The 72,089-nt window shown below is 44.1% G+C and overlaps 1 protein-coding gene across 1 annotated transcript; it reads left to right on the forward strand.

Moving 5' to 3' along the window:
• Positions 1 to 26,956: 26,956 nt before the first annotated feature.
• Positions 26,957 to 27,604, forward strand: LOC308512323 (melanoma antigen preferentially expressed in tumors-like; the record flags this gene model as incomplete). Its single annotated transcript, XM_081082103.1, has 1 exon — positions 26,957 to 27,604. One exon carries the CDS (start codon positions 26,957 to 26,959, stop codon positions 27,602 to 27,604), a length of 648 nt encoding a protein of 215 aa, XP_080938229.1.
• Between the last annotated feature and the right edge of the window lie 44,485 nt (positions 27,605 to 72,089).

Below are 72,089 nucleotides of genomic sequence, written 5' to 3' on the forward strand. Positions count from 1 at the left end.
TCGTTGTTTTGTTGATGGTTTCTTTTGCTGTGCAGAAGCTTTTTATTTTGATGTAGTCCCATTTGTACATTTTCCCTTTAGTTTCAAGTGCCCTAGGAGCTGTATCAGTGAAGAAATTGCTTCGGCATATGTCTGAAATTTTGTTGCCTTTGGATTCCTCTAGAATTTTTATGGTTTCCTGTCTTACATTTAAGTCCTTTATCCATTTTGAGTTTATTTTTGGTATGGTGTAAGTTGGTGATCTACTTCATTTTCTTGCATATATCAGTCAAATTTTCCCAACACCATTTATTGAAGAGACTATCTTGGCTCCATTGTATGTTCTTGCCTCCTCTGTCAAATATTAATTGAGCATATTGGTTCGTGCCGATTTCTGGGCTCTCTATTCTATTCCATTGATCTATATGCCTGTTCTTGTGCCAGTACCAGGCAGTTTTGGGAACAGTGGCTTTGTAATACATCTTGATATCTGGTATTGTGATCCCACCTACTTTGTTCTTTTTCAGGATTGCTGTAGCTATTTGGGGTCCTTTTTTTATTCCAGATGAATTTTTGGAGAGTTCGTTCTAGATCTATGAAGTATGCCGTTGGTATTTTAATGGCAAGTGCGTAGAATTTATAGATTGCTTTGGGTAGTATGGACATTTTAATGATGCTGATTATACCAATCAATGAACACGGTATGTTCTTCCATCTGTTTATGTCTTCCTCTCTATCTTTTTTCAAAGTCCTGTAGTTTTCTGAGTAGAGGTCTTCTACCTCTTTAGTTAAGTTTATTCCTAGGTAGCTTAATTTTTTTGGTGCGATGGTAACCGGGATTTTTTTTATAATCTCTCTTTCTGAAAGTTCACTATTGGTGTACTGAACTGCCTTAGATTTCTTGGGGTTAATTTTGTATCCTGCTACATTGCCAAATTCATGTATTAAGTCTAATAGCTTTTTGATGGAGTCTCTAGGGTTTTGTATGTATAATATCATGTAGTCTGCAAATAAGGACACTTTTACTTCCTCTTTTCCAATTTGGGTGCCTTTTATTTCTTCTTCTTGCCTAATTGCAATGGCTAACACTTCCAGTACTATGTTGAACAGGAGTGGTGAGAGTGGGCATCCCTGTCTTGTTCCTGTTCTTAGGGGAAATGGTGTTAGTTTTTGTCCATTGCGTATTATGTTGGCAGTGGGCCTGTCATATATGGCTTTTATTAGGTTGAGGTATGATCCTTCTACTCCCGCCTTACTGAGAGTTTTTAATCAAAAATGTGTGTTGAATTTTGTCAAATGCTCTTTCTGCATCTATTGATATGACCATTTGGTTTTTTTTTCTTTCAATTTGTTTATGTGATGTATCACATTTATTGATTTGTGCATATTGTACCATCCTTGCATCCCTGCGATAAATCCTACTTTGTCATGGTGTATGATCTTTCTGATGTACTACTGGATCTGATTTGCTAGATTTTGTTGAGGATTTTCGCATCTATGTTCATGAAGAATATTGGCTTGTAATTCTCTTTCATTGTGTTGTGTTTACCTGGTTTTGGTATTAGGGTGATGCTGGCTTCATAGTATGAGCTTGGAAGTATTCCTTCCTCTTGAATTTTTTGTAGTAGTTCGAGAAGGATAGGTTTTAGTTCTTCCTTGAATGTTTGGTAAAACTCCCCTGTGAAGCCGTCCAGTCCTGGGATTTTGTTTGCTGGAAGCTTTTTGATGACTGCTTCAATTTCTGCCATAGTTATTGGCCTGTTGAGATTTTTAGATTCTTCCTGATTGAGTTTTGGAATGTTGTATTTTTCTAGAAATTTTTCCATTTCCTCCAGGTAGTCTAGGTTGTTGGAGTAGAGCTGTCCATAGTATTTTTTTAACAATCATTTGTATTTTGTGGCGTCTGTTGTTATTTCTCCTCTATCGTTTCTGATTTCGTTTATTTGGGTCCTCTCTCTCTGCTTCTTGGTGAGTGTGGCTAGAGGTTTGTCAATCTTGTTTATCCTTTCAAAGAACCAGCTCTTGGTGTCATTGATTTTCTGTATTGTTTTTTTGGTCTCTATGTCATTTATTTCTGATTTAATCTTTATTATCTCCTTCCTTCTGCTCACTCTGGACTTTTCTTGTCACTCTCTTTCTAATTCTTTGAGTTGTAGAGTTATATGACTTACTACCATTTTTTCTTTTTTTTTGAGATAGGCCTGTAGAGCTATAAACTTCCCTCTCAGGACTACTTTCATTGTGTCCCATAGGTTTTGGATTGTTGTGTTTTCATTGTCATTAGTTTCCAGGATGTTTTTAATTTCTTCTTTGATCTCATTGGTAATCCAATCAATATTTAATAGCATGCTATTCAGCTTCCAGTGTTTGAGTATGTTGGGTTGTTTTTATAGTAGTTTATTTCTAATATTATGCCATCGTGGTCTGCGAAGATGCTTTTTATGATTTCAGTCATCTTGAATTTGGGGATACTTTGCTTGTGACCCAATATATGGTCTATTTTTGAATATGACTTATGAGCACATGAGTAGAATGTATATTCCCTGGCTTTGGGGTGAAGTGTTCTGAAGATGTCAATTAAGTCCATCTGATCTAGTGAGTCATTTAGGATTGCTGTATCTTTGCTGATTGTTTGTCTAGAGGACTTATCCAGTGCTGTCAGTGGTCTATTAAAGTCCCCTACTATGATTGTATTGTTGTCGATCTCTCCTTTGATATTGTCTAGGAGTTTTTTTATGAATTTGGTTGTTCCTGCATTGGGTGCATATATGTTTACCAGGGTTATATCCTCTTGTTGTATTGATCCCTTTAGTATTATGAAGTGGCCTTTCTTATCTCTTGTTATGGCCTTCACTTTGAGGTTGATTTTGTCCAATATAAGTATTGGTACCCCAGTTTTCTTTTCCTTTGCATTTGCCTGAAAGATATTTTTCCATCCTTTCACTTTCAGTCCGTGTGAGTCCCTTCTAATGAGGTGGGTTTCTTGTAGATAGCAGATGTATGGCTCATGTTTTTTTTTTTTTTTACCCATTCCACCACTTGATGTCTTTTGGTTGGAGCATTTAGTCCGTTTACGTTTAAAGTTATTATTGAAAGGTACTTGTTTGTAGCCATTTCTTTTTTTTTGTGTAGCTGTTTTCTTTCTGAGTTTTTTTATTTCTTATTTTTATATCAGTCCCTTTAGCATTCCTTTCAATGCTGGCTTGGTGGTGATAAACTCCCTTAGCCATTTATTTTTCTGTGAAGCTTCTTATTTCCCCTTCAAGTTTGAATGATAGCCTTGCTGGATAGAGTATTTTTGGATTCAGTCCTTTGCTTTGCATCACTTTGTAAATTTCCGTCCATTCTTTTCTGGCCTGATGTGTTTCTGTTGAGAAATCATTTGATAATCTAATGGGAGATCCCTTGTAAGTCATTTTCCGTCTCTCTCTTGCAGCCTGTAAAATTCTCTCTTTGTCCTGAACATTTGCCATGGTAATTATGATGTGTCTTGGTGTGGGTCTTTTCGGGTTCACCTTGTTTGGGACTCTCTGGGCTTGTGTGACTTTATTCTTCCCCACCTCAGGGAAGTTTTCTGATATTATTTCTTCAAATAGGTTTTCTAATCCTTGTTCTTCTTCCTGTTGTTCTGGTACCCCTATTATTCGTATGTTGTTTCGTTTCATGTTGTCCCAAATCTCCCTTAGGCTATTCTCCTGTCTTTTAATTTTTTTCTCCAATTGCAGTACATTTTGGGTGTGTTTTGCTTCCTTGTCTTCTAATTCACTAATTAGGTCCTCCGCTTCTCCTAATCTACTGTTGATACTTTCAATGGTGTTTTTTATTGCAGCTATATCACTCATCATGTCTTCTTGGGTCTTACTTAAGTTGTTGATTTTTTCATCTGTTTCTTATCGTTATTTCCATATGTTATTGATTTTTTCACCTGTTTCTTCTTGCTTCTTGCATGGATAGTTGACTTTTCCATCTGTTTCTTCTTGCTTCTTGTAGAAGTTGTTGATTTTTTCCTCCATCCAGTTTATGCACTCTAGGACCCTTATTCTGAATTCTTTTTCTGTCATGTTGCATGCCTCTGTATTAGCTGCTTTTCTGGAGAGTCCTCCTTCTCTTTCTTTTGGGGGTTTCTTTCTCTACCCATGTTTGATCTCACTGACATATCTAGACATTGAGTCGTTCAGTGGCTGCTCCCTGGGTGGCAGTGACTCCTTGGTCTGTGGTTGTTCTTCGGGTGGTTGCAGTAGCAGCTGCTCCTCAGTTGGCAGCAGCTCCTCTGGTGGGTGCTGTTCACAGCTGTGGTGGCTCTTGTGGCTGGTGGGGGGAGGCTTCACGTACAGCTCCTGTTCCTCAGCAGAGGAGGTGGTGCTCAGGAGGCTGCTTTTGCTTGGATCTGCAGCGTTGATTTAAAGGCACAAAAATACAACTCAACAAGGGACCACGTACCAGGCACTAAACACAAATATATTCACAATATTAATAACCCCAAATAAAGGTGACCACCCAAATTAAGAGAATTAGGGGATAAGGAAGAAGGAAGAGAAAAAGATAAAATACAAAAAAGAAAAGAAAAGTAGGGACCAAAAAAAGGAGTGCAAAAATGAAATTGGGAAAAAGGAGGGCGGAAAATAAAAGCGAGAAAAGAAAAGAAAAAAAAAAAGAGCGAAAAGAGAGAATGAAGTGGAAGGGGGAAGAGAATTTTTATATGCGGAAACTACCCCTATAGAACCGCCACTAATCCCAACAAATTCCAGCAACAGCTCCCTGGAGATGGATGCAAACTAGAAACAATAATATAACGATGAAAATAGAATGGAGGACACTAAATCAAAAATAAAAAAAAAATAAAATGTCCCTTTAAAAAATGGTAAAATGGTAGCAGTAATAATACTGGTTAAAAATAAGAAGGTCGTAATTAAAAGGGTAAAATCAGGTGATGGAAAAAGAAGGAAAAAAAAGAAAAGAAAAAAAAGAAAAAAATAGAAAAAATATAAGAAAAAAAATTGTTTTCTTAGTTAAAAGGTGAAAAAAGAAAAAAAAAATTGCAGTAGTGAAGGTCCTTAGGTTCTTCTATTCTTCAGTCTGGCTCGCCTTTAGTCCTGCCAGGTATTCAGGAGAGTGTTGAGTTTCCCTGCGATACACTGTTCCTCTGTGTTGTAAACCACAGTCCTTATTTTAAAGCAGGTCGTATTTGTTTCACAGACTGCCTTATTTTGTGTTTAGCAAAGAGTCAGTTTGTGGCTCAGCCTCAGGGTGGCAGTGTTCTGGGGTTGTCCTCTGAGGCTATACGGCTTCTTATCGCATTTAAAACTGATTTGGAGAGGTCAACTATACAGAGCTGGTTCCCTAATAGTTACCCGCTCTGTGTTGTTGCTGGAATGAAAATCCCTCTATAGGCCAGACCCTGTCAACTCCCAGGGATTGATCAGATTATTTTAATCCTTGATCTCATTCAGGGTGGCATCTGGGTGTGGCTGTGCTTCTTGCCTGGGGACTGGGGGGAGGAGTCTCACTCTCCGGAGAGAATGGATGCCCCAGTCCTGTGCTCAGGGGTGTCTCAGCGCTCAATTCGCTGCCACCTCTCCCGGCCCCCCTTCTCTCCTCAGTCTCTCCCCAGATTCCACTCCTCCACACCCTCTCCCTCTCTTCAGCACAGGTGTGTGTCTGTATCCAAAATATCTCATGAACAGGATTCAGTGAAAACAAACAAACACCGGCAACGGATACGGGGAAGGCTTGCTTTCTGTAAGCTCTTCTCTTACCGGCACTGCATGGTCTAGTCAGCTCTTCAGGCTGCCCCCTTTAGGCTCAGTCCTCTGTGATCACACAACCCAGCTCTCAAATCCCCCGGTGGCGCCAGGAATCCCGCGGATCTCCATCCCCCAGTCAGGGGCTATGCCTGTCCCAAGGGACACGGCTGTCTGCCACGTGGTCTCGATCCGACCCTCTGGGCTCAGAGGTCTGGCAAACTTTCCTGCCCAAATCCCTGTTTTTTTTTTTTTTTTTTTTTTTACCTTTCCAGGGGAGTTCTGCCCTTCCCGGCTGCAAACGGTCTCACCAGCTGAGCAATTTCGCCAATTAGGGTGGGTGTTATTAGTTTCAGCTGCTCACTCCATTTGCTCTGGTACATAACCTGGGACGCGTCTGCCTATATCGCCGCCATCTTCAGAATCCTGGATCTGTTTTTGTTCATCAGTTTATGTTGTTCATTATAATCCACAGATGAGTGAGGTCATGTGATATTTATCTTTCTCAGACTGACTGACTGGCTTTGCTTAGCATAATGCTCTCCAGCTCCATCTATGCTGTTGCACATTGTCAGTGTTCCTTCCTTTTTGCGGCAGCATACTATGCCAGTGTGTAGATGTACCACAGCTTTTTAACCCACTCATCTGCTGACCAGCACTTAGGCTGTTTCCAAATCTTAGTTATTGTAAATTGTGCTGCAGTGAAATAGAGGTGCATGTATCCTTTCTAATTGGTAATTCTAGGTTCCTGGGATATATTTCTAGAAGTGGGATCACTGGGTTAAATGGGAGTTCCGTTTTTAGTGCCTAGAGGAAACTGCATACTGTTTTCCATAGTGGCTGCACCAGTCTGCATTCACACCAGCAGTGAAGGAGGGTTCCTTTTTCTCCCCATCCTCACCAGCACTAGCCCTTTGTTGATTTGTTGATGATAGCCATTCTGACAGCTGTGGGGTGGTATCTCATTGTCCTTTTCATTTGCATCTCTCAGATGATTAGTGACTCTGAGCATGTGTCTCTTGGCCTTCCTTTAGTCATCTCTGGAAAAGTATCTTTTTAGGTCCATTGCCCATTTCTGTGATTGGGTTGTTTATCTTTCTTTTGTTAAGTTGTATGAGTTCCCTGTAAATGTTGGAGATGAAACCCTTATGTGAGAGAACGTTGGCAAATATGTTCTCCCATGCAGTGGCCTTTGTTGTCTTGTTGATGGTTTATTTTGCTATGAAGAAGCTTTTTATTTTGATGCCATCCCATTTTTTTATTTTAACTTTATTTTCCATTGTCCCAGGAGCTGGTTCGGTGAAGATATTGCTTCAGCATATGTCTGAGACTCTGCTTCCTGTGGCTTCCTCTAATATTTTTAGTTTCCCGTCTTATCTTTAAGTCCTTTATCCATTTTGAGTTCATTTTTTGTGTATGGTGCTAGTTGGTGGCCTAGTTTCATTTTCTGCACGTATCTGACCAAATTTCCCAGCACCATTTATTGAAGAGACTCTTTTGTCTCCATTGTATGTTTTTGCTTCCTTTATCAATATTAATTGAGGTTAGTGGTTTCGATTGATTTCTGGGTTCTCTATTCTATTCCATTGGCCTATACTTCTATTCTTGTGCCAGTGTCAGGCAGTTTTGAGAATGGTGGCTTTGTAAAACAGCTTGATATCTGGTACTGAGATCCCTCCTACTTTGTTCTTCTTTCTCAGGATCGCTGCAGCTATTTGAGGTTTGTTTGTTTTTTAAATATATTTTATTGGTTTTTTATAGAGAGTAAAGGAGAGGGATAGAGAGTTAGAAACATTGATGAGACAGAAACATGGATCAGCTGCCTCCTGCACACCCTCTACTGGGGATGTGCCCCCAACCAAGGTATATGCCCTTGATCAGAATTGAACCTGGCACCTTTCAGTCTGGAGGCCGACGCTCTATCCACTGAGCCAAACCTGTTCGGGTTCAGGGTCATTTTTTTTTTTTATTACAGATGGATTTTTGGAGAGTTCATTCTAGGTCTGTGAAATATGCTGTTGGTCTTTTAACGTGGAGTGTATTGAATCGATAGTTCATTTTGGGTAGTACAGCAATTTCCATGATGTTGATTCTACCAAGCCATTAACATGGCATGTTCTTTCATAAGTTTTGTCTTCCTCTATCTCTTTTTCAAAGTCTTGCAGTTTTCTGAATAGAGGTATTTTACCTTTGTAAAGAAGTTTATTCATAAGTATCTTAATTTTTTTGGTGGGATGATAAATGGGTTTGTTTTTCAAACTCTCTTTGTGTAAGTTCACTATTGGTGTATAAAATGCCATACATTTCTTGGTGTTAATTTTTTACTCTGTTACATTGCCAAATTCATTTATTAAGTTTACTAATTTTTTGAAGGAGTTTTTGGGGTTTTCTATGTGCAGTATCATGTCATCTGCAAATCATGACAATTTATTTGTTATTTTCCAATTTGGGAGCCATTTATTTCCTTTTCTTGTGTGATCACTGTGGCTAGCATTTCCAGTATCATTTTGTACAGAAGTGGTGTAAGCGAGCATCCCTGTCTTGTTCCTGTTCTTGAGGGAAATGGCTTTAGTTTTTGCCCATTGAGGATGATGTTGGCTGTAGGCTTTTAATATAAGGCTTTTATATGGGGAGGGATGATCCTTCTATTCCCACTTTGCTGAGTGTTTTTATCAGAAAAGGCTGTTGCACTTGGTCAAATGCCTTTTCTGCACCAAATGATATGATTGTGTTTTATTTGTCTCTCAATTTTTTTTATGTGATGTATCATGCTTATTGATTTGAGGATATTGTACCAGCCTTGCATCCCTGGGATAAATCCCACTTATTCTTGGTGTATGATCTTTCTAATGTAATGCTGGATCCAGTTTGCTAGAATTTAGTTGAGGATTGCATCATCACTGTTCAACTGGAATATTGTCTTGTAAGTCTCTTTCTTTGTGTTGTCTTTTTCTGGTTTTCGAATTAGGGTAATGCTGGCTTCATAAAAAGAGCTTGGAAGCGTGCCTTCCTCCTGAATTTTTCGAAAGAGTGTGAGAAGTATTGGTTTTACTTCTTCTTTGACTGTTTGGTAAAACTCCCCTGTGAAGCCATCTGGTCCAGGGCTTTTGTTTTCTGAAAGCTTTTTGATTACTGTTTCAATTTTATCACTAGTTTTCGGCTTGTTCATGTTGTTTGCTTTTTTCTGATTTTGTATTGGAAGCTTGTATTTTTCTAGGTATATGTCTATTTTGTCCAGATTGATGAGGGATGTTTAATGAACCAAAGACGCAGAGGTAAGATGGCCATATAGGATGATTGATGCCAGACAGAGGTCTACAGCTCGCTTAGGCATGTAGCAACCTTTGCACTCTCACCATTGCTTTTATTGAGGTTTGGTACAAGGTTAGTGAATCAGCAGTTAATCAATTAAATCTTGTTTTGTTCTATATTATTACAATAGCTTATTGAGGACAACTTGCAGCTGTGCCCTCCCTTTCTGTTCTACACCCATGACTATTTAATCCTAGCCTTTCTCATTGAGGAAAAATGTTCCTGGAACTCAAGATTGTGTGCAGTGTTGACCCAGCGTGACTCGCTTGCAAGTCATGCTGTGCTCCTGATAGAACATTCACTTCTTCTTGGCAGGACTTCAGATCCTTGTTTACAAATGTCCTGCTACAAATCCCCTTTTTTTTTTCTTGCTTCATTTATTGGAGCATCAGTGAAATCACAGCTGTTTTTCTCTTAATTAGTTGCTTGGTTTTCCCGAGTACTTGGAAGACTAAATATAAAATGATACAGAGATAGAGTATTAATAATAGTATTCCAGCAGGAGCTCCTAAAGTAGCTTGTAAATGGGGTATAGGATTTAATTGTTGCAATTCCTTAACCATATTTTTAAGACTTTTTTCCCAGATAATTTATGCAATTTCTTTTGAAATATTTTTTGTATATGAGATTGTAAATTTAGAATTTCTTTTGTTAGATTTTTATGATTGAACATATGTTTTTTAACCTTTTCCCATGGAAACAGACTTTCATTCTAAGGTACAGGAGTAATGCAAATTGATGAATAATTCTAGTTATATTTCATATGCATTTGTCTTTGCAGACTTACAATTTGATCATCTATCATTAATAAAAATGGTAATCGAACACAGGCTTGTGCAAAGGCAGTTTTGTTAGCATAAAATTGTAAGGTGTAATTACCAGAGTTATTTTTATAGATTTGCTTATTTTATGCAAACATATGCTTTCAAAGAGTGTAAGGCAGACCCCAGTTTCCATAAGTCAGATTCAACAGGATGTCCTTCTTGATGAGGTGTTGGGGGAGCAAATCCTCCATCATGCCATATGATGCTCACATTCGCTTGCGTGGATATGGACTTGTTCTCTCCTTTATGCCATCTTAGATCAGCTCCATTGGCTTTGGAATGGGCAGAACCTGAAGGGCTCCAATCAGTGACGCTTCCATAGGAAGTATTAGATAAAACCCAAACTGTCTCTCCTCTACAGGATTCCCAATGGACCCAATCAGACAAGTGTGTAAACGTAGGAACATGACATGGTGGAAGTAATGGAGGTGTACTGTTGTTATCCCAACTAACATTTTTAAACCAATGGGCACTCAGAAGGATCAAATGCCTGTTTTTTGTTGCAGTAATAGTGTTTTCAAAATGTTCAGCAGGGCTTGTGCCTGTATTGTTGAACAATGGTCTCCTTGACCTAAGCATATTGACACTCGCTGAGTTCCAGTGGTATGATTTTCTATGACTCTACCTTCCTCTTCTTGTTTTAATGGACCTCGGTCATCATAAGGTCCGGGTATCCAATTTGAGTCATTAATATAAATTCGAACCTTTGAATCCAACCAAGAAACACCTCTATTCAGTGGGGGATTAGGACTGTAAGCCCAGTATATATGATTCTTAGCATTTACCTGAGTGGTTATTAGTGCAAGTATAGCAAGGAACCAGGTCAATGGCGTCACTTCTTTACCATGATGCCAAACCAGTTGTTCTCCCTCTTTCGTAAGATTCTTCACCTGACCCCAGGTTGGTACAGATGAATGTTGCGTTGAGCTTAGAGCTTTGCGGGTTGGAGACCCCATCAGCGTCATCTCTGAGAAATCCTTAGTCAGGGCACTTAAGTAGAACTTCCATTTGGTTCCCATGTCTCCGCTGAAGACGCCTCTCAGGAACCCAGAACTTTTCTTTACCTGTGGAAATATAAGCATATCCTCGCCCCCATCGTAGAACCCATGCAGGATCCCACGACTGAGAGGACTCATTATGATAAAACACAGGTTGATTGAATTCTTGTGAAACATCCTTTACCCAATGTCGCTGAGCAGCAGTAATGTCAGTCTCATCTTGATTTAAAAAAATTAATGTAAATAGAGCTGTTAATAGTCTTCATTTAGGGGATTCTCCCTGTTTTTGTTTTTTGACCATTTCCTTTAAGGTGTGATTTTGTCTTTCAATAATAGCTGGTCCTGTATTGTTACAAGGGATGCCAGTGATGTGAGTGATATGGTGAAATTGAAACAAATGTTTGACATTTTGTAGATAGATATGCAGAACCATTATCAGTGTTAATATTTTGAGGTATTTCCATTACTGCAAAAGCTTTTAGTAAGTGAGTAATTACTGCATATTGAGAATCAGTGACAATATTTACAGCTTGAGGAAAATGTTGTAGTAATAAAACAATGGCATATAGTTCTGCACATTGTACTGAAGTGTATGGAGACTGAATTACCTTTGTTAGCTGTTGAAAATGAAAACCAGCTATTCCTAGCTTGTTTGCATTGGTATAAACAGTAGGGCCTTGAATTGGTTCATTAGCTATAAAATGATGCGGCCATATTCATTCAGTTTTCTTAAGAAATTGTCACCTTTTATTTGTAGGATAATGATTATGTATTTTCTCTAAAAATGAGCACAAGCAGTTTGCTAATTATCACATATTCGAAACAATTTTTGAATTTTTTTGACAGTAAAAGGTACTATAATTTCTTCTGGATCTAAACCACATAATGGTCTTAATCTTAATCTCCCCTTGTAAATAATTTGGCAAATTGTTTGAATATAAGTCTGGGGTTTTTTTTGCTGTGATTTATGAGGCAAGAAAATCTATTCAATAACATTACTATCTTGAACAAGTAACCCTGTATGAGAATGCTCAGTGTGGAAAACTAATAATTTAAAATTGTCTATGGAGAGAATTCTATTTAATTGTGTTTGTTGTATATGCTGTTCTATCCAAGTTAATTATTTTTCTGCAGCAGGGATTAAAACATGTGGGCTATTTAATTCAGGTGGCCCCTTTAGGATTTGAAATAAATTAGTCAATTGATATGTAGGTATATCAAGACTGGGTCTCAACCAACTAATGTCTCCTAATAACTTTTGAAAATCATTTAGAGTCTCTAAACTATCTCTTCTAATTTGAACCTTCTGTGGAATAATGGAGACATCTGTTAATTTTTGCGCAAGTTATTTCCATGGCTCCTGCCATTGTTTCTTTTCTGGGGATACTTCTAATCTATAGTCTTAGAATTTTTCAAGGAGGTATTGGTAAATCTCCTGTAATTGTGATTGAATTTCAGAAGCTATTAAAATATCATGTATATAATGATAAATTAGAGTATTGGGAAATCTTTTTTTTGACTATTTCTAAAGGTTGAGGCACATATGCCTTTCATATAGTGGGACTGTTGAACATTTCTTGTGGTAAGACTTTCTATTGATACCGTTGAGTTGGTTGAGCTTGATTTAAAGCCGGGACAGTAAATGCAAATTTCTCATCGTCTTGAGGTTGTAAAGAAATAGTGAAGAAATAATCTTCATGACTCTTCCTGAGAGAGCCTTTCTAATTGCAATTGTTAATCTTTTTTTAAAAATATATTTTATTGATTTTTTACAGAGAGGGAGGGAGAGGGATAGAGTGCTAGAAACTTGATGAGAGAGAAACATCGATCAGCTGCCTCCTGCATATCTACTGGGGATGTGCCCACAACCTTGGTACATGCCCTTGACCAGAATCGAACTTGGGACCTTTCAGTCTGCAGGCCGACACTCTATCCACTGAGCCAAACCGGTTTCAGCTGCTATTGTTAATCTTGACAGAAAGTCAGTGTAAGGCTCCCCTGCTTGTTGAGTAATTTTAGTAAAAGCAGAAGATGCCTTTCCAGGTGTATCCACTCTCTGCCAAGCTCTTAAACAACATAATTTATCTGAGTGATATGCAAATCTGAAAAAGTTGCCTGTGCTTGCAATTGCCCATGCTGTCCAGACCCAATTAATTCCTGAAATGTTGGTCCTGGAGGCTGTTTTGCTGCATTTTCTCTAGCCATAACGTCAGCTTCCTCTCTCCACCATGTTTTAAATTGTAAATATATTCCTGGATCCAGTACAGTTTAGGTCAAAGCTTCCCAATCTAGGGGAATTAGCAAAAATTCCGAGGCATAACTAGTAAGTAATCCCATCACAAACGGGGAATGCATGCCATAAGAATTAATTGCCTCTTTTAAACTTTTGAGAGGTTTAAACTCATGAGGACTGAGGACTATGAGCCACATTAGCATAACCATTTGGATATTGGGGATATTATTGCAGATCCTGTGGCATTGGCTGCCGCTGTATCAGAAATGCAAGGAAATCATTATCTCTTCTCTCCATGTGGGAGGAACAATCTCATCTCCAGGTTCTGAATCAAATAATATTTTGTTTATTTCAGTAGGCAAGGGCAGCTGGAATTGCCTATGTGCCCCTGTGGAATAATGTGGTGGGTCTGGAAGAGGAGCCGAGGGAGTTACTCCGGGCTCCTCTGACAGTGGCTGTTGAACTGGAAAAGCATTTTTGATTAATTCCTGTAACTTATTAGTGGGTTTAACATGAGGCGGTGGGATACCACATATTAAAGCCTTCGTATGAATCAGCAAATCTTTTAAGAACTCTTGTTCGTCATCCCTTGTTTTGATTTTCTTTTTTAATCTCCTCTGTTCGCTACCACTTGAATCAGTGCTATTAGTTTCACTTTCTGACAAATCCTTGATGCCCTCTTTATCAGTCTCTTCTATATCTTCATATCCCTTCAACTTCCGTTCAAAATCTTTCCTTTTTTGGTCCGTATTATTCTCATGAGTCCGTATTATTTCATGGCAAAGAAGGCATGTCTTTATCAGTTTCACAAGCAGAGTAAGAACAAGAGCTAGTAACTTTAATTGGAGTAGCTTTATAATCTGATTTTGACTGCAAAGATTTAAGAGCCATAGTAATCAAAGTACACAAGGACCAAACTTCCTGTCCTATAGGATCTCCATTCTGATGAGTGTGACGTAGCGCATGAACCTTTAGATTTAACTGATTTCTGCCTGTCAGCTCAAACCAATAACAATGCCTTTTTATTTCTCTAGCTAATTTCCTAAAAGTGTCTTGAGACACACTAACCCCAGTGCTTTAAAGCACTGAACGCAGCAGAGTCATATATTGACTCTCTGCTGTTGGGGAGTTCCCCAATGCGCTGCCTGGCTTGCCGAAAGTTTTGCATATACCATTGCAGACTTTTTGCCTTTCAGTCCTGTGCGTTCCCAGTACTTACCTTAAGGTCCCTATTTGGGCGCCAAGTGTTGAGGGATGTTTACTGAACCAAAGACACAGAGGTAAGATGAGCACTCAGGATGATTGATGCTGGACAGAGGGCTACAGCTCGCTCAGGCATGCAGCAAACCTTGCACTCTCACCATCGTTTTTATTGGGGTTTGGTATAAGGTCATGTGTCAGCAGTTAATCAATTAAATCTTGTTTTGTGCCCTGACTGGTTTGGCTCAGTGGATAGAGCTTCAGCCTGTGGACCCAAGTGTCCCAGGTTAGATTCCGGTCAAGGGCATGTGCCCTGGTTGCGGGCACATCCCCAATAGGGAATGTGCAGGAGGCAGCTAATTGATGTTTCTCTCTCATCGATCTATCTCTCTCCCTTCCTCTCTGTAAAAAATCAATAAAAAATAAATTAAAAAAATAAATCTTGTTTTGTTCTATATTACTAGAGGCCCGGTGCACAAAATTCATGCACTCAGCGGGGAAAGTCCTCAGCCTGGCCTGTGCCCTCTCGCAGTCCAGGAGCCCTCAGTGGATGTCCAACTGATGGCTTAGGCCCGCTCCCCATGTGAGAGGCTCCTGCCACCACCGCTGCACTTGGCAGCAATGAGCTGGGCTCAGGGCTTCTGGCTGAGTGGCATTCCCCCTGTGGAAGCGCACTGACCACCAGGGAAAGCTCCTGCGTTGGGTTTCTGCCCCCTGGTGGTCAGTGAATATCATAGCAATCGGTCGTTCTGCTTCTTGGTCAATTTGCATATTAGCCTTTTATTATATAGGATTACTATAGCATATTGAAGACAACTTGCAGCTGTGCCCTCCCTTTCTGTTTTACACCTACAACTATTTAATCTGAGTCTTTCTCAGGGACGTAAATGTTCTTGGAACTCAAGATTGTGTGCAATGTTGACCCAGCGTGACTCGCTTACAATTCTCGCTGTGCTCCTGATAGAACATTCGCTTCTTCTTGGCAGGACATCAGACCCTTGTTTACAAATGTCCAGCTACACAGGTTGTCCAGTTTGTTGGAGTAGAGTTGTTTGTTGTAATTTTTTACAATCCTTTGTATATCTGTGGGGTCATTTGTTACTTCACCTCTTTCATTTATAATTTTGTTTATTTGGGTCATCTCTTTTTGTTTTTGTTGAGCCTGGCTAGCAGTTCATGATTGTTGGTATCCTTTCAAAGAACCAGCTCCTGGTTTCATTGATCTTTTATATTTTTTTGGTCTCTTTGTTGTTCCTTTCTGCTCTGATCTTTATTATCTACTTCCTTCTGAGTACTTTGGGCATTTCTTGTTGCTTTCTTTCTAATTGATTAAGTTGCAAGGTTAGATACTTCATTACCATTTTTTTCTTGTTTTTGGAGGTAGGCCTGTAGAGCTATGAACTTGCCTCTCAGGGCTGCTTTCATTGTGTCCCATAGATTTTAGGATTGTGTGTTTTAATTGTCACTTGTTTCCAGGATGCTTTTCATTTCTTCTTTGATCTCTTTGATAACCCAACCATTGTTTAATAGCATGCTATTTAGCCCCCAAGTGTTTGATTTTTTCATTGTTTTTATTGCAGTGGATTTCTAGTTTTATGCCATTGTGACCTGAGAAGATGCTTATTATGATTTCTATGCTCTTGAATTTGAAGAGATGTTGCGTGTCCTAATCTGTAGTCTGTGTTTGAAAAGATCCCATGTGCACTGGAGAAGAATGTATATTTGGTAGCTTTGTGATGAAATGTTCTGAAGATGTCAAGTCCATCTGAACTGGAGAGTCATTTAGGATTGCTGTTTCTTTGGAGTTTTTTTGTTTAGAGGATTTATCCAGTGGTGTCAATGGGGTATTAAAATCTCCAACTATGACTATATTGCTATCTGTCCCTTAATACCTTCCAGAAGTGTGTATTTTATGTATTTGGGTGCCCCTGTATTGGGTGCATATATGTTTACCAGAGTTATATCTTCTTGTTGAATTGCCCCCTTTAGTATTATGTAGTGGCCTTCCTTGTCTCTTGTTATGGCCTTCACTTTGAGTTCTATTTTGTCAGGTATAAGTATTGCCATCCCAGCTTTTTTCTCATTTCCATTTATCTGAAACACTTTTATTTTCCATCCCTTCACTATCAGTCTGTGTGAATCCTTAGCTCCGAGGTGGGTCTCTTACAGACTGCAAATATATGGGTCATGTTTTCTTATCTATTCACCTACCTTATGTCTTTTGATTGAAGCATTTAATCCATTTGCATTTAATGTTGTTATTGATATGTACTTGTTTGTCATCATTTTTATTCTTATATATTTGTTTCATCTTGCCTTTCTGCTTCTTCTTTTTACAGCAGTCCTTTTAGCATTTCTTGCATTGCTGGCTTGGTGTTAATAAACTCTCTTAGCCCTTTTTTGTCTGTGAATATCCAGATTCCATCTTCAATTTTGAATGGTAGACTTGCTGGGTATGTATTCAGTCCCTTGTTTCACATCACTTTGTATATTTTATTCCATCCCCTTCTGGCCTGGTGTGTTTCTATTGAGAAATCAGTTGATATTCTAATGGGAGATCCCTTGTAGGTAACTTTCTCTGTCTCTCTCTAATGGCCTTTATGATTCTTAGTTTGGCATTGATGTTTAATTATGATGGGTCTTAGTGTTGGGATGGGGGAAGTCCACATTTCTACTGCTGGGGCTGTGCAGCCTTGTTTGGATATGAGCACGCCCAGCTGGGGCTCAGAGTGGCATCAGGAGCTGCTGTTAGGGGCAGCAGTCTCAGTAGCCCTGTGTGCTGAAAAGACGCAACTGCGGTGTCCAGAAGTCAGCTATAGGAAGGGGTATATCCCAGTTTTTGCTGCCTTGTGGTCTTGGTTGAAATTGTGCGTGCCCAGCAGGGGCTCACAGAGTCACCCAGGAAATGTCTGTTGGGGTGGTTGGGCTCAGGCGGCCTGGACACTGGAAAGGTGCAACTGTGGTGTCCAGAGTTCTGCAGCTGTTGGGTGGGAAGACTCAGTTTTTGCTGCGGTGTCCGTGGTTGGATATGCACGTCCAGTGGAGGCTAACAGGGGCAACTGAGGTACATTTGTCAGTGCGGTGCACTGACGCAAACTGAAAGGCCCTGGCTCTGAAGCCACACGACTGAGGTGTCTGTGGACAGGTATCCAGGGAGAGGGAATTTAGAATTTCTACTGCTGGAGCAGTGCGCCCTTGTTTGGCTAAGAGTGTGCCCAGCAGGTGCTCTCAGCAGCACCCAGGAGAGGCCTGTGGAGGGAGGGCTCAGGAGGCCTGCACTCAGGCAAAGTGCAACTGTGGTGTCCAGATATCTGCTGCTGGGGTGGGGCGATGTCTCACATACTGTTCTGGGAGGCCAGTACCTTTGGACGTGGAGGTCCTAGGGTCTACTGGTCTTTGGGTGGGGCAGCAGGATTTGGGCTGGCATGGCTGCCGGGTTGTGGGCAGTGTTTAAGGCCTGTGTTGGCAGTAGTGTTTATGAGTTCCTACAAGAGGCTGCTCCCCACTTCCAGATGGTGTGGAATGTCCACAGAGGTGGTAGGTGCTCCCTGTCCAGGAGAACTCGTTCTGCCAGGCTCTGATACTCCTGCCATATTTAACTGTCCCTGACACACACACACACACACACACACACACACACACACACACACATCCAAACACTCTCCTTTCCCCTGTCACTCACATCACCTTTTTCCCCTCTGTCCTGCCAGCCGCCACCTACTCAAGTAATCTGGGTTTCTTTTCTTTTCATCCATTTGACAGAAAGAGAGGAGTGGGGGAGAGACAGGAGAGAAATACTGTTGACTCCTGTACGTGCCCCGACCCTGTGCCCTTCTACTAGTAGGACGATGCCCAACCAGCCAGGGCACATCTCCAGTTTTCAGATTCCTCCACGGTGTTCTAAAAGATTGTCACAGGAGCCCATGGCTTCCTACGTACATGCGTTAACATGGTGTTTCCTTATTTGGGGACCATTTGGTTCTTACTCTGACCTGGGTTGACACAGGTGACTGAGACCATGGACCACCAGGGCAACCAAGTACTGGCGGGCGTGAGGCCATTCTGAGCTGAGCCAGCATGGAAGGAAGACATCTTCAGGTGTGCTGGTTACGGGAGCCTCCTTGAGTGTCTAGAGAAGCCCTGCACCTCTTCCATTCTCATCATTAGGGAAAGAGGTGGGATCTGCATCCTCAGGCTCCTCCTGGGGGAGCAGAAACAGGAGCAGCCGTTGTATTATCAGGTCATGTCCTCCAAAACTCATTTGTTCTCCTGTGTTTTCATGGGGTAAAAGAGAGCGAGCGTGAGACAAGAAGCTGTAGTGTGTTAGGGACCCCTTGTTCAGCAACTCTGCTCAGAGCAGGGCTGGCATGAGAGCCCACAGACTGACTTAACTGGTGTTTGGTGACAGGTAAGTTTTGGTCTCTTCCCCTGAGCTTGCACCACTGAGGGTAAGGGATGGTTCTTGAAACAAAGTAACAGTAGTGCACCACCTGCCCCCTGGCTACAGCCCAAGGAGGTCAGGGAGGCCTGGGAGCTACAGAATGGGGATGGAGAGACCTCGCCCTCATGCATTGGGACTATCAGGCCTCACACAGATGCTGCTGGTACTAAGGTCACCTGGTGGTAACCCCTCGTGTTACTAGTGTCTCAGCCACATTGAGAGTGGCTATTTAAGGACATACTGGTCGCAGGACCCTGAGAGGAGAGATCAAGGCCATGACTCCAGAGTAGTTTGGGCTCGGAGAATTGTCAGCCCTGGGCTGCCGGAAGGTGCCCTCCTTAGTATAATCCACCTGTGCAGAGGATGAGGCGGCGAGGCATAGCGGAGCTCAGGCCAAGAGGGAGACACCCTGGAGCTATGCCTCCTGTGGCCCCAGCGCTGAGCTGGGTTCCCCACCCCTTTCTTTCCCTCTACCTCAGCTGTTGGAGGGGCCTCCATGCACAACTGCTACCCAGATCTTGTGGGTGGCACCTCATCAGTAAATTTACATACTCTCGGGTCATTCCTAGTTCTACCTGAGAATATCAAACCATCACCTACCCTATCCTCCTGAAGACCTGACTGGGTCCCTACACCATGGCTGAGCACAGACCTGCCGAGCACCTGGATTGTGGCGGGTGATTGTCACCTAAATGGGTACTCCTGCTCTCTGCCCATGACCCTGATTGTGTCCACCGCTGCCACACAGAGAGTGGCATGTTCCCATTCACTGGTGACTTCTCTAGGCATACTCCCATCGGGCTGGCCCAGGTGATGGCCATGGGAGCCGTACATCAGGAACCAGGGCCTTGTTCTTTTGTCACCATCCCATGACTCACTCAGAGATACGAGTGCAGGTGACTGATTCAGGCCTCAGTTACTGCACATGGAGAAGGTAGTCAGTTGATGGCCCCGGCCAAGGTCCCTTGTCTGGAGAGAGAAGTAATGAGACTTGGAAAGTGAAATGCTTCCATAATTTCTTAAATTCTGCCAAACATGAGGAATTACTTTTACTCATCATCGTGACTCAGAAACCAGCTTCTGTTTCACAACGGCCAGCTCCCAGAGAAGTGTAAATGAGCAACATGGTTTTGACCAAAAAAAGGATGGAGAGGTCCCAGGGTAAGCCATGAGGCCAAAGAGCTTCACACTAAAGGAACTCTCCCAGAGACATGTGCCCACCTAGGCAGCAGAAAGGAATGGGACCTTGGAAGCTTATCCAAACCTAGAAAGAATGTGACAGTTGACCAGGGCATGGAAAAGACTCTCACTCTGTGTGGAAAGTTGTATGAGCAGAAGACCCGCAAGCCATGTTTAAACTACTCAGGAAATAGTTTGCAAAGCGCATGTCACTTTTTAATTCTCAAATATTTAAAATCACAGGGTGCTAAGTAGTGATTTTAAAACTTTATTTATTTGCATGTATGGTATGTTTCTAACAGAGTTTTTTATGTTGTGATAAAAATTTGTAATGGCCATTGAAAAATGACAACTTTTCCTATGGTTATTAGGATTGCTGGGCAGGTTATACCTGGAGGTACCATTCTGTGAGGCATGCTCTACAGGGCAAAGCAAGACCAGCTGGTGATTTACACATTTTCCTGCCCAGTTGTTTTGTTTTTTCATTTCTCTACTCAGACAAGTGAGGGTCCGTGCCTCAGAGATACTCTGAGGAAGACCGTGACATTCTCATGAAGTGTCCCTGCAGGTCACCCGGAATAGCAGTGAATGCACCTTAGGCAGTCAGTGACTGTTCTTGAGTAAATCATGTATTGAAGAGAGAGAGGAGAGGAGTCTGTCTTTGGCGGGCGAGGATCGGCCGATCCGTGGACATCCCTGAGAACATGTCCACTCTGTGCCATTGCGTCCTGCCAGCCCTCCTACAGCGTCCTTGGCATTCAATGGCTAGACCCAGGCATGTCCTGGATGTGAGGGATGTTCTCCTTGGGGAGCAAGAAAGAGGGGCAATCGTTGTTTAGGTCTAGATGTCATTGGGTCTGAAGTGAAACCAGGTATTCTTGGGCAGAGGCAGGGCAGGTAGTGCCAGCAGAGACTTGTGAGTTTGAAAAAGGCACAGAGGACAAAATAGGTCAGTGTAGGAAGAGGTCTGACTGCAGAGGTAAAGAAGCCGCTGGAAGGGTATCTGCTCAAAGGCTGGGTTAAGAGATTGGACGATGGGAAAGCCCATGCATGAGGACTGGTCCCCAGGGCCTCTGAAGGCCCACAGAGGCAGGGCTTGCTGTGGAACCCAGGAAGGGCATCGTCCTGCCTCTTTGGTGCCTCTTTGGATCCAGAAAGGCAGCTGGGATGTTGATTTTCCTTCTGTACACTGTAGCTTGTCACGTTCTCCAAAACAGCACAGAGGAATTGGGGAGAACTCCTGATTTCTGTTGTCAGTAGGTGTCCCCAGCATCAGGTTCCTGATGGGCTGACTGACATTCCAGGGATGCATAAAGAGGGTCCCAGACTTGGAGCATCTTCTAAGAACTCCTTTCTTAAAAAGAGGTCACAAGGGCAGATGACCTGGGATCACAGTAGCAATTTTGTGATTGGAGAAGGCGGTTGCACAGGACGGCACTTCTCATGGGCTGAGAGGCTACTGTGTCCTGTACATAAGTGAGTGCCATGATGACCCTGCAGGTGGCAGGTGACCAGGATGTGGTGAAAACATCCCCCAAATTCATGTGTGGGTGCTGGGAGTCAGCGGAGCCTGTCCAATACTGGGCATGAAGTTCTCCTGCCCCCAGTGCCACAGCACATGCCCTGGGAAAGCAGGCTCCGTATGGGGGGGGGGGTGGATAGAGGAGTATTTCTTGCTCATGAAGAAGGCATGTTCGCTCACACTTTGTTTCTAGGTCATTCTATGTGGTCCCTCCTGCCTCCTTGTATCTCCTGGACACTGGGATCTCATAGAAGCTGCCTGAGCTTGGGCTCCTCCAATTTTCCAGTTTCTGCCTGGTGCATGTAATGTTTGTGTTAAAGAGAAAATCTCACCCCAGGTGGCACCTCTCCAGCATTAAGTCCATGATACCAAGTCTAGACTCAATTGCTGACCTCATTTCAGTTTGAACCACTTCCAGAAACCTCATCAGCCAGTCTGGAATTTTCAGGTCAACACCACTGTGTTAATCTGTCACGTGGTCCCTCTGCCTGGAATATGAAAGTTGTTTGGGCATCACAATGCAGGGGGTACAGAAGAGCCTACAGAAAAGTTGCTCCGCTCTGCCTCTGTCTCTCTCTCTCTCTCCCTCTCCCCCCTCCCCCCCCCCGCCCTCTGGCTCTCTCTCTGTCTGTGTCTCCCTGGATTTCAAAAGATCCAATGTGTGACTCAGTACAGCATGGGGATATCCCAAACTATGGCAGATCCTTACATGCCAAGTACAGCTTCAAATCTTCTGAAGGGGAAGGTGTATCTGTGCACTGTGCTTAATCCAGACTGAGGACATCTTCCCTCACAATCTGAGAGAGAGTTGTAGGCCTGGGCCCAGAAGGAGCTTTCTGAAGCCAAATTTGCATGGATTATTCCCTGGGGTTGAGCAAACATTAGTTATTTATACAGACTTTGGCAGTCATGTTTAGGGCCCCGGCCCCTGGAACTTGGCTGGGAATAACCTGTTGCCTGTGAAAGGTTGGGATGTAGAATAGGATTCCTGAGCTAAAATGAATGCCTTCTGTAGCAGCTCCTTGGTAAGGATACACAGGTATTTTGGCCCACATTTATTTTTCACTGTGCCTCCAAGATTCCAAAGAGCCACGACTCTCAGCCCTCAGTGGCTTTCAGAATTGGATAAGTCACATCCCAGGTTCAGCTGCCACACCCCTCCTCTGGCCTCACCACAACCCATATTTTCACATTTAATTTTCTCAAGCCAGGTTGCTGAGCTGATCTGGTTCTTCTGAGACGAAATACCCTTTACCTCCACAGAGGAAGGGTGACAGAATCTCCTGCCTATACCCCCCGTCAGCTTGGGTTTAAGGGATCCACCCAGTTTCCTTCTTCACCGCTAGCCTTTTAAGTTCTCAAGTTGATGCAGTCAGTGTCTTTGAGTTTCCCCAATGTTCACCTTGTCCTGGGTAATTTCCTTTGTCCCATTCCAAACGTGCAGCCCCTCCCTTCTCCTGATCAATCCCTAGATGTGATTTTGGCCTGACCTCCTCTGGGGAAGGCTTGCTCCTCAAAATCTGGAAGACCAACTGTCCCTCTGTTACTCTTTGAATGGGTACGGGATTTGCAATTGTAGGTAACATCAAGTCTCAGGGGCTGTTTGGTACTCAATACAGTTGCATTGAAATTCTTTCGCTCTTCAGATGATACACTGTCTCCCTAAAGGTGTGTTAACGGGAACATTAGGGAATTTTGATGTGGCACCAACACCCACATCAAGTCTACTTCCAGGATGGTTTCCTTTTCTTTTCCTATCATGAATGGACCTAGGGTTCAGTTGGAGTTGTGGAGAGTGCAAAACCCCATCAGGATTAAATGCCTGGAGATCCAGGGCTAAGGTTTTGCTCTCAGGTGGAAGTAGCCATTTCAGCTAGGACCTCAAAAGGAAGGTGTGGTCAGATGGGGCATAATGGCTTCTGAGGAGGCCGAGGAGGGAACAGAATCTAGAGCGTGAGAGTCAATGTCCAGCTCTGAGCACAGGGCTCCCTGCACCATGCTGCTCTGGTGAGTCAGGAGCCTAAGGTGGTCCCCAAGGACCTGCAGGCCAAGAACCCAGAGATTTGTCCTTTCTTCCATACAAGTGAGCAGACTTTGCCTTTGCCTCTGGATGCAGGTTTGCCTTAATCTAAAATGTTTTGATTTCTGTTTTGGCGTTTGCCATTCATAGAGGTTCAAAGGGTAAGTTTTCGCTGTGTCTGAAAGTCAAGTATTGCTAAGGAACCTATTGTAGGCCAAAGTGGCAAAATCCTTTTTGTAGTTTTTAGCGGCTGGGCTGTCTGTGTGAAAACAGGTCTTAATGAAAGTCTTTCATAACAGCCAATTGATGTTTAGAAAGAGAGGAAGGGAGTGGGCGGAGAGAGAGAGAGAAACATTGATGTGAGAAACATCCATCAGCTGGCTCCTGCCCACCCCCTACGGGGGTTAGGAATGGAGCCCTCAAGTGACCTTTGGCGGGCAGGGGAGGATGCTCAACACACTGAGCAACACTGACCAGGCTTGCAGTCTCTTATTGTGAGGAGCCTTAGTTGTGACATGTGAGCCATCTGTTGTCATTTATAAAGTGGGCATTCTAATATTCAGAGAAGGGACACACAGTAAAATGTACATGTTGGAATTAATCATTATTTTTCTCACCTCCAGCTCCCCCTTGCTTCAGGAAACGTTTGTGCTGCTTTTATATTCCTCATTTAAAATGTGTCAAAGGCCTCAATGGTACCCATTGTGTGGGTGTTCCTTAATCTTCCCCATCTATTTTATTTCCTGGAACTTAGCAAGAGGCAGTCCTGGGCCACGGGCTGCTCCCTACTCCAGGTGTTTTCAGTCCTTCAGTGATCCTCAGAAACGTTTTCCCTGAAAAGGGTGGGATCATCTCTCTGGTTTCCCAGTACTCACTGCACAGCAGAATTCCAGCTAGCCAGTGGGTAGATGTGGGAGGTGTCCAGTGGTCATCTCACCCCTCCTTGGTGCCTGGTTCTTGTCCTGCCAGTGGCAGAGGAGAGGCAGGGCTGAGTGGCTTTGAGATTCTAAGCAGAAAACGGGGTTGGGGTAATTTGGGGGGCGCTCCAGTTGTTGCTGAAGGAGTGCCTTTGGCCCTCAGCTGGTCCCTCTGAAGGGAGAAGGACCGGGTTTGCTCATGCTCAGCCTGACAAGATGCCTTGCTCCCGACTGTCTCCCATGATCTCTTTCATAGCAGCTTCATGGGGATGAGCCTCCCAGCTCCACGCAGACTCCTGGAACTGGCATGTCAGAGCCTGCTGCGGGATGAAGCCTCGGCCATCGCTGCTCTGGAGTGGCTTCCTATGGAGCTCTTCCCACCTCTGTTCATGGCAGCCTTCGCTGGGAAGCACAGCAGAGTCCTGAAGGCCATGGTGCAGGCTTGGCCCTTCCCCTGCCTCCCTCTGGGGGCCCTGATGAACCATCGGCAGCCTTACCAGGATATCTTGCAGGCTGTGCTCGAGGGACTCGATGCCCTGCTTGCCCAGGACACTCGACACAGGTATGGGGGATTCAGTTGCCTGGTAGCACCCTGGGGATCTGAGCAGTTACAGCTGGGATCCGGGAGTGTGCAGGGCCAAAGGGAGAACTGAGGCAGGCCTTGGAGCCACTGCTGGGGTCATTCTGAGAACAGGCTTCAGATACATAAGGCTGATGAAAATGCCCAGGGTGACCGAAGGGACACGAGCCCACTCCTTCCTGGTGGCACCTAAATGTACCAGGAATGGGGACCATGAAGGATCCCAGTCGCACCAGGAGCAGCTGATTCCTGGGGCATTGAGTCAAAGTCCAGTCAGGTGTCTGGCCCAGCTGCCCAGATTCCTAGACTCATGGTCTTATTCCTTGTTATCATAATGCACCCCAGCATAACTCCTATTTTCTCCACAGGAGATGGAAACTGCAGGTGCTTAATTTACAGAAGAGAGTTCATCAGGAGTTCTGGATCGTGTGGGCCGGAACCAGAGCCCATCTGTGCTCACTGCTGGAGCCTGAGGCCCCGCAGCCCATGAGGAAGAGGGGGAAAGTGCACAGCTTAAAGGCCAGGCCAAAACCACCCTTGGCCCCCATGGAGCTGTTAGTAGACCTTTGCCTCAAGAAAGGTGTCCTTGATGAGTCCCTCAGCTACCTGATTAAGAAAATCAGCGAGAGGAGAGGTTTGCTGCACCTTTGCTGTAAGAAGCTGAAGGTTTTTGCGATGTCGAAGCAAAACACTTACATCCTGGATATGGTGCAGCTGGACTCTGTTCAGGATTTGGAGGTAAACTGTACCTGGAAGCTGTCCACCCTGAGGAAGTTCGCTCCTTACCTGGGCCAGATGGGCAATCTGTGCCGGTTCCGTCTCTCCCACGTCTTCACGTCTTCTCACACCACCTTGGAGGAGGAGGAGCAGTGTGTTAGCCTGGTCACCTCTCAGTTCCTCAGCCTGCCCCACCTCCAGGAGCTCAATTTGGATGATGTCTCCATCCTCAGAGGCCGCCTGGACGAGATCCTCAGGTGAGGGGTGGCGAGCTTTCCCTGCCGACCAGAGCGAGTCCCTTTCCATTTCAGTGCACAGTGACGGGCTCTCCTGTGTGCTGTCCCTCAGCAGTGCTAGAGTGCCTGAGCCACTAGACGGGCCACACAGTCAGTGTCTTGTTCACCGCTCTGTCACCTTGCATGTTGTGATATAACCCCCCAGACAAAGGTAGGACATATGCACTACGACAGAGGCTACTAAAGGGACTCCTTGCTAGGAATTGGCGTAATGTATGTAGCCTTCGGGCCAGGGGATGGTAGCTTTGGGCATCCTTGTAAGTGGTGTGGAAGGGAAGATGATGCAATAGAACCAAGTGAGGATTGCAATGACAAGGGGAAAGCCAATCAGAGGTGAGGTTTCAGGGGTTAAGTTCCGCACTTAGAGATTTGGCCATGGCAGCCTTTCACTCCAAACCTGCCTCAGTCACCTGTCTGCCAAGGGTTGCCATAGGCTCTCGCAAACAGAATGCGTGGTAAATGCAGGATTCCGGAGGGAGTCATTACGAAATTGGATAGGTGGTTTGTAAACAGTGCAGTGATCTAAGTTCCTGGAGGGTGTCAGCTCTCGTTTGATGTTGCCTGACTGTGCCCAGGTTAGCCCCTTCTGCACAACTGCCAGAGACCTCATTGGGCTAAGAGATGATGGTGACAAGGGTCTAGGCTGTGGCTGGAAGGAAGCCCGAGTTGCAGGCATTTCAGGACATGTCTCCAATACTAAAATGCACTGGTTGCCTCCTGCTTCAGACCCTGGGTTAGGCTCCTTTCTGAGCTCCTCCCATCTTTACCTCCCACCTTTATGTTCACAACACTTGTGTGTTTGGGCTGGGCTGTATGATGTGCTCCACTTGATGGATGAGTAAATGGAGTGTGTGAGGTTTCATCCAGTTGAATCCATCACGGAGCAGATAACAGATGGGAAAGATTCCACTCCAATTTGCTCTGACTTGAATGTCACTTTTCACTGTGCAAAATCCTGGGTTTGATCATCATCCGGAACACTGTAGGCTTTCGCGACATGGGCCTCTTTACCCTGAAGGCCTGCATCATCCTCACCTGCCTCTGCCCAGCAGGTCCATCCCCACATGTAACTGCTCTATGTCTCCCCAGGTGCCTGAGGACCCCCTTGGCGACCCTGTCCATCACGAACTGCCTGCTTTTCGAAAGAGACTTGAGACATCTCTCCCAGCAACTGAACGTCAGCCAGCTGAAAGGCCTGAGTTTCAGTGGGCTCAACCTGACCAATATCAGTTCTGGGTCACTCCGATTTCTTTTAGAGAGAGCCTCCCCCACTCTCCAGGACCTGGACTTGGATAAGTGTGGGATCATGGATGCCCAGTTCCTGGACATCCTGCCAGCCCTGAGCCACTGCTCCCAGCTCACAACCCTAAGTTTCTGTGAAAACCCCATCTCCATGATCGTCCTGGAGGACCTGCTTCACCACATTGTTGGGCTGAGCAAGCTGAATTGCGTGATTTATGCGGCCCCCCTGGAGAGTTACGAGGAAAGGAGCGGCACCATCAACCTGGGCCGACTTGCCCAGATGCATGCCATGCTGAAGCATATGCTGCAGGAGTTGGGGCGGCCCAGCATGGTCTGGCTCTGCGTTTACCCCTGTCCTCACTGTGGCTGTAGAACTTTCCTTGACCCAACTACCATTCTGTGATCCTGTTGCTTGAGTGTCCAGCTGGGTGCACATCTCATAGGCTTTACTCTGGGCACTTGGGCACTGAAACCCGGACATAAGTGTACCGTACAGGAACACAGCAGCCAGTTTCAGACAAATACTGAGAGTGGGGGGAAATGCTGACAGGGGACTCAATGGTTTCTTTGGGGAGATTTGTCCTAAGGAGTTAGAAATATGCACCTGAATCTCTCAGGGGGAGAGACTGAGGTTTGGGTGGTAGATGCGGGGATTACCTTTGCTTGAATGGTTGTGAATAAATGTCAGTAATAAAGAGAGCTGGATGTTAACCATCTAGTGTCCTACATGACATGTTAACCCAACTCTCCCAGCTGCAGTTACTGGCCAAGTAAGAAGGCATGAGCATCGTGATGCGCAGACACTAGGCTGGTTGAGGTTGGTTCCAGGAGATCACATCACCATTTATACTTTCTGGTTTGGTGGTTCTTTCTGGTGCACCAGTACCTACTCACTCACCTCTGTGACTATTCAGTGGGTCAACACACACAAGGTGCGTCTACAGGGATTGGAAAAATTGGCTTCCAGTGAGCACCACTGAGGTACAACTACTCTGGGGCCATAACAGGTAACCAGTCCAGTCCCTGGACTAAAACTCCTCCCCACTGGGAGCCTCCATCGCTGGCCTGTGGCCGCTCCATGGTAGGGATTCTCTGTGCACCAGTCAGGCCCCCAGTACTGAAAGGGATATCAGCCTGCCAGGGACCCAGACCACTGGCCTCACAAGTCCAGGCCTGTCATTCCTCTGGATCCAGCCCCTTCTTGAATTCAAGTTTCTGTGGTCTGTAAACACATTTACATTCATTTCAGCAAAATACTAAGCTGGCATAAACCTCTGCTTTGTTCTGTGTCCTGTCCTAAGAATACGACATCCTTTTGTAGAGGATGTTCTAATGTTCGAAGACTTTCCCCTCATGATCCTCCTTCCCATCAATCAAGGAGGTTGTAAAGCATCTCTGAGCCAGTGACAGACCCCGGTTCTAAAGAGTGGACAACCTCAAGCCAGTTCCCGGAGAGCACTTAAGTGGACACAGGTGAAGGTCACACCGGGGAGATGGGGGTATGGAGGGCCACCCTGAGGGGCAATACAACCAAGTGAAAGGGAGATGTCCTAGTGTGCTCTTGGATCCCACAGTCAATGGACAGTTAGCTGCTCAGCATGGAACAGGCTCCCTGCCCACCTGCCACTGCATTCTGGCCCTATGCTGTCTCAGTTTGCTCACTGAGTGGCCTGCCAGAGGACCACCTAGGGAGAAGTCCACACATCCAGGCCCGGGGCAGGGCTCCATTTGCCTGTATGTCTCCCTAAATGTGAGGAAGTCAGTCCTGGTTTTTCTCCTTCTACTGCCTCTCATTCAGTGCCAGCCACTCATGTGCTCTCCAGATATTGAGAGAGATGAAGCACAGAGAAGACATTTATCTGAATCTGACTTCAGAGTTATGAAGGTAAAAGAGCTCAACAGCATATAGAAGATATAGTGACTATGAAAAGAAGATATAAAATGACATAATACACATAAAGAACACATTAGAAGGAATAGGCAGATATTAGGGAAAGCTGAGGATCCAATCACTGATTTAGAACAGAGTTAAAAATATCACCCAATAAAAAAAAGACAGAAAAATTAAAATTTAAAACAAACAAACAAACAAACAAACAGGAGGACCACTTACATAACAGTATTAGAATAGCCAGTGTGCCAAAAGAGGCAGGAGGGGAGAAAGGCATAGAGAAGGTCTTTGAAGAAACAATGGCAGAACACTTACCTAACCTGGTAAAGGAAAATCCCACACAAGATCAAGAGCCAAAGAGAACCCCAAAGAAGAAGTACCCTAACAAACCCGTGACCAGACACATCATAATTAAAATGCCAAAAATTAAAGACAAAGAGAGAATCTTCAAGGCAGTAAGATAAAAGAAAACTGTTAGCTATGAAGGAGTTCCCATAAGGCTGACTCCTGATCTCTCATCAGAAACTCTACAGGCCAGAAGAAGATGGCATGAAGTACTCAAGTTAATGGAAAGCAAGGATCTGAGACCAAGATTACTATATCTGGCAATGCTTTCATTCAAAATAGACGGTCAAATACAGAGCTTCCTAGACAGAAAAAGGCTGAAGGAGTACATCATCTCCAAGCCAGCTTTACAAGAAATGCTACAGAGATTGCTGTAATGAGAAGGAGAAACAGAGACAGAAACTTAGCCACACAGAAACGAAATGGAAAGAAATAAATAAATACCTATGAATAATAACTCTAAATGTAAATAGGTCAATGCTCCAATCTAAAGGTGTAGTGGAGCAAAATGGATACAGAAACATGATGCAAGTATATGCTGTCTACAGGAGCACCATCTCAAAACAAAAGACACACACAGGATGAGAGTGAAGGAATGGGAAAAATTTCCATGCAAATGGGAAAAAAAAGGCCGAAGTAACAATACGCACACCAGAAAAAATAGACTTTAAAATAAAGGCCATCACAAGAGACATAAAGGTCACTGCATGATACTGAAGGGACCAACTAACAAGACGATATAACCCTAGTAATCATATATTCAGCCAACATAGGAGCACCTCAATATATATATCTCAAACAAACAAACAAAAAATCAAAACAAACAAAAATTCTAGAAGACTTTAACAGAGAGTGTGACAAAAGGAAAGTCACAGTAAGGGACTTTTATCACCCCTCTGACATCACTGGATAGATCTTCCATATGAAAAAATAACAAGGATGCAGAGCCTCTAAAGGACACACTGGATCCATTAGATTTAATTGACATTTTAGAATAGCGGTTCTCAACCTGTGGGTTGCGACCCCTTTGTGGGTCAAATGGCCCTTTCACAGGAGTCGCCTAAGTAAAGGGTGTCCCACAATTCACGCAAGAAGTAATTTTGATAGAAAACAAGGTTTATAATTAAAAACTGTACATTTTTATTGACTCATAAAGAAAGTAAAAGAACTGCACTTGGAAAACTACAGGACATTGAAATGGAGATAAAGATATCAACCAATGGATTCATATACCATGTTGATGGGTTGGTAGACTTAACTTCATTAACATGTCCATACTACCCAAGCAATCTATAGATTTATTGTAATCTCCATTAATATACCAACAGAATATTGCACAGACACAAAAAAATCCTCGAAAAAATTCAAATGGAGTAAAAATAGTCTGAGCAATCCTGAGGAAGAAGAAAAAGTTGGCGGGCTCACAATACCAGATATTAAGCTATATTATAAAGCCACCATTCTCAAAACTGCCTGCTACTGCCACTAGAAAAGACATATACTCCACTGAAACAGAACAGAGAACCCAGAAGTGGACCCAAGTCATTACGCTCTATTATTAATTTACAAAGGAGGCAAGAGCATACAATGGAGTCAAGACAGTCTCTTCAATAAATGTTAGGAAAATTAGAAAGATACATGCAAAATAATGAAACTAGACCTCCAACTTACACCATTCACAAAAATAAACTCAGAATGGATCTACTTAAACATCAGATGAGAATCTATAAAAAAAAAAAAAACAACTTATAAGATTGCCTACGTAGCAATATATCAGATATGTCTTCGCAGTATCTTTATTGATACAGCTCTAAAGGCAATGCACACAGAGGGGAAAATAAACAAGTGGACTACGTCAAAATAAAACCTGCACAGCAAACAAAATCCTGAAGAAAACAACCAGAAAGCCCACTGCATAGGGAGAACATATTTGCCAATGGTATCTCGGATAAGTGTTGAATCTCCAAAGTTTTCAGGGAACTCACACAAATTAACAATAGGAAGATAAACAATCCAATCAAAACATGGGCAAAGGACCTAAATTAACACTTTTTAAAAGGAGACCTATAAAAGGCCAAGAGACATACAAAAAATGCTCAAAGGCACGAACAGTCCAAGCGATGCAAATCAAAATGACAATGAGGTACCATCCACACCTGTCAGAATAGCTGTCAGAAAAAAATCAACAAACCACAAGTGCTGGTGAGGATGCAGAGAAAAAGCAACCCTTGTGCACTGCTGGTGGGAATGCAGACTGCTGCAACCACTGTGGAAAACCATATAGAGATTTCTTAAAAAATTAAAAATGGAGCTGCCCTTTGACCCAGTGTTCTCTCTTCTAGGTATATATCCCAAGAAATGAGAAAGGCCAATCAGGAAAGATATATGCAACTGTATGTTCATACCAGCCCAATTTACAATAGCTAAGATTTGGAAACAGTCTAAATGCCCATTAGCAGATGCACGGATGAATAAACTGTGGAACATCTATACAATGGAATACTCTACTGCTGTAACAAAGAATGAACTCTTATAATTTGAAACAGCATGGATGGACTTGGAGAGCATTACACTAAGCAAATTAAGCCAGTCAGAGGACGATAAATATCACATTATCTCACTCATTTGTGGAATATAATGAACAACATTAGCTGATGAACAACAAGATATCCAGACACAAAGAAGCATTGATCACACTGTCAAACCTCAGAGTAAAGTGCTTGAGGCAAAGACCAACAGTAGTATGTGTGTGTGTATATGTGTGTGTGTATGTATATGTGTGTGTGTGTGTGTGTGTGTTTGTGTGTGTGTGTGTGTGTATGTATGGAGGGCTAATGAACGTTGACATGAACTTTGATATTCAGCAGGGAAAGACCAATAAACTTGGTGAATCATTGGTTTTTAGCCTTTTCCTGAGTCAGAGACCCCTTTGTGAATCTATTTAATACCATAGACATTTCTCTTATGTAGTTTCCAAATGGAAAGTTTTCTACATCAAACGTAAGTACAAGATCATCTTATCAAATTAATAATAAAGATTATTATTTTACACAGTACAGGGTTGCACATTCCTATACTCAAAACTAGTATTTCAAATCCAATTCTAAATAATGAAGTGTGTGTCCTTGACATTTATATAGTTAGACTAACTTTTATTTCAGTGGGAATTTTCCAAGGTGAACTGATGTCCTTTTTCCAGACGAAAGAAGGGTACATTCAGAGCAAATTCTTAGTAGTTCAATAAGAATGAATCTTCACTTTAAACCTACATGACTTCCTGTTCCCAAAGTGTAACATTCTAACATAAGATCAATAGAATTGAGTTCTTCAGAGAACAGTTGAAGTGACTACAGGAAAACTGTAATGCTAAAATAGACTGAATTTAGCTTGAGGTTTAAATCCTATCCCTGTAAGGTCATTAGGAGTGTTTCACACATTACATATTGCATTCATTATTATAAGTGCTATACCTCTTTAGCAATTACAAATCATATTGATCATCAGTATACATTCTCAATCTAATGAATGGTATCCTTTCTTTTGCTTTGAATGATATGAATGAAATTGAGGTGTATCTCTTCATTCAATGTTACTGTTTTCACATAATTAAAGGTTTCATGCTCATATTATTTTTTAATTTTTTAAAAACATTTGAGTTACAGACAGTAACTTTATGAATTTAAAGTTATTGAATTTATGGAAGTTAATATGATCACATAGGCACTCTTTATTGAATTTATGGAAGTTAATATGATCACATAGGCTTCAGGTACACAAGTCTATGATACCTCATTTGCATATTGCATTATGTGTTTACCTAATTCAGGTAAAAACCAGGGAATTGGGCAGGAAAGTTTGCCACACCTCTGAGCCCAGAAAGGATATAAGCACCCCTATGTTCATAGCAGCACAATTCACCATAGCTAAGATCTGGAAACAGCCGAAGTGCCCATCAGCAGATGAATGGGTTAGAAAACAGTGGTACATCTACACGATGGAATACTATGCTGTTGTAAAAATGAAGGAATTCTTGCCATTTGAAGCAGCATGGATGGAACTGGACAGCATTATGCTAAGTGAAATAAGCCAGTCAATGAAGGAAAAATACCACATGATCTCACTCATTTATGGATAATAAAGACCATTATAAACTTATGAACAAAAATAGATACAGAGGCAGACCAGCTTCAAACAGACTGTCAAACTGCATCGGGAAGGCCGGGGAGGGTTGGGGGGCAGGCGGGGAGAGTAAGAGATCACCCGAAAGACTTGTATGCATGCATATAAGCATAACCAATGGACATAAGATACTGGGAGTTAGGGGAGGCCAGGGGATTGTCAGGGCGGGGAAGAAAAAGGAGACATATGTAATACCCTTTGTAATACTTTAAGCAATAAAACAATTTAGAAAAGAGAGAAAAAAGAAATCTCAAAGTAAAGGTCATAAAAAAGAGATAAGACCAATTGCTATAATGTACTCTGACATGCAGGGGGTAGACTCTCAATGCAAGAGCTGCCCTTGGTGGTCAGTGAGCTCTCACAAGGGCAGCACCACTCAGCTGGATCCTGTGCTGACAACTGGCAAGTGCATCAGCAGTGGCAGGAATCTCTCCCACCTCCACAGAGGCACTAAGAATGTTTGGCAACTGGGATTAAGCCTAAGCCATCATTCAGACATCCCCTGAGGTCTTCCAGACTGACAGAGGGTGAGGGACTCCGACAAGTGTACAAAGTTCGTTCACAGGGCCACTAATATTACTAATAAACTACAAGAAGATATAACAAAATTCAAATACTTGGAGGATAAATAGTCTTTTATTAAATAAATGGAGGCCCAGGGTATGAATTCCTGCAAGGAAGCAGTCTGGTCGGCCTCCCCAGATGGGGGCAATGGGGCCAGGCTGGCTGTGGTTAGTGGCCATTGGCAGTTAACCAGAAGGCCATGCCTCCCATCTGGGCGTTAGCGCATATAGGGGGTGTGGCTGACCAGGCGGAAAGTTTGTGGGTGGTTTGCATATCAGTCCCGCCCAAAATGGGGGTTTGGGGGAAGATGGGAAGCAAGGCTGCTCAGGGATATGGCCAATTGGGGCCCAGATAAGGCTGGTTGGCTGTCGCAATGCAAGTCATAGCCACCAGCCATTCTGGTCATTCTGCCATTCCGGTTACAGGGCTTTTATGTACAAAGATAGATTACTGGATTACCAAAGAGATTAAAGAAGAAATTAAAATCATCCTGGAAATAAATGACAATTAAAAAAAATACAAAATCTATGGGAAACACTGAAAGTACTCCTTAGAGGTAACTTCCTAGCAGTACAGGCCTAACTCAAAGAACAAGAAAAACAGTTAACAAATTATCTAACCCCCACAACTTAAAAAGTTAGAGAGTGCAACTCGCAAAGCCCAAACTGAGCAGCAGGAAGGAAATAATGAAGATCACAGCAGAAATAAATGACATAGTGGCCAAAAACTGTTCAAAAGATTAATAAAGTCATGAGCTATTTCTTTTAAAGGATAAGCCAGGTTGATTAACCTCTAGCTAGGCTCACCAACAGGACCCCAGTAAACAAAGTCAGAAATGAAAGAGGTAAAATAGCAAAAGACCCCACAGATATAAAAAGGATTGTAAATAAATACTATGGACAACTCTACTCCAACAAACTTATGAACCCTGAAGAAATGGACATATTCCTAGAAAAATACAATCTTCCTAAACTCAGTTAGGAAGAATAAAACATAGGACTAGGCCAATAACTACTCAGGAAATTCAAGCAGTCACAAAAATAACTTGCAGCAAACAAAAGCCTGGGCTAGAGGGCTTCACAGGGAGTTTTACCAAGTGTTCAAAGAAAAACTAATACCTTCTTCCTCAGACTATTGCATAAAATTCAAAGAAAGTACCATTTCCAAATGCTTTCTATGAAGCCAGCATTACTCTAACCCGAAAACCAGATAGAGAAAATACGAAGATAGTAAAATGCAGGCCAATATATCTCTGATGACCATAGATGTTGCAATCCTCAACAAAACTCTAACAAATCCAATGCAACATTACATTGAAATGAGCATATACCATGCCAAAGCGGATATATTCTGGGGAAGTAGGATGAGTCCACATCCAGAAATCAATAAATGTGATGCATCACATAAACAAATTGTCAGAGATTCATATCAATTGGTGCAGGAAAAGCACTTGACAAAATCCAACACTCAATTTTGATAAAAACTCTAAGCAAACTGGGCATAGAGGGATCATACCTCAACATTATAAAAGCCTTATGTGACAAAACTACAGACAACATCATACTCAATGGGCAAAAACAATTACTCTAAGAAGAGGAACAAGACAGGGAAGCCCACTCTCACCACTTCTGTTTGAGAGAGTACTGGTAGTGCTAGGCAATGCGATCAGGCAAGAAGAAGTCAAACAAGGCATGCTAAGTGGAAAAGCAGAAGTAAAACTGTCAAAATTCTCAGATGGTAGTGTGCTGTCCATAGAAATACCTAAAGATTCCATCAAAAAAACTATGAGATTTAATAAATGAATTTGTCAATGCAGCAGGGTACAAAATTAACACCCAGAATTCTATGGCTTTTTGATACACGGATAATGAACTCAGAAAGAGAAACTAAAAAAAAAAATAAATAAATAAAAAAATAAAAATAAAAATAATAAAAAAAATGCCATTTGCCAGTGCAACAAAAAATTAAGAAGACTAGGAATAAACTTAACTAAGCAGGCAAAAACCTGTTCTTGGAAAACTCCAGGAAATTGAAAAAAGTGATAGAGGAAGACTAAAGCAAATAGAAGAACATACCATATTCATGGTTTGGTACAATCAACATCAATACAATGTTCATAGTCCCCAAAACAATGTACAGTTTTAATGTATTCCCCATTAAAATATCAATGGCGTAACTCACAGACCTAGAAGAAAGTTTCCAAAAATTCCTATGGATTTAAAAAAAGACCCCAAAGAGTTACAGGAATCTGGACAAAGAAGAACAAGGTTGGAGGGATCACAATACCAGATATCAAGCTATATTACAAAGCCACCATTCTCAGAACTGCCTGTTACTGGCACTAAACAAGACATAAAGACCAATGGGACAGAACAGAGAACATAGAAGTCAACCCTAACCATTATGCTCAATTAATATTTGACAAAGGAGGCAAAAGCATAGAATGCAGTCTTACAGTCTCTTCAATAATTGGTGTTGGAACCTGGATGGCAGTCAGGCCTAGGCAGATCGGGGTAGGTGGGGCCGTGGGGTGGGGTGGGGCGGGGTGGGGCTGGGCAGCTGCGCACTGGGATAGAACTCTGCTGGCACAGGCACTGCACTGGAGACTCTTGCCCTTCCCTAGGTGTCTGGGGCCTCCGGGCAGGGCCCCATGGAAGACCTTAGCCAGGCCAGCTGCAGAGAGGAGGACGCGGCGCCGGGCGCCAAGGGGTGGCCTGAACCCCCGGCCCGGGTGCAATTCCGCGTGACAAGGTTCATCATGGAGGCAGGTGTCAAGCTAGGGATGCAGTCCATTCCCCTCGCCACCGCCTGTGCCATTTACCATAAGTTCTTCTGCGAGATCAACCTGGACGCCTATGACCCCTACTTGGTCGCCATGTCTGCCCTTTACTTGGCTGGCAAAGTGGAAGAACAGCCCCTGCGAACCCGTGACATCAACGTGTCCAACAGGTACTTCCACCCGGGCAGCGAGCCCTTGGAGCTGGACTCCCTATTGTGCGTGATCCGGGACAGCATTGTGCAGTGCGAGCTCCTTGTGCTGCGGGTACTGCGCTTCCAAGTCTCCTTTCAGCACCCACACAGGTACCTGCTCCACTACCTGATTTCTCTCAAGAACTGGCTGAATCCTTACAGCTGGAAACGGACTCCCATCTCCATCACTGCCTGGGCCCTGCTGCGGGACAGCTACCGCGGGGGGCTGTGCTTCCGGTTCCAGGCTCAGCACATAGCGGTGGCGGTGCTCCACCTGGCCCCACACGTCTATGGGGTCCAGGTGCCCGCCGAGGCCAAGGCCGAGAAGCCATGGTGGCAGGTGTTTAGTGGCGACCTTACCAAGCCAATCATTGATAACATTGTGTCTGATCTCACTCGCATTTATACCATGGACACAGAGATCCCCAAAGGTCCTGGCCCAGGTCTGCCCAAAGAAAAGCCTGGGACGCTCAGCTGCCAGGGGAGGGTGCCACCACATCGCCATGACGGCCGGTCCCCAGAGCACTGGGTGGGAGGACTGGCTTTGTGCTGCTGGAAACAGGCCTGTGAAGGCGTTGACATGCTGCCACTTTGATTCTCAGGCTTTGACTGTGCCTGGCAGCCATGGTCCAGATGGTGATGGGCGCTGCACCTACCGCGGGCAGGAGCATGCTGCGGGCAGCTCTGAGGCCTCCAGGTCTGCTTTTGTCCTTTGAAAGGACACAGACTACAGCAGAGGTTTGGGATCAGTGGAAGGAAAATCAAAGAACGGATGGGACTGTGCCCCAGGGGATTTTTTTAAAGGCAAGATTTAGAGAAAGTATGACTCAAATAACATAGAGGACATTTTATTTTGTTTCATTAAAGATATTACAAAGCCAAAATAAAAACATAATAATTATTGTTGTTGGACTTTTAGCACAGATACATGCAAAAAAGTTAATCTAGACCACCAACTTACACCATACACAAGTATAAACTAGGAATGAATAAAGGATTTAAACGTAAGTGGGTAACCATGAAAATCTTAGAAGAAGACAAAATATCAGGAATCTGTCTCAGCAATACCTTTACTGATACAGCTCCTAGAGCAATGGAAACTGAGGAGAAAAGAAACAAATGGGATGATGTCAAATTAAAACACTTCTGCAGAGAAGGAGAAGCCAACAAATACAACAACAACAACAACAACAAAACAAGGAAGTCCACTGCCTGGGAGAAGATATTTTCCAATGTTATGTCTGATAAGGACCTATTCTCCAAAATTCATACTGAACTCATCCAATTAAACAAAAGGAAGATCAACATCCCAGTAAAAAACTGGGCACCACCAGTACGAAGGCCCCCTCCGACTTATGGTGGTCCAGTCCCTGTGATGATTATTACAGCCACAGAGGAGATGGGTATGATGGGGGGGCAATTACTGCAACAGCCAATGGGACACCCCTGTAAGAGGTCCTGTGTCAGGGCCAGCCTGACAGGGTTGAGCCGGGCTGAGGCAGGGAGGTGGGAATTGAGAAAAGAAAGAAAGACAGGAAAGCGGGGTCGGGAGGAACCCAGTTCTCTTGATGAACTGAAGCGAGTTTATTAGCTATACAATCCTATTTATACACAACACACTGAATCGGAGGTCTGTCAAGAGGAATGTATTCTTTGTTCCTCTTAATCTCTAAGGGAGAGATACAGCAGAAGGACAAGGTCTCAGTACAGCATATCTCAGTAAATAGTTACAGACTTCTTGGTAAGCTATGAAAGACTGTTCTCATTCTACAAATGTTGCTCTCATTCTACTGATAATCGCCATCCAAACAAGTCTGGGAAAACTGTGCGGGTAAGGGTCCCAGCCTTGCTAGCCCCTGCAGGTGCAAGGACCTTGCCAGCTTACATCTGGCCCCCAACAGTCCTGAGTGTAGTGCAGGCGGCAATTACAGGATACACCATGTATGTAAGAGAGAGTGAATCATGCAGTACAGTGGCTCACCTTATTGGGCTCAGGGAGTCAGGGGGGGAAGCCGCTGTGACAGAAGAATTAGACACTGAAATTGAAAATGATAAGGTACAGACAAAATTTTATTGTAAGGAATTTGGCTTCTGTTATTTAAGAATGACTAAAAGGAAATGGTAGGTTTGGGGGAATCATCAAGAATTGTTTGGAAAACCAAGATGGTGGCATATGTTAATGCTGGAGATTGCTGCCTTGAACAACCACTTCAAAAAACAACTAAAAGACGGAACGAACATCATCCAGTACCACAGGAATTCTGGCTGAGTGGAAATTCTACAACTAGGAGGAAAGAGAATATCATATCCAGACTCAGAGGAGGTGCGGTGCTGTAGTGAAATACTGAGGTGCGGAGTGCACGCAGAGTGGGCTGGAGTCGGAGGGTGCGGTTGTTGGTTTCAATCGGGAGGGAGTTTCAGACTCTGAGCTCCAGATCGGGGCGAGTCTCTAGGGACCCAGACTCAAACGGGAGAAGTGGGACTGTCTGGCTTTGGTCGGAACTCTAAGGCAGAGCCCCTAGGGATGGAACTGAGAGCAGCCATAACTGCTTGCTCTGACCCACCCTGTAGATCCCCGGGGACCTGCCCCACCCAAGCCCTGCACAGAGGCATTTGCCGGATAGCCTCAGGCAAACGCTAGATTAGCACCGCCCTAGAGATCCATCACAGAAGCTCTCCCACTGCCGACAAAGCGGAATCTCATAGCCAGTTAGCCTAGAGGTCAAATCAACCCTGGTATTGCCAACAACAATCAAGACTTAACTACAACAAGACTGCGCACAAAGACCACTAGGGGGTGCACCAAGAAAGCATAAAAAATGCGGAGACAAAGAAACAGGACAAAACTGTCAATGGAGGATATTGAGTTCAGAACCACACTTTTAAGGTCTCTTAAGAAATGTCTAGAAGCCCCCGATAAATGTAGTGAGATCCTCAAGAAATCTAATGAGACCCTCGAAGTTATGATAAAGAACCAACTAGAAATTAAGCATACACGGACTGAAATAACAAATACTATACAGACTCCCAATAGCAGACCAGAGGAGTGCAAGAATCAAGGCAAAGATTTGAAATGCAAAGAAGCAAAAACCACCCAACCAGAAAAGAAAATGAAAAAAGAATCTGAAAATATGAAGATAGTGTAAGGAGCCTCTGGGACAGCTTCAAGCATACCAACATCCGGATTATAGGGGTGCCAGAAGAAGAGAGAGAGCAAGATATTGAAAACCTATTTGAAGAAATAATGACAGAAAACTTCCCCCACCTGGTGAAAGAAATAGACTTACAGGTCCAGGAAGCACAGAGAACCCCAAACAAAAGGAATCCCAAGAGGACCACACCAAGACACATCATAATTAAAATGCCAAGAGCAAAAGACAAAGAGAGAATCTTAAAAGCAGCAAGAGAAAGAAACTCAGTTACCTACAAGGGAATACCCATACGACTGTCAGCTGATTTCTCAAACAGAAATTTTCAGGCCAGAAGGGAGTGGCAAGAAATATTCAAAGTGATGAATACCAAGAACCTACAACCAAGATTACTTTATCCAGCAAAGCTATCATTCAGAATTGAAGGTCAGATAAAGAGCTTCACAGATAAGGAAAAGCTAAAGGAGTTCATCACCACCAAACCAGTATTCTATGAAATGCTGAAAGGTATCCTTTAAGAAGAGGAAGAAGAAGAAAAAGGTAAAGATACAAATTATGAGCAACAAACATGCATCTATCAACAAGTGAATCTAAGAATCAAGTGAATAAATAATCTGGTGATCATAATAGAATCAGGGACATAGAAAGGGAATGGACTGACTATTCTTGGGGGGGGGGGGGGAAGGGTGTGGGAGATGCGGGAAGAGACTGGACAAAAATCATGCACCTATGGATGAGGACAGTGGGTGGGGAGTTAGGGCGGAGGGTGGGGCAGGAACTGGGAGGAGGGGAGTTAAGGGGGGAAAAAAGAGGAACAAATGTAATAATCTGAAAAATAAAGATTTAATAAAAAATAAAAAAAAGAAAGAATTGTAGGTAGCATTATGAAGTTTCAGGATTGGAGGCAAGGTTTGAATTATACAAGGTTGCTTCCTAAGTGCTGATTTAAATTAAAATATACTTAAATGTTTAAATTTTACATATTTTATTGTTAAAATATTCAGAATATAAGCACAACGAACAGACCAACAGAGGCAAGACACTGGGAGTGGGTGACGAGAACAAGTGACTAGGAATAGGGGAGGCCCGGGGGAGGTCAGTAGAAAAAAAGAAAGAGACACATATATTACTTTTTGTAAAACCTTAAACACTAACATTACAAAAAATTTTCAGAAGAAAGTGCTCTGCAAATGGGATTTCTTGTCTGATTTTACTACACATAAAAGCAATGTGTTTGGATGGTGAGTTATATTCATAGCCCTAAATTTCCCAGGGTGTCTATGACCATAAGTGCATAAAGTCTTTGAAGTGAACTGCATACAAAATGAAGCACTGTGTTATTTCGTCATGGCATGCTGCCCTGTTTTCCAGTTAGGGAGGGTAAACAAATGAGGTATTCCCCTTGGAAAACCTAAATGGATAAAAGGATTGAAGAACCTCTGACAAGGTTGAAAAACAAGGATTCCTCGAGCTCTGTGGCCCACACTTCGCACCCTAAGATACTGATAAGGCGCAGGCTTCTCCCACTGGCCCCAGGAGGAAGAAAAGACCTTGGGGAAATAGGAGATGGTGGTGAGCAGCAATAGGGCAATGCGGCGTGGAAGCACAGCAGCCTAGGCCTCGGCATGAGGAAGATTCAGAGACACGAGTATAGGAAGAACATGTCATGCCAGCTCCTGTTGAGGGGCTGGTGGCAAGGCCTGAAGGTGCTGTGGGAGGCCTAGAGGGAGAGTTCAGAGGAGTGGCGCATGTAATCTGCATTTACTCTGAGTGACAGTGGACATGCACACTCCCTCCTCCTGACTGAGCGCCCCGCCTGAACTGGAATTGCACTGCCCTTGTTGTGCTGGTAGTGCTGTCTCAGGCACACACCCTGCGGCACTGGTGTCACAGGCTGTATCCCTCGCAGCATCCAGGTGTCCCTGTGAGAGAAAAGTAATGGCCCAGGAGGGAGCCTGGCAGCACACCGGGGGAGAGCCCAGGCAGGCCCTCCTCACCCGTCCTGTCTGCTCACTGGGGGCCATCTTCCTCTCATAGTTCTTCAGGGGATTGAGCCACAGGTCCTTGCTGATGATCTGGTAGGGCAAACAGGAGACCACAGGGACCAGAATAGAAACGCAAGCAGCAGGTGGACACAGGAAGCTGTATGCTGACATGGCCAGTGACATCCCACCACAGCAATCCTGCCAGATTCTGCCACACTGCGGTCAGAGAACCAGTAGAAGAAGCTGGCGCTGCTTTCCTGGATCCTGTGGCTGTAGGCTTCTCTTTCACAATGCTGGTACCACTGAATCGGAGTGGCACTGGACACCCTGTATCCTGCAGGAGAGGGGTATGTGAAGCTGGGCACATTGCCTTACATCCCTGCCCACCACCAGCTGAAGCCCATGCAGGGAGCCTCCTGTTACTTGTGAGGGTGATGAGATACTCCTTCACAATCACATGGTTGTGGATGTAGGGGTTGCTGCAGAAGTACAGGCTAATGGTGCAGCAACCCCAGGGATGCCTGACTTCCCTCACATGCAGAAGGAAAGTGGATCCAGGGAGTGAAATCGCAGCCCAGTGCTCCCGCATGTAGCTCTTTTCAGGGACAGGACACTTCCCCACCTGCCCTCCACCACTCCATGGAGCAGGTGGACTGACCTTCAAATTGATCATGTGGCCAAGGATGTTTTCTTCTTGGACCCTAATCATTGCCGACAACTCTGGGTGGTTGACAAACTGCTGTGGGTCAAGCAACCTGCACCTTGGGAGCTGGGCATGGACCAGCTAGAAAGAGCAGCCTGGCCTGGCCTCTCCTTCCCTTAAGGCCACTCCTTCTCCATCAAGGGCAGAAAGGGGCACAGCACCACTCTGTTTCCTGACAGACCCTGATGCCCACCAGATTGTTTTGTGCTGAGGGCTTGACAGGCTACACATCACACATTCCTGCTTCTGACTGAGGAATTGGACATAGAGACGGCCTGTAAGGCAGCATTAGTTAGTCCCAGAACAGCCCGTGCAACACAGCCCTGTCTGTGGGCATCAGCCCCTGGTGTATGCGTGCCTCTGCCTTGGAGCTCTGCCCCTGGACCCTCAGGTACCGCTTCTATGGTGCCTGTACAAGACAGAGGGTGTCTCCAGGGTCCTGGGCCTGACTGGGGTGCACTGCCCCTAGATTGTCCTCAATGTTTTTTTCTATGGGAATCATCCCCGCTTACACCGTTCTCCTGCACTGTCTCATGCTCCTTGTGATCCTGCTCCTCTACCCTTAAGGATAGAGCTGTGAGCCAGAACGCAGGGATGCGCCGGATATTGAGGCTTCTCTGTTTGAAATAGGGCTTTAGCCTCTGCCGAGTCCTGCACCTGAGCCGAGAGAAGGCCCTGCTGGCTTGCTCGTTCATGGGCTCCATCTCCAATTGAAGGGGCTGGAGCACCTCCAGAGGGGACCAGGTTAACTTGGCCCTGGGCCCTGACTGGGCCTGCTCCTGCTGCACTGGCTGCTCTTCTTCTGGCTTTGCTTTGGCCTTGGACTGAGGCTCCACCTCTCCCACCTGTTCCACTGCCTCCATGGTGCACTTCTCCTCCCCCTGCAGGACAAACTGCTCCCCTGCAATTAATTGCTCCTCCATCCACCCCTCCTCCTGGTGGTCACTCCCTTGCGGGTCACCTGGAGCGTGTGCCTCCAGCCTCAGCTCTTCACTCACCACCTCCTCCTGCCTTCTCACCTGCAGATGTGGGAAAACCTACTCCCCTGCCCACATGGCCTGCCATGGCACCACCTGCAGAAGGCCCTCTGTCCACAGGACAAACTGAGCCTGTGCCTGCAACTCCTCCCCCAGGCCTTCCTTGTCTTCCCCTTGCTCCTCACTCTGGGTTCCCTGCTGCACCTCCCTCTCCTCTCCCTGCACACACTGCTCTTCAGACACCCAGTCCTCCCCTGCACCCCACTCAAGATCTAGCCAAACTTCTTACCTGCATCCAACCTCAGCTCCAGGATCACAGCCTCCCTCACCTGCATGAAATCCTCCCTCTCCAGGCCTATTGCTTTCCTCCATACCTCCTGTGCCCTTGTGTCCTGGGTATCACCACTTTCCTGCACCGAGGTGAAGCTAAAAGCCTCCTGGGCCATCCTGCTTGCCCTGTCCTTCCTGGTGCAATGGCCCTGGGGTGCACTGTGAATCCTCAGGCGCCCTGAAGCTGAAGGCCTCCTAGTGGAACTGAGAGGAAGCGCGCTGCCCCCAGGAGCCCCTCAGTCTCCCAACACAGCCTGACTCTGGATGCCCCCTGGCTCTGAGACTGGTGCTGTGAAGGAGCAGGTGGTGCAGAGCCTGCTGAGTCCATGCAAGGCGCTCCCTCACTGGTGCATCCATCCAGGCCCTGGTGTGCTGACTGGGTGCACAGTGGGCTCATGCACAGGCGCTGGTCATGTGAGCATGTGGTACAGAAGGCACCTGGCCAGGCCCAGCCTGCAGTCTCTGGATGGGCTCCTGAAAAGTCTCCTTCAATCAAGGGCAGGGCAGTGGGCGTCACCCTGCGCAACTCCACCCCTTAGTCACAGCCCTGGTGTATGAATCTGGCCCCTGCAGCCCCAGGTTCCTGAGGAAGCCCACCCACTTTCACACACCAAAATCCTCCCCAAAACCTGAGTGTGAAGACTGGAATGGAGAAAGGCACGCCAGGCCCCCACTTTAACAAAAGGCAAGTTTTGTTCATGTGATTGCCTCCTTTGGGAATGGGTTTCCCATTTCATTCTTGCTTGACAGGAAAATAAACTTTGTTGTGTTGAGGTTCCCCCCTCTAGAATGTTCGGATTGGCTTATGCGGTTGTCTGTGTACAAGGAAGGCTTTGGTCTACTGACAGAGTTTTGACCTTTTCCCTTTCCCAAGTGCAACCCATGCAGGGTGCTGCAGTGTGCACCTGCCTCCATACACCCCAGGCCTTAGCACCCTCCCTGGTGTGTAACTCCTCTCCTCTGCCCCACACCCCAGATCACTTCCATGCAAGTCTGCCCCACACAGGGAGGGTGGCTCTACCTGTAAACTTTCACGTTCACAGGACAGGCCCATGGCTTCTTTTGAGCAGTGCCTCCATCTTGAAAAGGCCAGCTGTCTTCTGTCTGACCATGGCATGTCTATGTGAGTGACCGCCCAAGCCAAGGGAGTTGAGAGCCTAAGGGACAGGATGTAAAGTCGCCCCCTGCACTCCTGCCCAAATTATAATACTTGTCATCAGAAGTCAGCCATTCTTCCTTCCTCCTCCCAGAAAGAAGGGAACAACATCAGAAGGCCTTCCGAGGCCTGGTGTCTCCTCTTCTGTAGCCCTGCCACTTTCTAGGCAGGCTGAAATGCTGGAGATGCTGCTCCCACAGCCCCTTGTGAGGTCTTTGCCCAATACTATTACATTTCCCTGCTACCAACAACGCAGAGTCAGCAACACCTTGCAAGCTTCTTTATGGTTCTTTGAGTGACACTCATGTTAGGTGGCATATGCTCTCTGACTCTTCCGCAGGCGATCCTTTTCTCCTCTTTTCCTCCTGTGTAAAGGGAATGGACAGAATCCCTCAGCCAACCTTGGTGTGTGCCCACACACCGCATCGTTTCTGTCCTTCGGGGCCATATTTGATGTTCTGCTCCATCTCCTCTGAATCTGGAGTGTCCCCTTCTATACACACACACCCACACTCACAGACACTGGCATGCGCCTGAAGGTGTGTGGGGCCCCTCTGAAGCACATGTCCACAGTCAGTACACCGTGCCTTTTCCTGGCCTGTTTAACTTTCCTACCCCAGGACTTCAATAGTCTCGTCCAGATCCTGCTGCCATTGCCAGCATTGTGGGCTCAGCTCAGCGGAACTGAGCGGTGGTTATAAAAACAAAGAAACGTGAATTAGAGGCACTGAAAACGGGTAAGGCATGGGAAGGTAGGACTCCACTGGAGTGGCAAGAGGCCTAAGTGGGTGGTGAAAGCACCGACAACAGGATTGCAGAAACATGATGAAGAACCATGTTTGTTGCCCAGGGCCCGAGGCCAGTCATCCTGAAAGCCATGGTGCTTACAGCGCCCCCATCTGCTTACATTCTGTGGGCACCAGGACTCCCAGTTTCCCTTTGCTGCTCTCACACACATTCCTGGTGCATGAGGGTACCTCCAATTTACCCAGGCCCGGTTTTCCACATTCACTTTTCTAAGGAGATTCACAGGGGCAACTACTCACCTTTTAATGCCCAGCAGGGGGGCTCCTCCTCTCCAACAGGTCCCCTCTGCAGCTCTCTCCTCTGGGTCCTGAGTCTGCAGGGTAGTACTGCAGAGGATTGGGCCACAGGTCCTCGCTGATGATCTGGGAAGGAACACAGGGAAGAGGGGGACCAGACCAGTCTGCTACTCTGCTTTTCAAGCATGTGGGGCTTCCACCATTACATTTTCTGACAGTGGCCAGAGCAGTATCAATCACCTCAGCAATCTTGCCTGACCCGGGCAGGGTATGTTCAGACAACCAGTTGAAGAAGCTGATGCTGCTTGTATCTTGCCGGCGGCTGGGGGCTCCACGTTCATAATCCCAGAACCAGAGGATTGGAGTGGATCTGGAGGCCCTGTACCCTGCAGGAAGGAAGTTGGAAGGCTGGATTCCCATTGGTCCAATGTCCACACCCACCCACCATTTTCGCGCTCTTCCAAAGGCCCATCCTGGGAACTGTCACTCACCTGCAAGGCTGACATCATATTGCTTAATGATCAGGTCATTCAGGAAGTAGGGGTTGCTCCTGAAGTAAAACATCAACTTGCAGCGGTATTTGGGAAGGCTCACTTCCTTCACCTGCCAAGAGATGCAACTAGTAAAGTGTCTTGTCTGCCAGCTTCTGGAGTGAGCCTGCCTGCAGGAATCACCCACCTCCCCTCCCTTTCTTTCTGCTGGGACACGTCCCACTGGGTGCCAAAGCCCTCATCCCACGCTTCACTCTGCCTCCCAGTCTGACCTCCACATTGATCAAGTAGTTCAGCAGGTCTTCATCTTCCTCAGTGATTATGGCTGATATCTGCGGGTGGTTCCGGATCTGCTTTTGGTCAAGGAGCTCTCAGAGGCTGTGAAACGAAATGGGCAGCTAAAAGCCACAGAGCCATCCTAGGGGCATATGAGAGTTGGCCGTGGATGGCAGACATTGACCCTGTTCCAACATCCTCACCAACTACCTATCTTCACACATGCTCACAATAATGGTACCTGTGGGTTCATGTTCACCTGAGCATGAACCTGCCCTAACAATCGTGGGTTCATTTCCAGACATGTTCTGAGCCCTCCCTGTCCTCCGTGTGCCTGTGCAGATGACGCAGTGCTTAGGGCAGCGGTTCTCAACCTGTGGGTCATGAACAATGAAAATACATCCTGTCTATCAGATATTTACATTATGATTCATAACAGTAGCAACATTACAGTGATGAAGTAGCAACGAAAATAAATTTATTGTTGGGGGTCACCACAACATGAGGAACTGTATTAAAGAGTCGTGGCATTAGGAAGGTTGAGAACCACTGGCTTAGGGTGTCTGCATGTACCCTGGCCTTGTCCCTTGGGATCGCCTACACGAAATGTATGGTCTCCAGAAACAGTGGCAGCACACATCTTCTAGAGGTCCATGTGGGTCACAAAGGCTGCAATCCGGGTTGGAAATAAGCCTTTTTTTGCACACGAGTTGCAATAAAAGGGTGTGTGTGTGTGTGTGTGTGTGTGTGTGTGTGTGTATACCTCTGGTCCTTTGTGTATACCTGTGTTTGTGTGTCTGTGGAAGGAGGGAGGAAGCCTGCCTGGAATTCCTATGGGCATCTGATGTGTTGAGAGAGGACACTGGAAGCATTCGCCTTAAACCGGGATAAAACGAGCTGAGTGTTTACACTGAGCTTTTTGGTCAAAAAGGGAGAAACACAAAACACTACCTCCAAGGATCTTTCCACTGCCCAGAAAAGGTGCCCTTCCACTATCTGATTGTGGTGTGGTACGTTGTGCCCATACTTCCTGACCTGACACCTAGAAGCCGGCCATCGCTTTGCCCAGTGCTGTGCCACTGGGGAGGGGAGGCCCTTTCCTCTGTCCTCCTCCGCTTCACCTTCTCCTGGCTCCTCCTCCACTTACTCCCTGTAGTCTTTGTCAGCAGTGAAGCCAGAAGGGCTCAGGCAAGGATACAGCTTGGGCCCAGAAGTTGGGGATGCACTGGATGATGGCCCTTCTGCACTCAAGAATGGGCTTTCTAAGCCGAGAGGTCTTGCGCTTCACCCGAAGGTAGGCCCTGCTGGCTCGGGCGCTCTCAATGCTCAGCTGGACCTGAAGGGCCGCCAGCACCTCCAGTGTGGGCCAGGTGCTTGTCCCACTGGGCCCTGGCTCTGCTCGCTGCTCCTCAGGCTGCGCCTCTGCTTCTACTTGGGACTCCGCCTCCTCTGCTGCACTCATTTTGTCCCCAGCCTCAGCTTCCACCACCTGGGAGAGAAGGTCCATGTCCAGTAGCTGCCCTGCCCCAGCAGCACCTGGGCCCTCGCCTCCTAGGACCTCGGTTTCTGCACAGCATCACGCTTAACTTGGAGGTCACCTCGCCACCACTACTGCCCTGGGCTGCGTGGTCCCTCCCACGCCCCACCCTGCACCTGTACACACAAGCTCCTGTGTTCACCCGAAGGGCCCTTGCGGGTACACTTCTGACACAAAGTGCTGGCGAGATCAGCAGTCTACTGACCCAGCAGGACCCGCCCCCTCCCCCCCACCCCCCACCTCCAGATGGCACTGGTCCTGAACTGGGCAGATGCCAACAAGCAGGTGGCAGTGCTTGGAGCTCACTGCATGTCCTCAGGTCCCTTATCTGGATCCTTTAGGCATAGTCTTGGTTTCATAGGGTGCGTCTCCTACACAGGGGGTTTGGGGCCTCCTCGTGGAAAGGAGGATGCACCAGCTATGCTGGGTGCACTGGCCATGCACAAGATGCTCTTTGCACATGAACTTCAATCAGTGAGCAAGACTGCACTTGGCCCCATTCTGCTCCGCCCCTCCCTTCGCCAGCACCACTGCAGGCCACCAACCTCCATGAAAACTCCTCCTTGCCCCCCCCCTTCTGAAGTATAAATAATCCTCTGTCCTTTTCCTGACTGTTACCACCTGCTCTTCGCATTGATGCAAGCGCCAGAGTTTGCACATGGCGAATTTGCTTTCTGTGTCACTTACAGACTGGTACACATTTGCCCCTGGTAGAATGGACAGTCACAGTCCTGGCTGGTGTCTCCATGAGCTGGAGCCTGGTCCCAAACACCAGAGGTTGCTAGTCTGGCAGGTCAGGGAATTCACCTCGGTTTTGTGTTGGATTCCTGGTCAGGGTGATTAAGGGAAGCAAGGGATATCTCTCTCTCTCTCTCTCTCTCTCTCTCTCTCTCTCTCTCTCTCTCTCTCCCCTCTCTCTCGCCCTCACTCTCTCTCTCCCTCTCCCCCCTCTCTTGCCCTCTGTCTCCTCTTCTCCTCCCCCTCCCCCACCACCTCCCCTTCCCCCCTCCCTCTTCTCTCCTCTCTCTCTCTCTCTCTCTCTCTCTCTCTCTCTCTCTCTCTCTCTCTCTCTCTCTCTCCTCTCAGCAGTAAACATATCCTGGGATGAGAAATAAAAATGTAATAATAAACAGGTTCATAGGATCTAGGTAAGAGGGCACTTCAACATGGAAGGTCTCTGAGGTCCAAGTTGGAGCCAAGGGGAAGGCTTATGGCTATAAGGGGCTGTAGCCTCCATTCTTGCAGATCCAAGGCTTAGGAGAACAAAGCCAAGAAAAGGGCTCATTCTCTGGGCCTGCAGGTCATTGCTTTGCTATCTGCATCACATTTCTTTCATTCTCACTGGCTTTTCTTCTGAATATGTGGGTGCATATGCTCTTTCTGATTGGTGTTTGTCATTTCTTGAGATATGTTCCTAGTAGTGGGATTGCTGTTCAAATGGGAGCTCCATTTTTTCAATTTTTTGAGGAAACTCCATAGTATTCTGCATAGTTGCTACACCAGTCTGCATTCCCACCAGTAATGCAAGAGGATTCCTTTTACACCCCATCCTTGCCAGCACTTGTTGTTTGTTGAATTGTTGATGATAGCCATTCTGACCAGTGTGAGATGGTATCTCATTGTCCTTTTGACTGGAATCTCTTGAATTATTAGTGATTTGGAGCATGTTTTCATATGTCTCTTGGTTTTCTGTATGTTCACTTTCGAAAAGTATCTAAATCCTATGCCCACATTTTGAGTGGAATATTAATCTTCCTTTTGTTTGAATGAGATCATTATGAATTTTGGAGAATAGGTCCTTATTGGATATAACGTTGGTAAATATATTCTCCCAGGCAGTGGACTTCCTTGTTTTGTTGTTGTTGTTGTTGTATTTTTTGGCTGCTTCTTCTCTACAGAAGCATTTTAATTTGACGTCGTCCCATTTGTTTCTTTTCTCCTCAGTTTCCATTGCCCTAGGAGCTGTATCAGTAAAGGTACTGCTGAGACAGATGCCTGCTATTTTTCTGCCTATGGATTCTTCTAAGATTTTCAAGGTTACCCACTTACCTTTAAGTCCTTTATCCATTTTCAGTTTATTTTTGTGTATGGTGTAAGTTGGTGGTCTAGATTCATTTTTTTTACATGTATCTGTGCTATTTGTCCAACATCAATTATTGAAGAGACAGTATGACTCCATTGTATGATTTTGCCTCCTTTGTCAAATATTAATTGAGCATAACGGCTTGGATTGACTTCTGGGTTCTCTATTCCATTCCATTGGTCTATATGTCTGTTTTAGTGCCAGTAACAGGCAGTTTTGAGAATGGTGGCTTTGTAATATAGCTTGATATCTGGTATTGTGATCCATCCAACTTTGTTCTTATTTGTCAAGATTGCTGTGACTATTTGGGGTCTTTTTTAATTTCATAGGAATTTTTGGAGACTTTGTTCTAGGTCTGTGAGACATGCCATTGGTATTTTAATGGAGAATACATTAAAACTGTAGATTGCTCTAGGTAGAATGAACGTTTAATGATGTTGATTCTACCAATCCATGAATGTGGTGTGTTCTTCTATTTGCTTTTGTCTTCATCTATCTCTTTTAAATTTCCTGTAGTTTTCCAAGAACAGGTCTTTCACCTCCTTAGTTAAGTTTATTCCTAGGTATGTTAACATTTTGTTGCAAATGTAAATGAGATTTTTTGTTTTGTTTTGTTTTGGTTTCTTTAGTTTTTATTTCTGTAAGTTCATTATTGGTGTATCAAAAAGCCATAGAATTCTGGGTGTTAATTTTGTATCCTGCTGCATTGCCAAATTCATTTATTAAATCTCCTAGATTTTTGATGGATTCTTTATGTATTTCTATGGACAGTACCATGCCATCTGTGAATAATGACAGTTTTACTTCTTCTTTTCCAGTGGGCATGCCTTGTTTGACTTCTTCTTGTCTGACTGTATTGCCTAGCACTACCAGTACTCTGTCAAACAGAAGTGAGAGTGGGCATCCCCGTCTTGTTTCTCTTCTTAATGTTTTTTGCCCATTGAGTATGTTGTTGTCTGTAGGTTTGTCATACAGAGGGTATGATCCCTCTGTTCCCAGTTTGCTGAGAATTTTTATCAAAAGTAGAGGCCCAGTGCAGAAAAATTTGTGCACTTGGTGGGGAGGGAGGGGGGGAGTCGTTCAGCCTGGCCTGAGGCCTATGCCTTCTTGCAGTCTGGGATCCTTGTAGGATGTCCACCTTCTGGCTAAGGCCTAATGCCTGAGGGATCAGGCCTAAGCTGGCAGTCAGATCTCCCTCTGGCAGCCCAGGAGCCCTTGGGGGATATCCACTTGCTAGAGGGTGCAGGCCTAAGCTGCAGTCGGATATCCTGAGCGGTGATGAGGAGGCGGGAGAGGCTACCACCACCAACACTGTGCTGGCAGTCGTCAGCCTGGCTTGTGGCTGAGCAGAGCTCCGCCTGTGGGAGGGTACTGACCACCAGGGGGAAGCTCCCGCATTAAGTGTCTGTCCACTGGTGGTTAGTGTGTGTCATATTGACCAGTAATTCCCAGTTCTTTTGCTGTTAGGGTCAATTTTCATATTACCCTTTTAATATATAGGAGGACAGAGGCCTGGTGCACGGGTGGGGGCCGGCAGTTTTGCCCTGAAGTGTGTCCGGATCAGGGTGGGGGTCCCGCTGGGGTGCCTGTCCAACCTGGGTAAGGGGCTGATGGCATTTTGCAGTCTGTCGAAGCCCTCCAGTGGGGATCCTCAACCCGTGGGGGTGCCTGCCCCGCCTGGGTGAGGGGCTGAGGGCTGTTTTCAGGCTGGCCACATCCTCTTCAGGGTTGGGGGGTCCCTACCGTGGTGCCTGGCCACTGTGGGTGAGGTGCTGATGGCTATTTGCAGGCTGGCCGAGCCCCGCAGTAGGGACCGTCACCACATGGGTGTGTAGCCAGCCTGGGTGAGGGGCTTAGAACCATTTTCAGGCTGCTCACAGCCCCTTCAGGGTGGGAGAGTCCCGCTGGGGTTCCTGGCGAGCCTGGGTGAGGGGCTGATGGCCATTTCCAGGCCTGCCATGTCCCTGGGCAACCTACGCTCCCAGCCTCTCCTTTTTCTCTTTTTTCTGTTTTTCTGGGATTTAGCTATCTTCTATAATTGAAACTTTGTAGCCTTGAGCAGAGCCCAGGTCTGGCTGGAAACCTGCATTGTCCCTGGCAACCCAGGCTCCTAGCCCGTCCTTGAGTAGAGGTTGGCTGGAAGCAGGTATCAGAATTTATTTATCTTCTATAATTGAAACTTTCTAGCATTGAGTGAAGCCAAGCGCTTGCCAGAGCAGGCGGGAAGCTTGGCTTCCTCCATCGCCGGGAGCAACCCAAGCCTCCTGCTTACTCCAGCTCCATGGCCACCATCACCTTAGTTGGGTTAATTTGTAAACACACTCCTGATTGGCTTGTGGGCGTGGCGTATAGGTGTGGCTTGAGCATAGCAGAGGGATGATTAATTTGCATGTTTCTGTCTTATTATATAGGATTGGGTGTTGGATTCTATCAAATGCTTTTTCTGCATCAATTCCTATGAATATCTCTCAATTTGTTTACGTGATGCATCATGTTTATTGATTTCTGGATGTTGTATTATCCTACTTCCCCAGAACGTATCCACTTTGTCATGGTGTATGCTCATTCCAAAGTAATGTTAACCATGATGTCTCTCTCTCTCTCTCTCTCTCTCTCTCTCTCTCTCTCTCTCTCTCTCTCTCTTCTCACTCCCACCTCCCCTTCCATGCTTTCTGTTGAAAAAAAAAAACAACAATAGAAAAAGGTCCTCTACTTGGATTAGCAACAACAAAACACACAGATACATTATGCTGCCTACATATTATAAAACCAACATTGAAAAAATTCTGCAGCCACTGTGACTGAAAATTTTAAATTCATAAGCTCAGGTACAATAACATTTGCTATTTACTTGTAGAATTTTTCGGAGAATTTTCTGGGTTTTGAAGTAATGCTTTTAAAGAATATAAAACGATGTTCAAGGTTAACTATACTATAAATTATTTTATTGTAAGTGGAAGGTTACAAATTGTTTTAAGTGGGAGAAGGGGTGGAAGTATTTCTGAAGGTAAGATTTAGTCAAGAATTTCCTCAATATAGTTATTTTGATAAGATCCAGAATGCCTCTTTTTTGTCTGTTTTGATGTTGTCTTATAGCTCCAACTAAATGTACTTACCTGTGCAAAAGATTTATTAAAGCATAGAAAAAGTGAATGAAAAAAAAATGACTGAAAATCCCAGTGCACCAAAAGTGACTGAAAATGATACTAAGAAATGGATGATATTTAATTTTTAAAAAGTAGGTCTTCTGTTATTTAAGAATGGGTAAAATCAAATGGTGGGTTTGGGGAAGAAGCAAGACTAGAAGGTCCCTTTATGAAGTTGCAATAAAAAACACCATTGAAAGTTTCAACAGTAGACTAGGAGAAATGGAGGACCGAATTAGCAAATTAGAAGACAGGGAAACAAAACACACCCAAACTGAACAGCAACTGGAGAAAAAAAAAAAATAAAGGAGAGAAGGAGAGCCTAAGGGAGCTATTGGACAACATGAAATGAAACAACATACGAATAATAGGGGTGCCAGGACTATAGCAAGAGGAACAAGGGTTAGAAAACCTACTGGAAGAAATAATATCAGAAAACTTCCCTGAGGTGGGGAAGAAAAAAAACACTCAAGCACGGAGAGTCCCAAACAAGGTGAACCCGAAAAGAAACACATCAAGACACATCATAATTACCATGGCAAAAGTTCAGGACAAAGAGAATATCTTAAAGGCTGCAAGAGAGAGACTGAAAGTTACATTCAAGGGATCTCCCATTAGATTATCAAATGATTTCTCAAGAGAAAAATCAGGCAAAAAAAAAAAAAAGGACGATATTTGCAAGTGATGCAAAGTAAAGGAGTGAATTCAAGAATACTCTATCCAGCAAGGCTATCATTCAAAGTTGAAGGGGAAATAAGAAGCTTCACAGACAAAAAAAGGCTAAGGGAGTTTATCACCACCAAGCCAGCAATGCAAGAAATGCGAAAGAAACTGGTGCAAAAAGAAGAAATAAAAAGCTCAGAAAGAAAACAGCCACACACAAAAAGAAATGGCTACAACAAGTATCTTTCAATAATAACTTTAAACGTAAATGGACCAAATGTTCCAACCAAAAGACATCGAGTGGCTGAATGGATAAACCAAACATGACACATGCATTTGCTGTCTATGAGAGACCCACCTCAGAAGAAGGGACTCACACAGTCTGAAAGTGAAGGGATGAAAATATATCTTTCAGGTAAATGGAAACAAAAAAAAGCTAGGGTAGCTATACTTATATCAGACAAAATAGACCTCAAAGTGAGGCCATAACAAGAGATAAGGAAGGCCACTTCATAATACTAAAGGGATCAATAAAACAAGAAGATATAACCCTGATAAACATATATGCACCCAATGCAGGAGCACACAGATACATAAAAAAAAAAAACAAAAAAAAACAAAACACACACACACACACACACACAAAAAAAAAACCTCCTGGAAGATATCAAAGGAGAGATCGACAACAATACAATCATAGTAGGGGACTTTAATACACCACCTCCATCACTGATTAAATCCTCTAGAAAAACAATCAGCAAAGAAACAGCAATATTAAATGACTCACTGGACCCGATGGACTGAATTGACATCTTCAGAACACTGCACCACAAAGCCAAGGAATATACATTCTTCTCAAGGGCTCATGGGATATATTCAAAAATAGACCACATATCGGGTCACAAACAAAGTCTCCCCAAATTCGAGAAGATTGAAATCATACCAAGCATCTTCTCAGATCATGATGGCATAATATTAGAAATAAACGACAATAAAAACAACCCAAAATACTCAAACACTTGGAAGCTGAATAGCATGTTATTAAATATTGATTAGGTTACCAATGAGATCAAAGAAGAAATTAAAAACATCCTGGAAACTAATGACAATGAAAACACAACAATCCAAAACCTATGGGACACAATGAAAGCAATCTTGAGAGGGAAGTTTATAACTCTACAGGTCTATCTCAAAATACAAGAAAAAATGGTAGTAAATCATGTAACGCTACAACTCAAAGAACTAGAAAGAGAGCAACAAGAAAACCCCAGAGTGAGCAGAAGGAAGGAGATAATAAAGATTAGATCAGAAAAAAATGACATAGAGATCAAATATATATATATATATATATATATATATATATATATATATATAAAATCAATGAAACCAAGAGCTGGTTCTTTGAAAGGATGAACAAGATTGATGAACCACTAGCCAGGCTCACCAAGAAGCAAAGACAGAGGACCCAAATAAACAAAATCAGAAATGATAGAGGCGAAATAACAACAGACCCCACAGAAATATAAATGATTGTTAAAAAATACTATGGACAACTCAACTCCAACAAACTAGACAACCCGGAGGAAATGGTCATATTCCTAGAAAAATACAACATTCCAAAACTCAATCAGGAAGAATCAAAACATCTCAAAAGGCCAATAACTATGGAAGAAATTGAAGCAGTCATCAAAAAGCTACCAACAAACTAAAGCCCGGGCCAGACGGCTTCACAGGGGAGTTTTACCAAACATTCAAGGAAGAACTAAAACCTATCCTGCTCAGACTACTAAAAAAAATCCAAGAGGAAGGAACACTTCCAAGATCATTCTATAAAGCCAGCATCACCCAAATACCAAAACCAGGTAAAGACAACACAATGAAAGAGAATTACAGGCCAATATTCCTCATGAACAAAGATGCCAAAATCCTCAACAAAATCTTAGCAAATCGGATCCAGCAGTATATCAGAAAGATCATACACCATGACCAAGCTGGATTTTTCCCAGGGATGCAAGGATGGTACAATATCCGAAAATCAATAAATGTGATAAATCATATAAACAAATTGAAAGAAAAAACCACATAGTCATATCAATTGATGCAGAAAAAACATTAGCCATAATCCAATACCCATTTTTGATAAAAACTCTCAGCAAGGTGGGAGTAGAAGGATCATACCTCAACATAATAAAAGCCATATATGACAAACCCACAGCCAACATCATACTCAATGGACAAAAACTAACACCATTTCCCCTAAGAACAGGAACAAGACAGGGATGCCCACTCTCACTACTTCTGTTCGATATAGTACTGGAAGTATTAGCCATTGAAATTAGACAAGAAGAAGAAATAAAAGACACCCAAATTGGAAAAGAAGAAGCAAAACTCTCCTTATTTGCAGATGACATGCTATTAGAGATAAAACACTCTAAAGACTCCATCAAAAAACTATTAGACTTAATAAATGAATTCGGCAATGTAGCAGGATACAAAATTAAGGTCAAGAAATTGATGGCATTTCTATACACCAATGGTGAAATTACAGAAAGATAGACTAAAAAAATAATCCCATTTACCATCGCACCAAAAAAATTAAGCTACCTTGGAATAAACTTAACTAAGGAGGTAAAAGACCTCTACTCAGAAAACTACAGTGCGTTGAAAAATGAGATAGAGGAAGACATAAACAGATGGAAGAACAGACCATGTTCTTGGACTGGTAGAATCAAAATCATTAAAATGTCCACACTACCCAAAGTAATCTATAAATTCAATGCACTTCCCATTAAAATACCAAGGGCATATTTCATAGACCTAGAACGAACTCTCCAAAAATTCATCTGGAATAAAAAGGTCCCCGAATAGCTGTAGCAATCCTGAGAAAGAACAAAGTAGGTGGGATCTCACTTCCAGATATCAAGCTGTATTACAAAGCCACTGTTCTCAAACCTGCCTGGTATTCCCACAAGAACAGACATATAGATCAATGGAATGGAATAGAGAGCCCATAAATCGGCCCGAACCAATATGCTCAATTAATATGTGGCAAAGGAGGCAAGAACATACAATGGAGTCAAGATAAATGGTGTTGGGAAAATGGGACAGATACATGCAAGAAAATGAAACTAGACCAACAACTTACACCATACACAAAAATAAACTCAAAATGGATAAAGGACTTAAATGTAAGACAGGAAACGATAAAAATACTAGAAGAATCTAAAGTCAACAAAATCTCAGACATATGCCGAAGCAATTTCTTCTCTGATACAGCTCCTAGGGTATTGGAAACTAAAGAGAAAATAAACAAATGGGACTACATCAAAATAAAAAGCTTCTGCACAGCAAAAAACCATCAACAGAACAACAAGAAAACCCACTGTGTGGGAAAACATATTTGCCAATGTCATATCTGATAAGGGTCTAATCTCCAAATTTATAGGGAACTCATACAACTTAACAAAAGGAACATAAGAAATCCAATCAAAAAATGGGCAAAGGACCTAAATAGACACCTTTCAAAAGAGGACATTCAGAAAGCCAAGAGACATATGAAAACATACTCAAAGTTACTAATCATCTGAGAGATGGAAATCAAAACAACAATGAGGTCCCATCTCACACCTGTCAAAATGGCTATCATCAACAAATCCACAAACGACAAGTGCTGGAGAGGATGTGGAGAAAAATAAACACTTGTGCACTGCTGGTGGGAATGCAGACTGGTGCAGCCACTATGGAAGACAGTATGGAACTTCCTCAAAAAACTAAAAATGGAACTCCCATTTGACCCTGTGATCCCTCTTCTTGGAATATATCCCAAGAAATCAGAAACACCTATCAGAAAGGATATATGCACCCTTATGTTCATAGCAGCACAATTCACCATAGCTAAGATCTGGAAACAGCCTAAGTGCCCATCAGTAAATGAATGGATTAGAGAACTGTGGTACATCTACATGATGGAATACCATGCTGCTGTAAAAAAGAAGGAACTCTTACCATTTGCAAAGGCATGGATGGAACTGGAGAGCATTATGCTAAGTGGAATAAGCCAGTCAGTGAAGGAAAAATACCACTCATTCATGGATAATAGAGACCATTATAAACTTTTGAACAATAATAGATACAGAGGCAGAGCAGCCTCAAACAGATTGTCAAACTGTAGCAGGAAGGCCGGGAAGGAGTGGGGTGCAGGAGGGAGGGGGGTAAGAGATCAACCAAAGGACTTGTATGCTGCATATAAGCATAACCAATGGACATAAGACACTGGGGGGTAGGGAAGGCCAGGGGATTGTCAAGGTCGGGGGGAAAAAAGGGACACATATGTAATACCCTTTGTAAGACTGTGAGCAATAAAATAAAATATAAATAAAATAAAATAAAATAAAGAAAAAAAAAGACTATTATAAACTTAAAATAAGAAGACTATCGGCTCATGAAAGAGTGCATTCATTCATTCTTTTAAAAACATACTGAGATCTTAATGTTTCCAAATGATACATATAGTTATTAAAAAAGAAAGAGAACTGTGCTTGCTTCAGCAGAACATATACTAAAATTGGAACAATACAGAGAAGATTAGGATGGCCCCTGCACAAGGATGACATCAAAATTCATGGAGCGTTCCATATTTTTTTATAATTAATGCTGAAAGGTATTCTTTAAGAAGAGGAAGAAGAAGGAAAGGTAAAGATAAAAATTATGAACAACAGATACATATCAACAAGTGAATCTAAAAATCAAGTGAATAAAAATTCTGATCAGAGTAAACTGGTGAATATAATAGAATTGGGCATAGAGAGGGGGTGGACTGAAAATTTTTGCAAGGGAAAGGGATGTGGGGGGGTGTGGGGGGCATGGGAGGAGACTGGACAAAAATCGTACACCTATGGATGAGGACAGTGTCAGGGTAAGGGCAGAATTTGGCGTGGGAACTGGGTAGAGGGGAGCTATGGGGGAAAAAGTGGAACAACTGTAATAATCTGAACAATAATGATAAAAAAAATAAGTGAAGCAGTGTGTTACTTCTTCATGGCATACTGCCCTGTTTCCAGTTAGGAAGGGTAAACAATTTACATATTTTCCTTGGACAACCTAAATGGAAAAAGGATTGGGGAACCTCCACCAAGGCTGCAAAACAATTCTTGACCTCCTTCCTGTGACATTTTGTATGTCCTCAACCTTGAAAGGAATAGTAGAAATAGAGAAAAATTGAATACGGAATGATATAAAAGTTTGAAGAAGTATAAATGTAGGCATCCTTTTGCTTATTTAAATGACATCAGCACTTTCTGAAGTGGTTATACTAAGATTGAAATAGAGATTACCACTTAAATGGAACCAGTTAGCTTTCCTGACTATGCTTCTGGATGGAGTAAACAAAAGCACCCCTAGATTGTGATATGTATTTTATTGGTGAACTATTCATGCACTTTCTCTGCAACTATTTGACATTTAATGCACCACAAAGGGTATGATCACTCAAACTATGAGTTATCTTGAATCCTCAGTATTTTTATTAGTGAATATAAACAAACATCATGAATGGGAAAGGTTTTTAAAAACTCACCTCTTGGACTGTTGAGTGTATAGTTATCAACAAGCCTTCCAACTTCAATTTTAAATATTACCACAATAATGTGTGTTTTTTTAACATTCTTTTTATTGAAATAGTGTATGTGAAATTAGTTGAAAATTTTGGAAACTGGGACCTCAACTTTTTAAGGATTTTAAAATCTAGCCTGTCAGATTGCGCGTTGTGTGGTGGAACAAACCATGGATGGTATGGCTCAGTGAGCCCATTTTTCATTGCCAGCTGGTATGCTCCTGGATTGGTGAAATACTTAATAAAGCCATTTGGTTGCCCAATTTACTCAGCCTAATTTTTCCACTGTAGTTTTGTATTGATAACGTATTATGGTACAGAGAAATACAACAAGACAAACAATACAAAACGTCCCAGCATGAAATAGATCACTTTATATACAATCCCATGGGGAAGTGGACTAGAAAGGAAGATTAAAGGGGAAGAAGGAACAGCATAAAAATCCTGACCATGACGCCGAAACCGGTTTGACTCAGTGCATAGAGCGTCGGCCTGAGGACTGAGGGGTCCCGAGTTTGATTCTGGTCAAGGGCATGTGCGTTGGTTGCGGGCATATCCCTAGTGGGAAATGTGCAGGAAGCAGCTGATCGATGTTCCTCTCTCATCGATGTTTCTGACTCTCTATCTCTCTCCCTCCCTCTCTGTAAAAAGTCAATGAAATATATTAAAAAAAAAAAGACTGCTAAAAAAAAAGAAATCCTGACCATGAAAAAAGGCTCCTTCTTGTATTTCTAAACGGATATTCAGGGTATCAAAACCCTAAGCTATGTACATACTTTTAGATATATATTTTTTTATTGATTTCACAGAGGAAGGGAAAGGGAGAAAGAGTTAGAACCATCAATGGTGAGAGAGAATCATTGATTGGCTGCCTCCTACAAGACATCTACTGGGCTAAAAGCCCACAAAATGGGCATGTCACGACCTGGGAATTGAACCCTGACCTCCTGGTTCACAGGTCGAAACTCATCCACTGAGACAAGCAGGCCAGGCTTTGGCTCTTCTTTATTTAGAGTCTTCCCTTTGACATTCGTGTGCTCCAGCTGCCCTGTATCCAGCCTGCCTGACTGCTGTGCAGATTGGTGGACTCTGGGGTACATTCTAGTAGTAAGGAACCTACTGTGTGTGCCTTGCTCTCCCTGTTTGCTTTCTGATGGCATAGAGACCCTTCCCATAGGGCCTTCATGTACAAGATGCCTGTGCACCAGCAGTCACCTCCTATCCAGGCCCCTTCTGTGCCCATCTTCACAGATGTGGTCTCTATCTAAGCTTTCTAAGCCTCATTGCCTTAATACTATGCTTTTCTGAATATTTTGATGGAAAAGTCCAGATTCCAATAAAGAATTGTGCTAGATTTCTCATCGTGGTCTCGAGAACAAATAAAGCGTCAAATGCAGGACACTTGGTTTTAGAGGCAACATGCAGCAATGAGTTTTCTTTTGTTGTGTTTTAATATGGTGGGTTTTTAACATTAATTCTTTAGAGAGAGGTGAATGGAGAGAGACAGACACAGAAGCATGCATTCCTGTGAGAGAGAAACAATATTGGATGCCTGGGGACTGAACCTGCAACCTGGACATGTGCCCTGGCCAGAAATCAAATCGGTGAACTTTCTGGTGCACAGGACAATGCCCAGACACACTGGCCAGGGTGCACTGACTTTTATATTCTTCCTTATGTTGCATCTGGTGGTTAATAAATACCATCAATGCTAATACCAGTGGGCAATTCCAGAGGAGGACATGCTGACAGGAGCTTTACATAAGTTGGCCCCACAGGTGAATCTCCACACAAGGTAATGGGCACGATCTCTTTGTGCAGAGGAATTAACACCCAGACCACAGGATGTTTTGCCTATGCCCTTCCTCCCTCAGAACCTGCCCATTTGTATACTTTTCCCCAAATTACAAAGGTTCTGATTCCCATTATGGACACTATTTCCTGTGAAGGTTGGGATGGGAAAACAAGGTGCATGTCAGACAGAGGGACAGGGAGAGGGAGACGTAATGGGAGAGAGAGAGGATGAGAAAGAGAGCGTTTGCAGTAAGAGATATACCTTTTCTGAGCCTTGTTCTCTTATCCTCTTTTTTGGGGGGGTGGGGAGCTCACCGACTGTTACAGAGACTTTAGCATTTTCTCTTCCCACTAGAAGAAACAGACTGTGCCTGCCCAGTGTGGCTCAGTAGGCCTATGAACCAAGAGGATATAATTCAATTCTCAGTTGGAGCAGGGGCCGGAGTTCACAACTGGATCCCCAGGTGGATGTGCAGGAGAAAGCCAACCAATGATTTTGTCTCATTATTGATGTTTTATCCATCTCTCCCTCTCCCTTCCTCTCTGAAATCAATAAGAAATGTACTTAAAAATGGGAAAATGAGCTCCCTCGTTGATGGGCCCAAGTTAGAAGAGTGGAAGGTAGAAGAAAAAGAAAGGAATAGCAATAAAAAGTGAACGAAGGGCCAGGTGCTGTGTGTGACAAGCTAGGAAGCTGCTGACACCCAGCAGAGAGCAGCAAGCACATGAGTGGCTGGCGCTGGACCAGATGGCTTCACAGGGGAGTTTTTCGAAACATTCAAAGAAGAACTAAAACCAATCTTTCTAACACTATTTCAAAAAATTCAAGAGGACGGCATACTTCCAAGATCTTTTCATGAAGCCAGCATTACCATAATCCCCAAACCAGAAAAAGACAACACAAAGAAAGTGACTTACAGTCCAATATTCCCGATGAACATTGATGCTGCAATCCTCACCTAAATTCTAGCAAACCGGATAGAGCATTACATTAGAAAGATCATACACCATGACCAAGTGAGATTTATTCCAGGTATGCAAGTATGTACAATATCTGCAAATCAATGAACATGAAACATCACATAAACAAATTAAGAGAGAAAAACCACACAATCATATCAACTGGTGCAGAAAAAGCATTTGACCAACTGCAACAGCCTTTTCTGATAAAAACAGTCAGCAAAGTAGGAATAGAAGGATCATCCTTCCACATAATAAAAGCCTTATATGACAAACCTACAGCCAACATCATACTCAATGGGCAAAAACTAAAACCATTTCCCTCTAGAACAGGAACAAGACAGGGACACCCACTTTCACCACTCCTGTTCAACACAGTACTGGAAGTCCTAGTCACAGTGATCACACAAGAAAAGTAAATAAATGGTTCCCAAATTGGAAAAGGAGAAGTAAATTGTCATTATTTGCAATTGACATGATACTGTTCATAGAAAAACCCAAACACTCCTTCAAAAGTTTAGTAAACTTAATAAATGAACTCGGCAATGTAGCAGACTACAAAATTAACGCCACGAAATATATGGCATTTTTTATACACCAATAGTGGCATTTTAATACACCTACAGAAAAGGAGATTGAAAAAAGTATCACATTTACCATCCCACCAAAAAAATTAAGAAAGCTAGGAATAAACTTAGCTAAGGAGGTAAAAGACCTCCACTCAGAAAACTAGAAGATGTTGAAAAAAGAGGTAGAGGAAGACATAAACAGATGGACGAACATACCTTGTTCATGGATTGGTAGAAATGACATCATTAAAGTGGCTATACTATCCAAAGCAATCTATAGATTCAATGCACTCCGCATTAAAATACCAACAGCATATTTCGCGGACCTAGAACCAACCCTCTAAAAATCCATCTGGAATTAAAAAAAGACCACGAATAGTGGCAGCAATCTTGAGAAAGGAGAACAACGTAGGAGGGATCACAATACCAGATATCAAGCTGTATTACAAAGCTACTGTGCTCAAAACTGCCTGACACTGGCACAAGAATAGACATATAGGCCATTGGAATTGAATAGAGAACCCAGAAACCAATTCAAACCACCAAGCTCAATAAATACTTGACAAAGGAGGCAAAAACATACAATGGAGATAAGACAGTGTCTTCAATAAATGGTGCTGGGATATTTGGTCAGACAAATGCAAAAATGAAACTAGGCCACCAACTGAAACCATGCATAAATATAAGCTCAAAATAGATAAATAACTTGAACATAAAGCTGGAAACCATAAAAATAATAGAGGTATCCATAGGCAGCAGAGTCTCAGATATATACGGAAGCAATCTCTTCACAGACACAGCTCCTGGGGCAATGGAAAATAAACTTAAAATAAACAAATGGGATGACATCAAAATCAAAAGCTTCTTCATAGCAAAAGAAACCATCAACAAACAACAACAAAGCCCACTACATGGGAGAACATATTTGCCAATGTTCTCTCTGATAAGGGTTTCATCTACAACATTTACAGGGAACTCATACAACTTAACAAAAGGAAGATAAACAAACCAATCACAAAAATGGGCAACGGACCTAAATAGATATTTTTTACAAAGAGGACAAAAGGAAGGCCAAGAGACACATGAAAAAATGCTCAGAGTCACTAATCATCTGAGAGACGCAAATCAAAAGGACAATGAGGTACCACCTCACAGCTGTCAGAATGACTATCATCAACAAATCAACAAAGGGCATGTGCTGGTGAGTATGGGGGGAAAAAGGAACCCACCTTCACTGCTGGTGGGAATGCAGACTGGTGCAGCCTCTATGGAGAACAGTATGGAGTTTCCTCTAGAAAATAAAAATGGAACTTCCATTTGACCCAGTGATCCCACTTCTAGGAATATATCCCAGGAACCTAGAATAACCAATCCGAAAGGATACATGTACCTCTATGTTCACTGCAGCACAATTTACAATAGCTAAGATTTGGAAACAGCCTAAGTGCTGGTCAGCAGATGAGTGGGTTAAAAAGCCGTGGTACATCTACACACTGGCATAGTACACTGCTGCAAAAAAGGAAGGGGCACTGACCATTTGCATCAGCATGTATGGAGCTGCAGAGCATTATGCTAAGCAAAGCCAGTCAGTCAGTCTGAGAAAGAGAAATATCACATGACCTCACTCATCTGTGGATTATAATGAACAACATAAACCGATGAACAAAACAGATTCAGAGACAGAGAAGCATGGATCAGACCATCACCCTCAGAGGGAAGGTAGGGGAGGGTGGGGTTAAGGGGGAGAGATCAACCAAAGGGCTTGTATGCATGCCTATAAGCCTAGCCAATGGACTCAAACACCAAGGGTGGGGGTGAGCGTGAGGGCATGCTTGCGGGGTGGGGGTGGGGGTGTGGGAGCAGTGGGGGATAAGAACACATATGTAATACCTTAATTAGTAATAAGAATGAAAAGGAACCCAGGAACATATCATCAGGTGAGAATTCACACACTCACACTCACGCACACTCAGGAACACGCACACTCACACCAGGAGAGGGCTCTGCCGCTCTCAGTGGGAATCACCTCTTATGTCCCAGCCTGACCAGCGCTTTCTCACCAGCTGAACCAGAGGACAATGATGAGTGACGGCCCTGGTGCTCTGCGGAAAGCGCCCTCTCCACTGTCCAGCGGCCAATTTTCTGCCCCCTCTCTGTCTCCCACGCCCTGAGCAGGGCTGGGCTGGCCTGAGAGCCCACAGACTTGAGGACCCAGATCCCGGGGGAGTTGGCGCCGGGGGCTGTGGGGGCCCCCTTGGTCAACTGCAAACTCGGCCAGCTGAGGTCACACAATAAAGGCCGACGCCAGAGTTCCATGAATTGTTGCGTGTAAGTCCCCTCAGCGAGCTCCCACTCTGGGGCAGCAAGCGGAAGGCCTCACGCCAGCGAGCCAGGTTTGGACCTCAGGCCTTCAGGACAACCAGGTGGGAACTCATTTTCAGATGGGAAAAGCCGGAGGGGGAGGGGCTGCGGGTTGCCAGTGACTAGAGCAGTTCACCCCCGCAACAGAAAGTTCACCCCTGGAGACAGCAAGAACCCAGGGTGTGCGATTACCTTTCTAACAGGCCACGCTCCTCACCGAGTGGTCTCCAGCTAAGTTGGAGGCTGGAGGGAAGGAAGCAGTGGGGGGCGCTGCCTGGCAAGCTTCCTGGGGCTGAGCCCTGGTTCCTGCCAGGTCGAAATCTCGCGAGATCACGAGATCAGGAGCAACCCAAGATCAGGGAGCTGGAGGGGGGTCATGTCTTAACAGGCCCAGAGAAGGTGGGGACAGGGGCGCCTGTGCCACACCCACCAGGCTGCAAGGGGTGGCAGAGGGTGGGTGGCGGTCAGGGAAACCCTGTGCTTCCAGGCATGAGGGTGGGGGTTGTCTCGGATGTGGAGGGAGAAACAGGAGGCCACGACCCCCAGCTAACCTCCCACTCAACACCCTGTCTGTATTTCAGGGGACCTCTTTCTGTCTGTGGTTGTGGCTGCCACTTACCTACCTTGTTCCCTGGGCCAGGCTTGGCTCCCCACTCCCACCCGACCGCAGCCCTCTGTCTAGAAAAGAGCGCCCTGCCCTGGGCTAGCCCACTGTCCCTACTGTCTGGATGGGGACATTTTAGTAACCCCCGGGGCAGAGGAGAGCTGGCCTGAGGCATCTCCTGGGCTTCCTTGGAAATCAGCTTCTCTTAGTGAGGAAGGGCTTGTAATAAGAATAGAGCCGCAGTTGTTTAAACATTACTTAAAAACTCTAAATACGAGGCCCTGGGACACTGGAGGATGAAACAGGCTCTACTGAAAACATAGGCTGCCTCCATGGCCCATTACTCAAAGAGGAATTGCATTTTGGGAAGAGACCAGGCACAGGACAGGCTTTGATTTGGCAGCTGTGCCCGCACCCTGACCCCCTCCTGGGGTCTTTCTTAGGAAGGCTGACCATTCCAATCTCATCCCAGGAAGGGGCTGAGCTGTTGCTAAGGTCATAGAAGATTAGCCACCTTGTGGTCAGCCTTTGAGCTCCTGAAGGTCCAGACAGCAGGCCCTCTCCTCCCCTTTGCATGTGACACTTGCAGCTGGCAGCTACAGGTAGCTATCTTCTCTCCCAAGAGGCTGAGAGCTGAATTTCCAGGGTGAGCAACTCCTCTCCCCATACTGACCGCATCCTTGGAGTAAACAGTCATAGTGTGGTTCAACGCTGTCTCTGCTTAACTTGGCTCAAGTAGTCACAGGCAGCCTCAGACACATTTTGCTGCCTTTCTCTTCCACACTCAGACTTGGGGAATATTCAGACTCTACAAACTGTGAGACCTTATCTGAGAGAGAGAGTGGGCAGAGGACACTGTGTCCCTGTCATGCAGGTGATCCTGGATCTCTTCACCATAGGCTGTGGGGAGGTCGTGGGGGCGGGGCGTAACAGCAGGGTGGTAAGGCTGGCTTCTAGTGTGTCCCTACCCTGCCATTCCTCCAGACGTTCCCAATGCCTATGAACTAGCAGAGTTTAAGACTTCCAACTACATAGATGGAGGAATGAGGACAAATGAGGCGACTGCTCTCAGCCCCAGTGGGTCTGGGATTGTCACCTAGAGCAGAGCAGATAAAAAGCAGAAACAGAAACAACTCCACTATTTCACCTGGGAACTAGAGATTCAGCATAGCCCTCCCCCCTCTCTCCTTGATGCATTTGGCAACTATTTTTTCCTGAGTGGCTGCTTATCCCATGCTCAGAGCTACACACAGTCTCTCCTCACAGAGTTTAGGATGACAATAGAAAACACACACACACACACACACCAAAACCCAACAAGACCATTATCTACAAATGGCTCTTTGTAACTAATTCTGTCAAGAGAACAAAGGTGCTGGTATGGAAAGTTACAGAGGTAGGTAGACTTCTGCCTGAGAGTTGTACAAGGAGGGGCCATCAGGGGCTTGGAAGGATCCTGTTCAGGGCTTGAGGACAGACTGCACAATTTCTGAGAGAGTAAAGTGCTTAGCCAATTTGAGAATGCAAGAGACACTGGGGCACAGTGAAAGAGAGGGCAATGGATGTATCCAGGGAAGGTGAAATTCAAAGGGAATCTATTTGAAGTTTGTCCACCCTTATGTTCATGATGATCCGGTTGTTTGTCAGCATTGCAGAGGTTGATGCACTAAAAAGACATGGTCTGTTATATCAAAAGCAAAATGCAGGCCACCCGACTGATTACATAATGCAACCCTATTCTTGTAAAGTTAAATGTGAATATAACATTCATTTATTCCATTGCTTCACCCATTGCCTCACAATGTTCACCATGTTCCTAGGTGACAGTAAGCCTGCATAAGGAACAGGGACTAACAGTTCTTGGGCCCTACTCTCCTGGGAAATCAGCAAATCATATTTATGAATATCTTAAAGCAGTCCACATGTCCACTAAAAATGATAATGCTAGTCATTGTAAAATATCTTCCTGTATTTTTTACAGGGTTCTTTATTACAATTTCCTCTCCTGGACTGGTGGTGAAGACGTATTTTCATTTTAGAAAGATTAAAAGTGTCAGTCAACCAGCACTGCATTATAATGATCACGATCATGACTTAAAAACCCTTCAGTAGTGGAAGAGAGGGAAGCTGGATGCTTTTGAAGGAGCTGCTGTGTGTTTGTGTGTGTGTGTGTGTGTGTGTGTGAGTGTGTGTGCATACACACACTCCTGCACAGCTGAGAGAGGCTGAGTCTAGCCTGTCCTGTGAGGGGATGAAATAGAGGTGAGGTGGAAGGGGTACATACTTTTGTCTACAATCACCTACAGTAAGCCTAAGTACGAAGGAAGCTGCATTCTCAAACTAAGCATCATACAGCCCTTACAGACTAAGGAAAACTTAGCCTTTTGATGTTGTAGTCTGACTCATGCCATGACAGTTTGAACTTTAATGCTGTCAGTTGTTTTCAGGTGAAGACACTAAGACGAGGGAGATTAAACAGGGGTCCAAAGCAGGGAGGGCAAATCAGGAAGGCATTGGGGGCTGACTTGTGCTTCCATGACACCCACTGTACAATAGGCTCCTGATTTCCTAACAGGCACATGCAATGGCCTCTGCACTCCCAGTACACTGCAGGATTAGCCGATGTGAAAGATCTCGGAGAGAATTCAGGGTGGCCAGAGTGCATTCGCCACAGTGTGTGTCCCGATTTCTGTGAACCACACCTTTTGAAAATTCTTTTGGCGTAAATATCCAGGAGCCCAGAGGGAAAGGCAGGAACCTCCATCCCTGGGCGGCATCCCTTCTCCCAGATTCGGGCCTCCAAGAGACTGGACTCGAAGAGGGTACAGCCCTCCCCATGAGAGTAACTTCTGGGTTAGAGGTTGGTTGTTTGGAGAGGAACACTCAGCTGAAGGCCAGCTGCTCAATGACAGATGGAGCTCGCACAGCTCCAGGTTCATCTGAGTCATCCCCCTCTGTTTTCCCCCTCTTCTCCAGGTCCTGGGCCCAGCCAGCCTGGACCCAGTCTCTTCCCTGTCCAGCTGTGGCTCAGGAGGTGTGCTGGGCGAGCTGAACTGCAGCTGCTGGAATTTATAACCCTGCCTCCTGGGACCAACAATGTCTGGGAACCCCTCCCACACTCCTGATTGATGGTGTCACAGGGGAGGAGGGCAAACTAGCCAATAGACATCTGCTGAAGCCCTCTTGTTTACCATGTTTCATTCCAATCAGGCAAAGGCAACAATCTTCTGAAGAAGGTCTCTCTCTCTGAATTTTTGGGCAGGAGCGGGTAGGGGTTGCCCAAAGTTTCTCTCTGACACTTTGGCTTCTAAATAAAGAGCTGAAAATCAATATCCCAAAAGGCATCTATAGGGTGGAATAATCTTGGCTTCCTTTATTTCTTAACTATTGGCTAAGAGGGTTCAGACTGGTGTCAGTCAGGTAGGTAGATATATATATCAAACAAACAAACCAACAAACAAAAAACAAAGAGACTTCTAGGGGACTTTAAAAGAGAGCCTGAAAACACGACAGTCATAGTAGCAGACTTTTATCACTCCTCTGACTTCACTGGATAGGTCTTCCATGTGACAAAATAATGATACAGAGACTCTAAAGAACACACTGCATCAGATGGATTTAATTTACATTTTAGGACATTTCACCCCAACAGAGCAGAATATACATTCTTCTCAAGTGCACATGGATCATTCCCAAAGATAGACCACATGGTAGGACACATAACAAGTCCCTACAAGTTCAAGAAGTTTTAAGTCATATCAAGCATCTTCTTGGATCACAGTGGAGTGAAATGAGAAATCAAATAGAGTAAAAACACCCAAAAACATTTAAACACTTAGAGACTAAATAGAAGGCTAATAAACAATGAACTTGTTACAGTGAGATCAAGAAAATATCATAGATTATTTGGAAAAATAGGAAAATGAACAAATAACAACACAGAATCTCAGGGAAACAGCAAAAGCAGTTCTGAGAGGGAAGTTCATAGCACTATAGACATATCTCAGAAAAATAACAAAATCAGCAATAAACTATTTATCCCTACAACTGAAGAATTAGAAAGAGACCAACAACCAGAGCCCAGAGTAAGTAGATGGAAGGAAAAAATAAAGATTACAGCAGAAAAAATAAGAGAGACAAAAAATTCAATGAAACCAAAAGCTGGTTCCATGAACGGATAAACAAAATTGATAAACCATTAGCCAGACTCATTAAGAAACAAACACATATGATTCCAATAAGTAAAATCAGAAACAAGAGTGGAGGAGTAAGCACTGGCACCACAGAAATTCAAAGGATTGTAAGAAAATACTATAAATAGCTATATGCCAAAATGCTGGACAATGTGGATGAAATAGATGAAGTCAGTAAAAAATGCAATCTACCAAATGTGATTCAGTAAGAATTAAGAAACCTGAATAGGCTCATAACAACTAATGAAATGGAAGCAGTAATCAAAACGCTTGCAACCAACAAAAGCTCCGGCCTGGACACCTTCACAGGGTAGTTCTACCTAACATTCAGAAAACTACAATCTATACTCCTCAAATTATTTCAGAAAATCAGAGGAAAGAATACTTCCAAACTCTTTGTATGAGGCCAGCATTATTCTAATTCCCAAACAAAGTAAAAACACTACAAAGAAAGAGAATTACAGGCCGATATAGCTGATGATGACAGATACGAAAGTCCTTAACCAAGTATTAGCAAATAGCATCTAGCATTATATTAAAAGGACCAAATGCCATTATCAAGTGGGATATACACCAGGGATGCAAGGCTGGTATTATATTCACAAATCAATAAACGTGATACAACTCATAAACAAACTGAGAGACAAAAATCTCGTGATCATATCGATAGACACAGGAAAAGAACTGGAAAAAACCCAACACCCAATTGTGATAAAAACTCTCAGCAACTTGGTAATAGATGGAGTATACCTCAACATGATAAAGGCCATATATGAGAAACCCACAGCCAACATCATACTGAATGGGCAAAAACTAAAACCATTTCCTCTAAAAGAACAGGAACAAGACAGTGATGCCAATTTTGACCATTCCTGTTTGACATAGTACAGAAAGTGCTCCCATAGTGTTCAGACATGAAGAAATAAAAGTCATCCCAACCGGAAAAGCACATAATTAGTGAATTTGGTCATGTATCAGTATACAAAATTAACACTCAAAAATATGTCTTTTGATACACCAAGAATGAACTCATAAAAAGAGAAACTAAGAAAAGTATCCCACTTACCATTGCAGTAAAAGAATTAAGGAAAAAACTCAATGAAGGAAGTAAAAGAACTGTACTTGGAAAATGACAGAACATTGAAAAGGAGATAAAGATATCAACAATGGACTAATATACCTTGTTGATGGGTTGGTAGAATTAACATCATTAAGATGTCCTTACTACCCAAAGCAATTTATAGATTCAATGTAATCTCCATTAATACATCAACAGAATAATTCACAGACAAAGAACAAACTCTCCAA

The sequence above is a fragment of the Myotis nattereri genome (assembly GCF_964212035.1).
Source record: "Myotis nattereri genome assembly, chromosome: Y".
Lineage (NCBI taxonomy): Eukaryota > Metazoa > Chordata > Mammalia > Chiroptera > Vespertilionidae > Myotis > Myotis nattereri.